Source organism: Sardina pilchardus, chromosome 16 (assembly GCF_963854185.1).
Source record: "Sardina pilchardus chromosome 16, fSarPil1.1, whole genome shotgun sequence".
NCBI lineage: Eukaryota > Metazoa > Chordata > Actinopteri > Clupeiformes > Clupeidae > Sardina > Sardina pilchardus.
Window position 1 is genome coordinate 938,692 of NC_085009.1, and position 57,500 is coordinate 996,191.

At 44.2% G+C, this 57,500-nt stretch overlaps 3 protein-coding genes across 3 annotated transcripts in view; 1 reads left to right on the forward strand and 2 right to left on the reverse strand.

Annotated features, from left to right (window-relative positions):
- LOC134059921 (endophilin-A1-like) overlaps positions 1–9,179 on the reverse strand; it is a 13,437-nt gene extending 4,258 nt beyond the window's left edge. Inside the window, exons 1-5 of the mRNA XM_062516474.1 lie at positions 9,029–9,179; positions 3,879–3,947; positions 1,690–1,762; positions 541–684; positions 1–114 (exon numbers count right to left, since the gene is read on the reverse strand). The exon at positions 1–114 is cut by the window's left edge and continues 20 nt beyond it. Of these exons, the coding sequence (XP_062372458.1) occupies positions 1–114; positions 541–684; positions 1,690–1,762; positions 3,879–3,947; positions 9,029–9,073 (445 nt within the window). The 5' untranslated portion in view covers positions 9,074–9,179. The remainder of the gene's footprint in view (positions 115–540; positions 685–1,689; positions 1,763–3,878; positions 3,948–9,028) is intronic.
- A 9,998-nt stretch (positions 9,180–19,177) lies between these two features.
- On the reverse strand, positions 19,178–38,266 carry LOC134059908 (coiled-coil domain-containing protein 171-like). The gene is made up of 23 exons (XM_062516459.1): positions 38,234–38,266; positions 37,297–37,439; positions 36,900–37,077; positions 36,513–36,687; positions 35,867–36,057; positions 34,250–34,396; positions 33,403–33,563; positions 32,823–32,961; positions 32,515–32,626; positions 31,551–31,642; positions 30,438–30,527; positions 29,996–30,175; positions 29,163–29,330; positions 28,767–28,955; positions 27,837–28,476; positions 26,806–26,969; positions 25,959–26,105; positions 25,637–25,822; positions 25,307–25,452; positions 20,808–20,862; positions 20,508–20,639; positions 20,008–20,151; positions 19,178–19,384 (listed from the first exon to the last, which is right to left on the reverse strand). The coding sequence occupies exons 2-23, from the start codon at positions 37,428–37,430 to the stop codon at positions 19,229–19,231; spliced, it is 3,726 nt and encodes a 1,241-aa protein (XP_062372443.1). The 5' UTR covers positions 37,431–37,439; positions 38,234–38,266; the 3' UTR covers positions 19,178–19,228.
- Positions 38,267–38,788: 522 nt separating this feature from the next.
- On the forward strand, positions 38,789–53,102 carry LOC134059910 (hepatoma-derived growth factor-related protein 2-like). The gene is made up of 12 exons (XM_062516460.1): positions 38,789–39,108; positions 39,602–39,708; positions 39,821–39,882; positions 40,128–40,266; positions 40,658–41,414; positions 42,774–42,901; positions 43,154–45,081; positions 45,169–45,230; positions 45,322–45,398; positions 46,943–47,044; positions 52,407–52,659; positions 52,779–53,102. The coding sequence occupies exons 2-12, from the start codon at positions 39,622–39,624 to the stop codon at positions 52,784–52,786; spliced, it is 3,603 nt and encodes a 1,200-aa protein (XP_062372444.1). The 5' UTR covers positions 38,789–39,108; positions 39,602–39,621; the 3' UTR covers positions 52,787–53,102.
- The last annotated feature ends 4,398 nt before the right edge of the window (positions 53,103–57,500 follow it).

Below are 57,500 nucleotides of genomic sequence, written 5' to 3' on the forward strand. Positions count from 1 at the left end.
TGTCGTGGAGGTTCTGGAGTGGATCAATAAAATTCTGCTTGACCTCCATGTCCAGCGCATCCTTCACCTCACCGAGCTCACGAATGGCCTCTCCTACGTCCAGCAGAGCCAGACCTAGAAGAACAAAACAATGTTACACTTGACACACACACACACACACACACACACACACACATAGTGGTGGTGTATCATACATGATTTCTGCTGCACTGTAGTGGTTGTCGTATATTATCACATCTCAAGGGCCACATTTTCTACAGTTACTGTGATAATATGGCACATTGGCAGCAAAGGCCTGCTCACAGACCTCCTACACAGAACACTTAACATCTGTAGTCTTTAATCATTCCACTCGCATTAGACCAAATAAAAGAGGAAGCCCACAACATGAACTGAAGGGGAGAAAATGTCATTTTAAAATCCATTTATCACTGTGGATTATAATTATCAAAGTGTCCAGTACAATTTTGCAATTAAGATTATGCACAGTGAGACTGTGAGAAAAGCAGAGAGTGTGAGCAAGAGGCAGACAATAATTACCAAAACTGGACTCCTCTCCAAGCTCACGGCCAAACCTGACCATGGCATCCCCCAGCACAGTCTCTGCCTGGGGGTAACCTGGGCCCTTCTCCTGCCCCCGGATCTTAGACATGGTGCTCATCATGCTCAACTTAGCCCTAGTGGCTACACAGAGAGAGAGAGAGAGAGAGAGAGAGAGAGAGAGAGGGAGAGAGAGAGAGAGAGAGAGAGAGGGAGAGAGAAGGAGTGAGAGACATACCATTATATTTCATTTCTTTAAGCCATTTTAATAGAAGAGCGCCAATGTCATCAGCTCGTCAGAACATTGTGAGCCCTTGATGGACTGACATGGTGAACCCTGTACATCAGCTGAGGACAATCAGTATTGTCAGTGCATCCTGACCTAAGACTCCGCTATCTGACTCCCTATCTGATCTGCTGACAGCACTTCCTCCTGCTATCATATGTGAGCGCAAATAACCAGTAGCAGGGCAGCCTGCTCTCCTTGCTATGTCTGTAAGCAATTTCTGCCATTTCTGCCAATGTGAGCAAGTTTCACTGGGCTTTGTAACTTCCCCATAACATTCACACAGAATGTCAGAATGACATGTAACCACATCTGGAGAGATATGACATGGTCTGTTCATGTCACTGTTGAATACAAATTTCTATATGACAGATTTCTTGGTTTCCTTCTTAGTCTGACTATATCTGAATACAGGCCTCATGAGAGAAGATTGTGTGCAGCTTCTACTTGCCTTGCTCTTGTTGCTGTCCTGTCCTGTTTGTGAGTGACTTTGCCTCAACTTTGCTCTATTACAGATGTGCTTAGGCTCGTATCTATCCAAATCTCTTTGAACACATCAGTCTGTGTATATGTGTATGTGTATGTGTATGTGTATATGTGTGTGCATGTGTGTGTTTGTGTGTGTGTGTGTGTGTGTGAGAGAGAGAGAGAGAGAGATAGATAGAGAGAGAGAGAGATAGAGAGAAATAGAGTGAGAGAGAGAAAGAGAGAGAAATAATTTGTGTATACCTTTGTAACTGCTTAGTAAGCCGTGATCCATTTATTTAACAATTGCTTTGGCAATACAAATGTCTAACTTCAGTATTTGAAATGGCAATAAAGCACATTTTGAATTTGAATTTGAACAAGAGAGAAAAGTGTACCTGGGTTGGGTTGCAGGTACTCCGTAGTTCTAGTCATAATGTCCAGTACCGCTCTGCTGGTCGTGTCCACTCTCTATGAGGAAAAATGAAAGATCAGTCAAAACCATTCAATATTCAAAAAGCCTAGAAAGTTCCAGACACTAAATAGTCTGTAGCCACCGGCTCTCCTTCAGTGAGGGCTGTCTGGATTGACAGCAACTGAGTGGTCAGCTGGCACAGGACAGTAAAATCACCAGGGCCGCATTTCCCAGATTCGTTAAGTAGCTCTTACTGTAAGTGCTAAGAACTTCTTAGGAGCGCTCTAAGAAGAAGTGCAACGCTCCTAAGAAGTTCTTAGCACTTAAGAGCTTCTTAATGAATCTGGGAAACGCAGCCCAGGACTGTTTGACATGATCAACACACAGTATCCATAGTTATCGATAGTTAGAAAGTCATTAGATTGAAGTCATGCGAGTCGTGATGACAGTGTTGGTGTGTGTGTGTGTGTGTGTGTGTGTTTGTGTGGTCAGACTTTATGGTTATGGTGATGGTCACAGCATTTAGCACTTGTTAATAATTTATAAGTTAGTAATACTACTGTACATCAAAGAGAATAGCAATAATAAACAACATCAATTCAATCAATAGTTTAATGAGAAAAACAAATTACTGTAATACAAACCATAACTCATGTTTAATAAACAAAGTGCATGTTGAACAGATATGCCTTAGACCCCTCTTGAAAGACCCCAAACTATCACAGGAATGGAGAGCACTGGGCAACTCATTCCACCAATGAGGAACCACTGAGGAAAAGAGTTTTGAATTTGTCCTAGCGTTTATGGCTGCTCGACACAACACGCCATCAGAAGACTGCAGTGGGCAGTTCGGGATAAACATCTTAATCATTGAATTAAGATAGCAGGGAGCAGATCCAGTCTGTGTCCTATAGGCCAAATGACAAATGGCAATGAGACTACCTGTAGGCCTGCGGCCTCTATATGGGACAGATGCTGCAGCTTGTGGCACGGCTCCCATTCCATTACAGAAGCATGCTGTTAGAGGATCATTGGGTTTCTACAATCTTTAATCTAACGTTGTAAGTGCATAAACTGGTAGGCTAATAATAAGCAAACCACCAATGCTGGATTAACATCAGAAATCTGTAAACATATCTGAGTCATGCACCATACAAAGGATGGTACAAATGCTGCTGCTTGCATTCCAGCTCCCAGCCCTGCAGTTGTTTAATAATGCCCATATGAGAGTGGCAAGACACTGAGCATTTCACAAGTTCACTCATCTCAATGATTGGCTTATGTAAGCAGGGGACAGCCTACTTAATGAGGTAGCTGTCCACGGTCCTGAAATTTCTGGCAGGGATCTACAGTACTGTAGCTAGCAGAGCCAGCGGACATCCCCTATGGTCTCAATGACTGCATCTGGGCAACGATTAAATGACATCATAGAAGGAGTTGGTTCCGAGGGGGGAAGCCAACGTGTGATGTAACAGATGGGTAGGAGTGATATTTATTTCCTAAAATGATGGAGTAGGAGGAGTTAGGGGTCTGTCAATCACCATGCTGGGCTCCTCCCAAGTATTACCTAATAAGGAATCAGTATAATATGAGAGTGAGTATGTCTTGTGTGTAAGTGTAGTGGGTGTGAGAGTGTGGGAGAGTGAGTGAGTGAATTTGTAAGAATGTTAGTGTGTGTCTTTTGCTGACCTGAGTCCAGTAGAATACGACAATTGTGTGTAGGATGTATTGAGTGTAGGTCTCAAGTATGATATGAGAGTGAGTGTGTAAGAATGTGTGTGTGTGTGTGTGTGTGTGTGTGTGTGTGTGTGTGTGTGTGTGAGAGAGTCAGTGGTGGTAAGGGGCAGAGCTGAAATGTCACAAGCACCCAGTGCAGACCATCTGCAGCCTTGGGGGGGGACAGATAGATAGAGGGCTGAGGCTGAGAATACTGCACCACCTGCTCAGAGCCATCTCACACACACACATACACACGCACATACACACGCACACGCACACACACACACACACACACACACACCCACACACACACACACACACACACACACACACACATTCTTACACATACCTGCTTCAAAAGCCTCCTTCAGATGACTAAGACAAGCAGGCCTTGGTTTCCCCATAAAAGGCACTGTATGAATGTAATCGTTATTGATTGACAGTGGCTCTCACCTTCTCCATCTCTTTGAAGTCATCGTCGAGTTTGGTGCCCTCGGCTCCTCCCACTTTCTCACTGACTTTCTGCAGAAAAAAACACACAAATGCACACACCACACGTCAATGTTACAGCTACGACATGGAGAAACACACAAATGCACACACCACACGTCAATGTTACAGCTACTAGTCTAGCAACTCTCCGTTGACTTGGGAGCTGGCCAGGTTCGAGGGCCGGGCCAATCACACCGAGTTGGTAAGTGGGCTTAACATAATGATGACTGACCTGCGACTAGAAGTTGCGACCGCTAAGCATCCTGCTACTTGAAAACAAGAAGATGATTTGTTTAGTGCTATCCTATTGCATGGAGAGGGAATTTGAAAGACAACTGTTTATCCCACCCCTCTGATTGAGCCCTACTATGGTGAGTTCCTAGACCCTACATCTTGATGTGGGTCTGGCTTGTTAGGCTAGGCAAAGCGGCTTTAAGCTGCTATGCGGTTCAGGTCTGGAACCAACTTTCAGAACAAAAAGGCCCAACTGCAGCCCGTTTTAAATCTAGACCAAACTGTTCTCAGATGCCTTCTGCTAACAGCAATGAGTTTCAAATTCTGAACCTGTCTTTAAATTATTCTACCTTGTGTCTTTTATTTTGTCTTTTTAATTTTTCTTTACTTTTAAATGATTTTACCTTGTGTGTTTTATGTTTTCTTTTGAATTATAATCTTTACTTTTTAAAATATTCTTTGACTATTGTCCTTGTATGCTTTTATTTGTTTTTCTTATGCAAAACACATTGAATGACCTCTGTGTATGAAATGCACTATATAAATAAACTTGACGTGACTTGACTACAGGCATGAATGCATACATCATGAACATACATTTCAGGAAACTCACTAATCATCCACAGAGTCTCTCCCTCTCTCTCTCTCTCTCTCTCTCTCTCTGTCTCTGTGTGAGTGTGTATACTGAATGTGCGTACAAAGGAAATATGTGTGAGACACCTATGAGTTGGTAAACATCAAAGGAATGTGTGTGGGAGAGAATGAGCCAGAGAACGAGACAGGTCAGGGAGATGACACCTATGACAGGAAGAGGCACAGAGGAAAGGTGTGAGGGCATGTTCACAAAACAGTTGTGTGTGTGTGTGTGTGTGTGTGTGTGTGTGTGTGTGTGTGTGTGTGTGTGTGAGAGAGAGAGTGACAGGGGGTGGGTGTCTGTACTGTGTGAGGGAGCAATAAAGAGAAAGAAAGAGAGAGGGAAGAGGAGGATAGAGGAGCAGGAGAGGGAGAGAATGTGGGGGTGGGCTCTGGGGAAATCCTCTCATCTTCCATAATTCAGTGTGATGGATGAGTCTAATCTCGCCCGCTGTTTAAGAATGACACACACGCTCCACACAAACACACACAAACACACACACACACACACACACACACACACACACACACACACACACACACACACTGTACATCCACATCCACACAGTGCTTTGGAACCCGCTAACATGCAATAGACAGAGGAAGGGGAGACAGTCATCTCTCACACTAAACACATCACGTGCATGTGTGTGTGCAAGAAGGGGGTGATGGAGAGAGGAAGAGAGGAGCCTGTTACCATGGAAACAGGAACCTGGCACTGTAAAGCTGATGGAGATTTAGGTCTCCATCTTCTTCTCTCTCTCTTTCCTTTCTCTGTCTATCTCTCTCTCACACACACTCTCCATTCCTTCATTCATCTGACGGAGGCTCTGTCATCCACAGTCTCATTACACTGCTGTTACATAATCACAGGGGACAGAGGGGAAAAAGAGAGAGAGAGACAGAGAGAGACAGAGAGGGAGGAAGGGAGGGGTGGAGAACAAAGAAGAACAAAGTGCAAAGATTTACACCAGAGACCTTTCACACACACACACACACACACACACACACACACACACACACACACAGACACACACACACACACACACACACACACACACACACACACACACACACACTGACTCAAACAACCAACCAACCAACTACTGTATTCTGTATTTCTGCTGTGGGCTCAGTCGACCAGACAGTATGGGGTATAGCACACCTCTACTTTTCTCTTAAAGGCACAGTCAGGGATTTCACAGGTTTGTTTGTGCTTATATTTATGTTTACATTCATAGGCACTATTATACTGTGCAAAAAATATATATTATATTTTAACCAAGGACTAAATGAAACATACCAGAGAGAGGTAGCTCACCCATAGCCCCCCCTTTGTTTGTTTCCAGTTTTTGGAGCCTGCGCTGCCTACAGTGGCCTTTTTTTACAGCGTCATGGAATGGGTAGCTAGCCATCATAAGGAGATAATTGCTGAATGTGATGGGCTTGAAATGGTGTAAAATCTCTGACTGCTCCTATAAGCCTATTAGATCTCTCTTGCTCAATATAATAATAATAAGTAAATAAAAATAATAAAATAATAAAAGTAACACACAATTAATCTTAATATTATTATTGCTGTTGCTTTTGTAAAAGTATTATTATTTTCATAGTAAAATGATGGTGGATTGATTCTGGGTTTTCAAACAAATTTTTCTCAAAAGCAAATTGACACACCAACACAAACAGTATAAATCCTGCGATCTCAGAGGAGTAGGAATCACCTCAAGAAAGGTCAGGGATTGATGAAGAGAGGAGAGAACGAGCTGACAGGGAGCACTACCAGTCAACCCTTTCTCTCTCTGCCTCTCTCTCTCTCTCTCTCTCTCTCTCTCTCTTTCTCTGCTAGAGATCAATATTTGTACAAGGACACAGAGGATAGATCTTGGATTCCCTCTTCAGTACACACACACACACACACACACACACACACAGAGAGAGTGAGAGTGAGAGAGAAAAAGAGAGAGAGGGAGGGAGAAAGACAGAAACACCTTTTTGCACCTATACTCTCATGATCCAGCAGTTGAGACTATAGGACCGAAACCCTCTGCTGGTGAATTTTAAACACCTTAAACACTTTGTGACCCTGTGTGTGTGTGTGTGTGTGTGTGTGTGTGTGTGTGTGTGTGTGTGTGTGTGTGCGTGTGTATACATGTCTTTATCTGACACCCACACAAAGATAGTAATTAGTCATATAAATACAGTAAAGTTATGAACAGCTAGCTATTGTAGACATATAGGCCAACATTGACACACTGTGTGTAGTTGGGACCCATTCATGTTATGTAACTACATGTATCACTGACTGTATCACTGACCACCATACAGGCCCATAGCTCTCATTCCAAATGGCTGGGTGGTCAGTGTGCTGTGGACATGCTGTGGAGGGCAGATGTCTGTGTGTTGTGCAGTCTCGAGGTGGAGGGATTCTCTTTTTTCTTGCTTTCCATTTGAGGGAATGATCACTATTTACACAGCCAGGGCACGGAACATGGTGTGGTGGTGTGTGCGTGCATTTCTCTCTCTCCGTCTGTGTGTGTGTGTGTGTGTGTGACTGTGTGTGTGTATGTGTGATCGAGAAAGATAGAGAGAGAGAGAGTGTGAGTGTGTGTGTGTGTGTGTGTGTGTGTGTGTGTGTGTATGCGTGCGTGCGTGTGTGTGTGAGGGAGAGAGAGATTGCTTGAATTATTCACTTAGATGTTCCACAATATCAGGTTCACCAGGCGCCATCTTTGCAAGGAGAGTGAAAATCAACCAGTGTGTATGTGTGTGCGTATGCTTGTGTGTGTGTGTGTGTGAGTGTGTGTGTGTGTGTGTGTGTGTGTGTGTGTGTGTGTGTGTGTGAGAATTATCAACTCTGTGTACATCTGTATAGAAAGATTACGCATGTGTGTGTGTGTGTATGTTTGATGAATGACAGTGTGTGAACGGAGAATGTTGCTGTACAGATGATGAATAAAATATTCCCAAGTGCTTGGACTTCCTATGTTTAATTTATAACTGAGCATCTCTCTCTCTCTCTCTCTCTCTCCCTCTCTCTCTCTCCCTCTCTCTCTCTCTCTCTCTCTCTCTCTCTCTCTCTCACACACACACACACACAGAGACACACACACACTACTGCGACACTGTATGCCAATATAGAAGTCTGTTTGTGTCTGTCCTGCCATTTTCTTGTTTCCTTTCTTCCATCCTTTTTCTCTCAGTCCTTTTGCCAGACAAAGTTGTCATGGTGACAGGGGCCTGGTCAAAATCTTTAGAGCAGGATCACCTGGATCCTCTTAGCCAAATAACATCTGCAAACACACACACACACACACACACACACACACACACACACACACACACACACACACACACACACACACACACACACAAAATCAATATCCTGAATGATGCGTCAGAGCCCCGATGTGGCTTTGTGTTCTGAGGCTTGAACGTCGCTGTTGCTATTTTTGGTTGGAAGTGCCATCACGTTGCTGTGGAAGCAAAGATTGGCGGCGGCGTGAGACCACTGTGGAGTGTGCTATTTTAACTTACGCACACACACACACACACACACACACACACACACACACACACACACATTCACACACACACACACACACACACACACACACACACACACACACACACACACACACACACACACACACACACATCCGTTTAACTCACCCAGAATGGCCCTCACCTAGTCCAGGCAACAATCACTGCCACTACTGCAACAACTGTTGCCATTGTTATTCCTGTCATGCCTAGTCCAATGAAAATGAGCTGCCACCTAGAATTCGTGTAGCTATTTACAAAGAAAACAGTCCAGTTCTGAAAGTTGCAAATGCTCTAACTACTTTCGCAGTTATGGTGTAATTGTATGGCATCAACACACGCAACACACAACACACAATTTCACAGCACGCACACACGCCCTGCTTTCACACTCGCATCATCAGTGCGACCCCCACTACTTCACAGGCACGACATAGCCCATCACGAAGACACCACAGCACAGAGAGACAAATACCGTAAACGCGACTTTTGAGGATTTGAAATTGACGGCACGTGGATGTTCATTAACATCACATTTTCCCGTTTATCTATAAACACCGCTCACGAGTCCATGTTTTAAAAACAAGCTCTACCGCGCCATCGCATCTGATGGCGAGGGGCAGGCTGTTGTGTAGCCTAGGCTATGCTTTTCTTTTTTTTTCTGGCGCTCGTTTCGCGTTCTCGCTATTGTTGCCTCTTACCTGTGTTGCTTTGTGAAACTGCTTTTTCAGTCCCGCGACAGACATCGTTTCTGTTCACACCTGATCTCCACGAATACTTGTTTTTAAATTTCAACCGGAGGAAAACGGTCCCTTTTTTTCTTTGCCGCGCGCGCTCCAAAGGGCTCGCCTGCTTGGCTCGCGGACTGTCTGATACAATGATCGGGTTATTGAATGTCATTCTACAGTCCGTGACGTAGCGCGCGCGCGAACACACACACACACACACACACACACACACACACACACACACACACACACACACACACACACACACACACACACACGCCCCCTTAAAGGGCAGTTATATTTCCGGTTGAACATTCGGTATGTCATATTGTGTCGCAAACAAATACAATTATGTTATAATTCACAGGTTTAGTTATAGGCTAGGCCTATGTAGTAGCCTATTCATTTAGAGAAGCTAGAGCTAGTCCATGGAGCAAACACCTTTAGGTTCCACAACAGACATGTAACTTCCAGACCACTTCGAATTATTTCGCAAAACAGAATATATGTCAGGTTTTTTTTTTTTTTTTTTTTTTGGTTATTTTAACCACAATTGATAAAACAAGAACGTGTTCAGAAGGGACAACAGTCACACACTTTCCTCTCACAGACAGACAGACAGTTAGACAGACAGACAGAGAGAGAGAGAGAGAGAGAGCGCACACTCAGCTTCAGCACCTAGGACAGCGACTCACCAGGTGCGGGATAAACCAAGCGCTCACCACAGCCGCCGCAGTCTTATCAGTGCTGCCACCATGTGGTGTAGCCTGTGCTAGTTCCAGCAGCGCCCCTATACCTGGAAGCTTAGACCCTCACCAGCTGGTGGCTTCCTAAATGCCATGTTATATGCTGTGGTCCAAGTAATACCTGTGTTTTAGATGTTTCAGGAAACCAGAGTTACCTGAAGAACAGGTGTGTGTGTGTGTGTGTGTGTGTGTGTGTGTGTGTGTGTGTGTGTGTGTGTGTGTGTGTGTGTGTATGTGTGTGTGTGTGTGTGTGTGTGCGTGCGTGCGTGCGTGCGCGTGTGTGTATTTGTTGTTGACTATTAGCACTTTCTTCTGGTGAATAAGCCAGTTTGTAATTTGGTGATCGGTTCCAGCAAACATGAAGGAAGCTAAAGAGATAAATGTGCAGGTTTCCAGCTTGAGTGAAACCCAATTTCCCAACCCAAATGGGGCAAGGTTTACCCAGTCTACTTCTAATCAACAATGGGCAGGCCATTTGAAAACCACTATAATGAAAAGAATAACAGCACTGTGTGCATAATGTGAGTTTGTACCATTATGTCCATGTCAGTGTTGATGCATGCTCAAAACTCTATGCCCAGAGGTGGTGCAATATACAATCCAAGAACAACTGTCTTCCAGACCCAAAGAGATATCCTTCTCATGTAATGGCGATGTGACAATGATCATATATTAGCATAACTTTATCTTCCACAAAACATGTACATTATATGTTGATGATCTTTGCCAAGAAGCAGCTCTTTTTAATGGGAATTAAAGATGCATTGTAAACTATGCATGACAGGACTATGGTCAAATCATCTCATTAACTATGGAAAGTATGCTACTGCATGTTAAAAGTTATCACTAGCACGAATGTCAGGTGTGTGCTCAACGGCATTGTGCTTGAGTCTGCAGGCATCATTGGAGCAGCACAAACAGGGATAGTTTTGACTTGTGCGTTTCTTTTCCTTCCTCTCCTCCCTGTGTTCACTGTCCTCCTCACCCTGTCCATCTCCCCCTCTCCTCATCTCTATCTTCACTGGAGCGCTGGACTTGCGCCGTGGCCTCTTGAGGGCGGGCTCTCGCACTGGAGATGCTGCTCTGGGATTGGTCGGTTCCTCTTGGCTCTCTCCCCCTTCCACTTTAACAGGTGCATTGTGGGTAACAGAAGAGATTGGTTTATCATTCGAGGCTGTTACCCCAGTAGTGGCGACCCCAGGCTGCGTTGATGTCACAGAGGCCTGTTTCTGTGGCAACAGAGGCGTGTGGGGGTGTGTCACTGAGTAAGCAGGTGGTGGACTGGTGCTTGGGAGTGTTTGTGTGGAGGTCTGCGCCTCAGCTTGTGTGAGAGTGTTTGTGTGAGTGTGCAAATATGAGCGTATCTCACCGTGCCCGTGCGTCTGTGCCTGACTGTGTTTGTGTGCGTGAGGCTTCGCTTGCGCCTGGACATGTGCTCCAGTGTACCTCTCCAGCTGTGGCCGAGCATCGCCGTGCGTGTGTGTGTAAGGTGTCGTCTGGACGTAGGTGTGTGAGCGCGGCTGCGTATGGGTGCGCGCGTGTGTGTGAGCGCGCGCGTGCGAGTGTGTGTGCGTGTGTGTGTGCGCGTGCGAGTGCAGCCGCGGGTTTGGGTTGGCACTGTGCCGGTTGCGGCTGCGTAGCGAGCTGAAGAGCGCAGAACAGCCGGGCACCGTGCAGCTGTGCTTGATCTTCAGGTGCACGGCGTTGTAGTGGATCTTCAGCGTTCCTTTGTCGTAGAACGTCTTAGAACAGGCGGAACAGCTGACGCGGCTCTTGTTGCGCAGCACACACACGGCGCCGCTGCCGCTCGACGACACGGTGGAGGACGAGGAGAGAGAGAGGGATGAGGAGAGGAAGGCAGGAGAGGAGGACAGGGAGGGCAGCTCTGTGTCAGATCTCTCTCTCTCCGTTTCTCTCTCCTCTCTTTCCTCCCTTTCTCCCTCTCTCTCTCTTTTCACTCCTATTCCCTCCCCACTTCCTCTCCTCTCTTTATGATGTTCACTCGTTCTGTGTCTTTTCAGCTCCCTGTCCACATCAAAACTCCCGCCCTTACCACGGCTGTCCCTGATTGGAGAGTTGAGTTTTGGTGCCTGCTCTGATTGGCTGTTGAGTCGGGCGTGGCCCTGAGTGTGTGTGAGCACTGGTGTCTGTGTGCGTGTGTGTGTGTGTGTGAGTGTGTGTGAGCCGAACGGGACAGGGGAGAGGAGGGACACACACGCTCCCTGCAGGTTCTCAAATTGGTGCAAGCTGTGGCTGGCCCCGCCCAACGGTGACACGGCGCTGCGCGATTGGCCGCTGCACTCGATGAAGTAGCGGATGTCCGAGTTGGGCCTGGTCGCCGTGGTGATGTTGAGGTCGTGGGCCTGGTGACCCATGAGCTCCACGATTGGCCGGGTCTCACCAAAGCGCAGGAACTGCTGCAGGGTCGCGACCTCCTCGTCATGTGACATCATCACCCAGCGATCTAGAACCCGCCCCAAAGAGTCCTGTAAACACATAAACAATGTACCATTGTGTATGTGTGTGAGCATGTGTGTGTGTGTGTGTGTGTGTGTGTGTGTGTGTGAATGTAAGCTGACCTGCAGTATGTATCCCCTGACATAGTCCCTGAGGGTCCAGCCCAGTGAGTGCAGTATGCTCCTGACGTCAGCAGGGGGCAGCACGCTGTAGAGGCGGTCCAGGAGGATCTTCATGCGTGTGGGCACCGCCTGGGCACCGAACAGCAGCAGACTGCTGATGTCATAGACCTGGGACGCTCGCACCGCCTCAACCTGACACACACCCAGCACGGGCAGAGGAGAGCCCAACTTACTCAGGGCTAGGGAGACACACACACACACACACACACACACACACACACACACACACACACACACACAGACTTCATTATGTGTGATTCTGAACTGAACTTAAATGCATTTTTGAACCAAACTGAAGCTTTCCCTTGATATGAAGTACAATACAACAGCATATAAAAGGTAACTCCAGGAACTTCTCATTTCAATGTGTTTGGTTTTCACCCTGTACATCTATAACCGCCAGAAGTTCTGTCTGTAACATCCAGCTCTAAATCTGCCTCAGAGAGAGCACTTTCAGCTCTGATATTACAACTCAACAATGCAACATTACAGCTTAATTTAAACATCCAAACATTTCGCAAAATAATTTATGAAAATGTTAAACTATTTTGCACTGACACTGTGATTAAAGTTGATTACACTGCAGAAAGTTATAACTTTAATGGCATACACATTACAGTAAGTGTTTTTCAAATGCAGTATAATACTATTTTTTTTCATTTGATCAATTTGGATATAAATGTTTTTCACACTACACATTTGATTTCTTTGAAAATCAGTCACAAACCCTTTCCTAATAATTAATGTAATTTATTATCAAATTGGTGAAACAACTACCACCTCTTACTTCTACACCAAATCATTCATTTCAATATGTGTACATTTAATTATGAAAGTGTTGACTATAGAATTAAGAAATAAAATGTAAACATGTAGCATATGTATGGTAATAGGCATATAATCATCAATCAGCCTGCAAGCGTGTTGAAAAATAAAATAAAAATATATACAATAAATTATAATGAAACCTCTGTCAAGGATAAATGAAACCCGTGTAACAACAACAATAGTTTGCGATGTTGGAGGGAGAGCCTGTTCTTACCATGAACGACCCACCCATGCTGACACTGGCCACACGATCTCAAGTTGACCTTCTCAGGCTGGAAACCCTCACAGCCACATCCCAGCACAGTGCAACCGATCACCTGAGAAGGAGAAACAATGATACAATGAGAAATAGATTTCTATCTTGATTTTGACTTGTGGATTTCCTCTGTAAGTAGCAATTCATTTCCTTTGTGGTGCTTTGCGCTGCCGGGCATCTGATCTCTTCAATTGATGAGAGGATGTGATAAGAATGATCCTGATATCAGGTGCAATTTTGAGTGCTGATGAATTAATCTCGTTTAACGCTTATTATAGAACTACATACTGTATGTAGCATAATGGCCTATTGGAAACACATTAAAAACACCAATACACCCAAACAAACAAAAAAGCAATAAACGCAATCAGTGGCGGTTCTAGACTGAATTACTCCCCAGGCGAGATCCTCCACGAGCGCCCCCATGAGTGTTTTTTGACGCACTTTGCGTCAGTCGGGCTCATAGGGTTAAGCGCTCGTGCCGCCCCATACAAGATGCCGCCCCGGGCGACCGCCCGGTTCGCCCGTACCTAAAACACACAAAAAGCTGGTGGCGTTTAAAATTCACATCAACTCTGTATCATTCTGCTAGCCTATGACATGGTCTGGATTTGACGTTCTGCACGTCAAGTGCAACCTAAACAATTAGCCTACCTTTTCTAAAAATGTAAATTAGTTTACTGGTCCATCTTTTTTTCGTTAAGGGCTGATGTTTTAATTAGCAGATAACTAAAATGACTATATATCCAACAAATAAAAATAATTCTGCATATTAATAGCCTTCCTATATGTTTTAATAATTTTTCATTTTTTAAAACGCAGATTTTATTAAACAAACTGAAATCAGATTACAGGAAATTACTGTTTATCTTTACGTGCATGAATTAACATCTACTTTGAGATCAGATAACCGCGCACAAACTCCGTCACGTGCCTATAATTCTATGCAAAAACATGAAAACGGCTAACTCCACCTATTTGTGGGTAGAGCATGCATAGGCTACATGGTTTTACCTGCGAGTTAATGCGATAACGGGTGTCCCGCTCTCCGTGATGTTGCCATGTCCCCATCTCGCCAGTCCACTTCTCAGTGTTGTTGGGCCTTAAGAGACCTCGAAGCGTCGTTGCCTTTATACAACTTATTTCCTCAGCTTGTTTCTCCAAGGTTTCTCTGCATGTTTTGTCAAGAACTGTCAGAATACAGATCAACTATAAGGCATCTCTCTGCTATTAGGTTGTGGATTTCTTGATTGCCCCCATCAGAGTTGTGCGGTCCACACTCTCTTTCTCTGTCTCTCAACATCAGAACAGGAATGGGAGGAAGCTCCAGTTGATTCTCTTATTTAATTGGAGGGTGTGGGTGAATTGGAGAGAGGTGTGGTTGGAGGGGAGCGCTTTGGGGTTGTCCATAAGGATGAGTACACAGAAGTAAGAAGTAGAACTCACACGCCAGGGAATAGACATGCTGAGATACACAAACAGACACATTTGCACACCAGCATTTCAAACACACACACACACAGTTTTGCGTTACACAAGTGTGTGTAAGTGCGAGTGCAGAGTGATGATAGGAAAAGGACAGTGACTGGACTCACACTCCTCCTTTGCGTGTCCCAAGCTGACCCACAGTGTTTGACCTTCAGGTAAAGGTGTGCAGGTTTGTCAAAACAGGTTTGACTGATGAGTGGAGAGAATCTCAGAATCAAAGTATTTCAGTGCGAGTAAGAGTTCAATTCTGAGCTTCAGAGACGTCTCTGTTCTACACCCCCCCCCCCCCCCCCCCCTGCACCCACGACTGTGTGTGTGTGTGTGTGTGTGTGTGTGTGTGTGTGTGTGATTTAGTGTGTGATTCTCAGCACTCTCATGAGACGTCAGGTGTGTGGCAGCAGGAGGAAGAGGATGGTCCCAGAGAAACAGGAAACGGCTGACAAAGGACTCCATCAGCGCTCCAAGGGGCTAGTCCTCAGGGCACATGCTCATAGCCACACTCATACTCTATACTGGATGTGTGCGTGTGTGTGTGTGTGTGTGTGTGTGGTGTTTGATGGAGTGGATTGTGTAAACTCAGACTTAGGTTCGAGTGTTTAACTGTGTGTGTGAGTGTGAATTTAGTGCGCCTGAGTGTGTGTGTGAGCGAGAGATAACATAGGCTTAAACAATAACTGTGTGTGTTTGTGTGTGCAAAAGGAGAAGAGAGAGTGAGAAAGAGAGATAGAAGTTGTGATGGATATCAAAACTTTTGTATTGATGTCATCATCCTCGGAGCTCAACAGAAGTTTATTGGTGGAGCCGAAGTGTTCCCCTCAGAGGGAGCTGCAGCTGTTGTCTCCAGCAGATCTAGTTTTGGGGGGAGATGGCTACTGATCTATAATACATTTCAGGAGAAGATTGGCGCATGTTTTCCCCCAAACCCTTCTGCTCCTGGTCTTCTGTGACTCCAGTTGTTCTATTGGATAACTGGATATTCGTCCTCTTACTAATATATCACCAAATTGTGCTCAGCTATTTAGACCAGTGTGACAGAAAAGGCAAATTAGTTTCCTTGCCTGAAGTCAGTCATTTATCTCTAAGCAGCTACAGTATCAGCACAGAGCAAAAATTGTATCAATACAAATAGACAGACAAATTTGCTAGAATCCGTGAAGCAGCAGAGTCAGTGATACAGATGCTGGGAAACCTACATAGTGGTACCCAGGAGCACATCCACTTCCAAAACCCATGTGCCTATAGGGGATAGGAGAGGCAGGTATGTTGGATCAATTCCATTCTGTTGGGGCTCGTCTGAGCCACTTTCCAGTTTTGATGTCCTGTTTAATTATATCAGAGGATGAGTGTGTGTATGTGTGTGTGTGTGTGTGCTCGTGCACGCACGCAGGGGACTGACACACTTCCACAGCTACATCAGGGAGCAATTTAGAACCTCTATTTTTTATCTGTTTATTTGACCTCCTTTGATGTTTGTTTCACTAGTTTTTTCACCGTTGTATTGGTACAATATCCATCCTAAGGGCTTTTCTTACCCACAGAATCTTGAATCAATTATTTGTTATTTACCTGAGCACCTACAATGGCCCTTGTAATAGAATTGACATACTGTATGCAAGTTGCTTTGGATAAAAGCATCAGCTAAATGAATAAATGGAAATGAAAAAATATCCTCATGTCCAACACACATTTTGTTCTTTCCTCCGAGATTTCCTTAATCTATGCTTTTGATGGTACACATCTTGTTTGAACCTGTTCTTCAGCGTTTCGCATTCTGCCTTTTAGAAACATACAGAAGGGAAAGAGGGAAAAGGAGGTAAACAGAGAGGGCTTAATGAGAGCGTGATAGAGACGGAGGGGTGGAGAGCAAGAGAGAGCGAGAGAATTATACAAGCGGAAGAGTGGAACAAATGACAATCTTAGGACCAACTTTCTTCACTCGGAACTTTTTCTGTTGTTCCTCGTCCCCATTCTCAGATGCAGCAAGCCAACTTGGATCGGCCACAAAGAGTTATACCCCCCCCCACACACACACACACACACACACACACACGCAGGCAGACACGCAGATCCCAATATGGGACAGGGAAAGGTGGCATTGAAGAGAGGGAGAGAAAAGGAGGTTGGATTTGAAAGAATGAAAGAGTGTCTCCTCCTCCTCACTCTCCTCCCTCTCGCCACGGCTCCCTCAAGGAGCAGGGAGATTTTTGGCTGGGTCACCTGAGTCCTCCCCCTGGCTTAGACGAACACACACACACACACACAGCCTGCCTTTGATGCTGTCCCCAGTTATTTTAGGGCTCCCATGCAGACTCCGCATCCTCCAAGACAGCGGCTTCATCAATTAGTTATAAGGGTCCCATTAGAAACTAATTAACAGGAACACACACCCAGATAACAAATGAGGAAAACACACACACACACACACAGCACAGCCAATACAATGACATAGATAATCACAGCTGCACAATTGTACTCACAAAAAAAACGTTTGACCAGATGCATACAAATGTACACATCTTACCGTTTCTAAAGATGCTGCAGTGTGTGTATGTGTGTGTGTGTGTGCGTGTTTGATGCCTGCGTTGGAGTGTGTGCCCTGAGGGGAGCCTCAGCGGAGACGAGCCCCCTGCGGAGGAGTCCACCTGAGAGCAGCACCTGCTGATGAGGCACATCTGGTCCTCAGAGCGCTCCCTTCAAGTCCTCCTGCACACCGACCCTCAGCACACAGCGCAGGCAGGAGACCAGCGCCCCCTGTGGAGCACAGGAGCAGCACTGGGCCTCTTGTGCCTATAGAGGTCACTGTGGGCACAGCAAACTGGATCCATCAGACCAGGTCCATTAGATCAGCAGCACTAAAGCCATTCTGTCACTGCACTAAGGCCTGATACAGACATGGCATGGTCTCACGTGCAGCACACTGGTGCAATGGCCTCCTCCTTATCCCTCCATCTCTCTCTCACACACATACACACACACACACAAATAAAAAGCGTGTATCAAAATGAGCGGACTAAAGGGAGATGAAGTGTGTGTGTGTGTGTGTGTGAGTGCCCCATGTCCCAGTGCAGGGCTGAGGTGATGCTGACACTGGTGTAATCCGGGCGCTGTGCGTCCCGCTCCCTGTGAAAGGCTCTTGGACACGCACTGGCCCTCTCTAATGGATTAGGCGCGGGACAAACCACCAGCCTCAGCCTCACACTCAAAATAAGACACGCACACACACACATTGAATCTAACGTTGTAGCATGTGTGTGCACAACATCTCATCAGTTTTGGGTATGTGTGTGTTTATGGGTGACGCAAGCTGAATGGCACCGGACTAAAGTGTGTGTGACAGTGTATGTGTGTGTGTGTGTGTGTGTGTGTGTGTGACCATGCTGGACCTGAATGGCGCCGTATCAGAGGCCTCTAAGCTGATAGCAGCACATCCATGCATTCAGCTTGGCACTGATCCGCGCTGGGCTTCCAGTGCAGCTAAAAGGGAGAGTGGCGTAGGGGGCCCAGTCACTGTGGCGGCGCTGCTGTTTAGCACCACAGGCTTAGACACAAACATGTCCTCCAGCGGCACACGCCGCTACACACACACACACACACCGCTCCAATCACAGCTTTGATAGCAAAAAAGAGAGAGAAAACGGATCGTCAGCACTTTTAAAAGTTTTCAACACACACACACACACAAAAATACTTCTAAGGCCTGTCACAATTCAGAGCACCCGCTCTCTGACAGGATATGTATTTAAAGATAATGTGTGTGGAGAATTTCAGTCACTTTAGGACTCGTGAATTAAAAAGTGGCTGCAGAATCTGGGGAGGGAGCAAGGGATTAAAGATGAGGAGGGAGAGAAGAGATGGGAGGAAAGAAAAGAAGATGAAATAAAGAAGGGGAAGAAGTCCAGGGGGAGGTGTGTGTGTGTGTGTGTGGTTGGGGGGAGGGGTTCATAATGTGGCAGCAAACATGATGCTTGAATAAGGTTCAAATAAATGGGACTTGTAAGTGTGACAGTCAGAGAAGGTCAGTGCAAAGCAGCTACAGTGACAGGTCACAGCTTATTTTAATGCAGATGCACTAACAACCTTGATCCAACATTGACTGTATAAAAACACTTTTAAATATCAAAGGTTATTTTCTAAGCATTTTTAAAAAAAAAAAAAAAAACAGCTTTCTGTTCATGAGTCCAGTGTGTTTGTTTGGTTGGCAGGTGGGCTAGTTGGTTTACAGCCTTTTTTTGGATGCCTTCTTCGCTGGCTGAGCCGTGCCCTTCTGGGAGGTGGAGTGGTGGGTGGAGGCCTTGACAGGAAGCGGTCCGTAATCGCCCGTCTCTGCAGGTGGGCCACTGGCTGCTGCTGGGGGGTCAGGAGCAGCGCTCACCTGAGCCAGAGAGGAAGGTATGGTCCGTAAACAGGTGCTTCAGAGCCACCAACACATATTTGGCCCATATTTAAGCAATAAGCCCCGAGAGGCCATGGGTTATACTGTATAATCGAACAGCTAAGGGGCATTGTTAGGCACGACGCAAAGCGGACCCTTAACTGTTCGATTATACAGTAAAACCCACAGACTCGAGTGGCTTATTGCTTTTCTAAAACGGTTACTATGTCGATCTAGCAAGATTTCATGAAACAAAGGCACAGCAACGAAAAAGTAACAATGTATTCATAGATTCATTTTTCCGGCAAGAAATATATATTCCCTCCATATGAATGGTTGCCATGCAACAACGAGACGCAGCCACTCCAACTTTTGCGCTAGTTTTGTGGTAGCGCATTAACGAAATGCGGTCAAGGTGCGAATTTATCGTGATATTTAAAACGGCATCGAACGCGATTCAGCCAATCACAATCAAGGACCGGAACTACCCGTTTTAGAATACTGTATTATGCAATAATCACGTACACTGAATAAGGGGAAAATAAAACGTGTGTTGTGATAGAATGATAGATAGACCAAAGGTGGACAGACAGACAGAAGTGTGAAGGGAGAGGGTCACCCACGGGGCTCTTCTCTCGGAGGCAGGCGTTGTGGAGCTCCTCCTTGAGGGCAGAGATGTGTGAGCGCCGGGAGTTCAGCTCTCTCTCCACACACACCAGCTTACTGCACAACAGCTGGTACACCTCTGCAAAACTGCTCACAACACCCTACACACACACACACACACACACACACACACACACACAGCTTAATTATTTTTCATTCAGTTCAGTCACTCGGTTTCACAATCATCACTGTAAAAATATACTGACCACTGTAAAACATATACATTTGAAAGTTGTTTTTAAGATTTTATTCAAGAGCCCATGATGCATTGGCTGTTTCATTAGACAGAAATCCATTTGAATGGATCCTCCAATCTGACCACCAATTAGTGCACACAGTGGAGCATGGCTATGGATTTACAGGGTCATCATGATGGACTGCATATTGACGTGACATACATGTTCTGTGTGCCACATATACTGTATGTATACACACACAAACACACACACACACACACCTGGCAAGTTGCCACCTCTGGCCCTCCCATAAGTCTCTCGGGACCTGGCATCTCCAAGTGCATGTTGGGTACCTGCCAGATAATGTCCCGTGGGGAGAGGGTGGGACTGTGGAGCACAATACGCTCCTTCACCTGAGAGAGAGGGAGGGAGAGGGAGAGGGAGAGGGAGAGAGAGAGAGAGAAAGAGAGAGAGAGAGAGTGAGAGAGAGAGAGAGAGAGGGAGAGAGAGAGAATACGATTCAGGTAAAAATACAGTATCATTAAGCATGTGAGTAACTGATTTTTGTTCTGAGTCCTCACCTCTTTGAGACTACTCTCCACTGACTTCATATAGCTGGCCAAGGAATCCTTCGTTCTGAAACCAAACATTTTAACAAGCATATAAATACATGCAGATGCGACAATATGTATATCTGTATGTGCAAGAATGGCTGTATGTGTGTGCATGATAGAGAGAGAGAGAGAGAGAGTGGGTGAGAGAGAGAGAGAGAATGTGTGACTAAAAATTGCGTAATCACAATATGCCTGGGACATATGGCTGAACAATACATCACAAAAAAATATTCAAAGATTAACCTAAAGAAGGTTGCATTTGGCATATATATCACGCCGCTCCGTCTGGCATCATGTTTTTGTCTGTTTTTATGCAATGTTCGTAATTTTGTGTTTTATTCTGTTCATTTTTTTGTAGTTATTTGTCTAGGTAAAAGATTTTCAATTTTTATTTACGCCATTATCGATAGTCTTGTGCTTTTTAAACAAGTTGGCTGATGCCGTAGTCCGCTGGGTTGAAGACTGACGATGGCTGACGATGGCTAGCTTTAGCCCTGGGCCTCTCACATCCTCCATCCGTGAGCAGCGCTGCACTTCACCGTCTGGTCAGGACAGGACCTAGCTACCAACTGCGGGCGATGTGCTGCTACCACGACTGCCGAGCTGCTGGCCTGCGAGCTGCCATGCTCAGCCTGGAGTCTGATCGAGCAGATGCCAAGCTGAAAACAAGCTGTCGCTGTCGGGGTCAACTGAGTTGCTGATCTACAGGGTCTGCCACGACTTCAGACGGTTCTTTGCTTCTGCTGCTTGTGCTTCTGGTGCTCTCCAGCCGGCATGCCTATTGAATCCACCGGGTTGGTTCAAGGATATGTGTCATCATTGACCTGGGACTTTTCTCGGCCGTCTGACTTGGATGCAGTCAATTGAACTAATATAAGTTGGTGTGGACTTTCCTGATTTTGTTTGCTTTTATTATTTATTTGATTTGTGTTTGTTTGTCTGTCTTGTATGTCTTGGTGTCACGGGAACGCTGGCGATTACGCCACTCCGTCCGGCATTTTTGTCTTGTTTTTTATTTGAAAATATGTTTGTTTGTCTTGTTGTCACGGGTACGCATGGCGTCTACGCCGCTCTGTTTCGTCTTATGTGTTATGTGTGAAGCGCTTGGGGTTGCACTTGTCCGACAATCTCTTGTGCCAACTTTGCCTTTTGGGATATATTGTTAATCTATGTCAGGGATGGGCAACTTTCATGACTAAGAGGGCCACATTTTTTTATCATCACCATCAGAGGGCCAAATGTGGCCGCGCACCTCCGCACATCTGATGCTGCAAAATAATTCTGAATAAGAACGAAATATGTCAATTTTCATGCTCAAATGCATTTTTTACATAGACTCCCTAAGTCTAATGGCGTGTATGATTATGATAAGTATTATTTCAGTGCAAAGGGCTCACATAAATCACCATTCAATGATGGCACAGAATTGAAAAACAATGGCCCATCATGAAGTGCAACAAGCCTCATATTCAATGCATTCATGCTCCCACTCCATTTTTAAGAATTTATAGACATTCCCTAACGTCCATAATGAGAGTAGGCCTACAGATGTAACATCCATCACATCTGTACTCTCATCCAACGCCAAAAAGTAAGCTACAGTAGGCCTACTTGCAGTCATGCAGTCTCAGCTCCCCCCCTCGACATTATCAGAATGTCAACAATTATGCGCGTCACCGTGCGTCGGGACAAATATACAGTTTCGAAGTTTTTACCTCCACTACGCACCCAAACAATTTCGCCATCTGATATACAGTAGCTTCTTTGCTTTGGCAAGCTCAAGCGAAACAGCAAAAGACGGATTCCAGTGTAGTTCTGGCAATTAGTCGCTATTGTTAGTGTAGGCTAGCCTACTTTTGATTTGAGGTCGGCTACGACAGCGGCCGAGAAGCCCCGTGTGTGTAGGGCAGGCTACTTCTGATAACTTTTCGCAAGGTGTAGTGTAGTGGCGACTGAAGTTTAAATCTTTCATGGCTGATATAGTTTCTAGCAAAACTTGACATGGGTTTGCCTTACCATTCTATGAACAGACACTGCTTCCGATTTTGACTGAAAGGTAGCCTACGGTTTTCTAAATGAGTTTTCTACTTTTCTTCTACGTGTGCACTGTTTTTCCTCAGCGATGGTAAGGTCCAAGGGCCCGAGATGGTTTGCATAGGAGGCGCTATCTATCGGCGAACAGTATAATTACAATGACGGTGCGGTAAAAAAAACAGTATAATTACAATGACGGTGCGGTAAAAAAATAACAAAAAACACGCACAGTGTTTCCCACACATAGACAAAGTTGTGGCGGTGCGCCACAGATTCAGCACCAGCCGCCACATATTGCGTTTCGTTATTCTATTATTTATTTATTTATTCTTATTTTGAAACGCTATTGAAAAACACGCAGCATTTGTAAAACTGAATTTCCTTTCCCTGCGCTCCCTCTCTGTCACTCACGCGTCTGTCTCTCATACACACACACACGCACAGCCCCTTCCCTCCGTGCACACCACGGCTGTCTGTCTCCATGAAAACCAACGAGATCATCCCTGGAAGCGTGGTCGGTGGTCGCACTGATGCACCAGACGCTGCTCGGGTAGAAGCATAAAGTTCTCCCGCAACTTTTGTAGACTATGCGTGCAACTTAATTACCAAACAGTAGAAGTAAAACTCATTCTCCTTGGCCCGCTCTCATGCGCGCTCAATGGACAGCCGCCCTCCACATGCACATTTAATCCAAATAAAACATTCACTATCGTGAACGCATTGACGCACAGAAGACGACTAGCTAAATTACTGTTATATTCGGTTAGCATCATTAGTAAGCTATGCTGCAGACATTTGATTAAAACTCTTGCATTCAAGTTGACTGACTAACAATGTTTTTCAACTCCAAGACTTAAAAGTGCCTGTCCCAAGGAGAAAAAGTATTAGCTTACCTTGAAACTTAAACACATGTGGGGAAACTGAACAGTCCAACCAGTAGAGTATGATCAGCTTAGCCTGCTATGTTTACAATATTTTGAGGCTTCAACCAGACAGCTGAATTTAAGAAGTGGAGTTGTAATGTGAATAGTAGACTATAATCTGCATAAAGTTTGCTGTTATGAATATCAGAAATGTCAGTATAGGCCTATATAATGTAAATAATTACATAATTACATAATTTACAACATCTTGGTAAAAAAAAAATAATTACATTATATGAAAGGAGAGCGATAAAAAGGCGAATGAAAAATATGGGTGCACCCCCCCCCCCCCCCCCCCCCCCCCGTCAGACATGGGGCGACCACCACACATTGCCTTCTAATCTGTGGGAAACACTGACGCATTATTAATCACAGTAAACATGATCATCCGCGGGCCGCACTGAGTGAGGAGGCGGGCCGCATGTGGCCCGCGGGCCGCCAGTTGCCCATCCCTGATCTATGTTATATCATTATTTTTTCATTTTTGTTTGCCGTCTGTCTTTGTCATTTAATAGTTACTACACATATGGTGCCTACAGGAACGCTGTGCGAATACGCCGCTCTGTCTGGCACCTGGCTATTTTGTGTTTGGTAATTGTCTGTATTTTTAATGTCATTATTTGTAAGCGACCTTGGGTGTCTAGAAAGGCGCTATATAAAGAAAATGTATTATTATTATTATTATTATTATATAGCCAAACTGGCTAGTAGATGGGTAAAAAAGTTAGCAGTCAGGCACATGGTTTAAATCATTATATCATTGTATCATTAGTAATGCATGGCATGCACACTATAAGGCTATATGGATACTATTTTATTTATGACAAAACTATTTCATCGTAAAGTTTGTGAGCAAATGCTTATTTAAATCTTAAAACTGATTTGAATTCAGACGGAGAACTACTCAGAATCTTTCCATGTGGGATGGGATTGACATCAGCACCTCTGTTCAGGACATGATAGCTATGAATTGCGGTAATGTTTAATGCTCCCAAATAGGTTTTTTTTTTTTACCTTAAAATACCCTTACAAAAAACATTTTGATGGCACATGAATTCTTCATTTCTGCTGCACTCTGAGCAGGTCTTATCAATTGTAAAAAAGCCATAGGAAGTTGTTGTTTGGGTAGGAACATGGTCCCCCCTTCCAAATCCAAAATCCAAAATGGGAAAAGAGCCGCTTCCTACAGGAATTCGTAGCTCTCTTAATACAGACTGCTGTCGGTGCTTTCCCTCTGTATGGTATCGGACTTATGCTGATAGTTTGTTGCAAAGCTGCACATTTAATTCATTTATTACTGCCCTTCTCAACTGTAGGGGGACCCCGAGAGCAAACTGACACTGATATTTATTGACATAGTGCATCGTGCACACCATACACATCACAGCCCTATGGGTGTGTGTGAGTGCAAGCAAGAACTATGCTTTTGTATGTGTGTGTGTGTGTGTGTGTGTGTGTGTGTGTGTGTGTGTGTGTGTGTGTGTGTGTGAGAGAGAGAGTGTCTCTTACTTGGCAGCCATGCGGAGTGCGTTCTCTGCCTTGTGTATGCTGTGCTGCAGCTCTTGTTTGTCCTGCTGGGCCTGGCTCAGGTGTTTGCCCAGCTGACGCAGAGACTGCTCCTTCCTGCGCAGCTCAGCCTTACACTCAGACAGACTCTGAGGGACACACGGGGACATGGCTCTACACATGCTTTTGTATGCACATACATACACACATACATATACACATATACACACACTGTACATACATGTGTGTGTGTGTGTGTGTGTGTGTGTGTGTGTGTGTGTGTTGTTCTGCTGGTCTGTAACTGTGTGTTGGAACACGGAGTGTGTTGTGTACCTTAACGGCCATAGTGAGCGTGCGGTCCTTCTCCTGCTGGTCCCCAGCGTGCAGCTCCATGCTGAGGCCCAGCTCCTGTAGCTGCTGGGCCTGCTGGTGGAGCAGCTCCTGAGCCTGCTGCTCTCGCTGGAGCGCCGCACTCAGCTCAGACAGCAGCTCCTCGAGATGTGCCGCCGGCACACACGCCTACACACACACACACACACACACACACACACACACACACACACACACACCTCTTCATGAATATACAGTACATACAGTATTTTGGGTGTGTTGGTTCTGTGACTGTTTTGTGTCAGGCACTGTGCGAGGCACCTACAGTGTGCTTGGGGTCCTGGGGTGGGGGGACGAGGGCCTGGCGGCGCAGCTCCGTCAGCTCCATGCGCATGTTCCTGCGCTCCACCTCAGCTGCATGCAGACGCTGCGTGAAGGCCAGAATGTGCTGCTGAAGGGAGGATACCACACTCTATACACACACACACACACGCACGCACACACACACACACACACACACACACACACACACACACACACACACACACACACACACACACACACACACACACACACACACACACACACACACACACACACACACACACACACACACACACACGACATACATACACAAGTACATAAACTAATACATACACAAGAAACAATCACTCACATGCACAATATAACATTCATATATCTATTTCACATTTGTGACCATTCATAGCGAAATCAGTCGTTTTGCGCACAAGGTTATTCGACTGTATACAGTCTACAGTTTGATATCGTGAACGCATTTCACAGAAAAACATACGTTTTGACAGTTAAACCTGGCAAAGATTCAACACATTTGCTATCATTCCCGTTGTGCACGCGCCGCTTAAAAAGGTGATTTCTCCTCTTCTGGCATATCCTCACAGGAGAACCATGTCAACTTTGGATGCGGTTATCTTAGCGATCGTTTGTGTAATACCCTCGATATACATATCGTTGGAAAGCTTAGTTTATGGCCGTTCACGTGAGCACAATAACTTAATTTAATAAATTTTACCGAAACGACTGGTTCCGCTTTACAGGGTCACATTTTACCTTTTTTCCTTCAAAATTGTAATATTATTCCTGAAAAAGCATTTGAAATCAGTGCATCCTTAATGTGTCCATAGTAGCTTTACCTTGCTGTTGTACAGGCTAGTTGACATGGGCTGAGTCTTTCTGAGGCGGTAGAGGCCTTGCGCCAGCTGTCTTGATAATGAACCCCTCTCCGTGTAACAACCGTAGACACTGTCACTGTCAGCAACCAGCCTCTCCAGCAACATGGAAAACTTACTGCCCATGTCTGCATGACACACAAACACACACACAACAAGGCATTTAAACCAATTTAGTGAATGGTAAGAGGTTGTTGATTAATTAAACACTTGACAACTAATCGATTAATTGATTCACTGTCACAGCCCTACTCTGCAAGACACCACTGAGGTGTGTGCTAACTCCCTGATAAAATCACACATACTGTAGACCACTGCAACGCAACCGTGACAGGCGCCCCAAATAAACTCCAGCTGATCCACAACTGATATGATATGCACGCATCATCACCTGCTACAGATCCTCTCATCATATTCCGCTCCCCATCTCAATGGATCAATCTAACTAATGCCATTTGAAGCGCTCCATAATCTCTGCCCCATCACAGGACTCCTGCAGCCTTACACTCCCCCACGCTCATCTGCAGCAGGATTACTGGCCCTCACAAACATCAGGCACACGCAAGGCTGCACCCAAACACAGAACTCACTTCCCCACCACAGCCGTGCCCCCAACTCATTGCTTATTTCAGATTCTAATGTTACTGTATGTTCTACGGATTTTACTCTGGAAGGCAACCTTAGGTGCTCTGAAAGGTACCATGAAATAAATAAACTGTATACTATTATTATTATTATTATTATTATTATTATTATTAATAATAATAATAATCAATCATCATCATTATAAAAGGAGACATAAGAAAAAGACGTAGAAACAACTGAAAACTGGTGTATGTAAGTGAGTGTCTGTCTTTAAATGTAGGGAGTCCAATACTATGTACAATCTCAATATTGTGCAGAGTGACTCTAAAGGTTAGATGTGTATGTGTGTGTGAGTGGAGGTGTATGTGTATGAGTGTGTGTATGAGTGTGTATATGAGTGTGTGTGTCACCTGTGCCCTCCTCTGTGCCGGTTAAGATGAGGGTCTTGAGTTTAGCGCTCTGGGTCCACCTCCTCTCCTCCGTCACCTTCTCTCCATCCTTCTCCTTCTCCTTCTCCTTGTCCCTCCTGCTGCTCTCGGGCTCACACACACACACGCTCACGGGCCCCTCTCCGCACGGGTTGTCGGCCACGAAACACACGCGCGAGCTCCTGCCCAGTGAGCGGAACCGCTGGGCCGCCAGCACCCCGATGACCGCACACCGGAACCCCCACACGCCCCTCCGCTGCGCTCGCGCCTCCCCCTCAGGTGTGTGTGTGCGCGTGCGTGCGTGTGTGTGTGTGTGCGCGTCCTCCTCCTGACCCGACGTGGCCAGCGCCCGCAGGATGGCGTGCACCTCGCGCTCCAGCTTGGCGTGGGCGTCCAGGCGGAGCTGGAGCAGGCGCTTGTGGCGGGCGAGCTCGCTGACGCGGCGCAGGAGGGGACACAGTGCGCCGGCCAGCAGGGCGGCGCCGCGGAGCAGCGCGGAGGACAGGCGCTCAGACGCACGCACGCGCTCCCGCAGCTCAGAGGCACGCGCCGCACCACACGCCTTCTCCCGCTCCACCGCACACACACGCTCCGCACACGCATCCACCTCACGCCGCAGCTCCTGACACACACACACACACACACACAGAGAAATGCAAACCGTCAATAAAAACATACTTACTTACAAGTAATAAGTGATACTGTATAAGCAATGTGGTGGGTCTTTCTAATTGATAGGGATTAGATATATTCATATATACAAATATTAATAATATATTAAGACATATTTTTTATACATATTTCCAATAATGTTTTGCCAGGTATTTGACACTGAAGATTTAAGACTTGCAAATGAGGGCCTGTGTGTGTGTGTGTGTGTGTGTGTGTGTGTGTGTCTGAGTGTGTACACACTTGGGTCCTGAGGTGGAGCTCGTCGGTGAGGCTGCTCTGCTGCCTGAGCAGCTCCTCCTTCTGGGCCAGCCAGCTCTGCTCGCGGAGACGCAGCTGCGCCGTGAGGCCCTCCACAGCTCCGCCGTGGGCCTCACGCAGCTCCCGCAGGGAACATGCCTTCCGCTCACACTCAGCCTCCAGATGAAGCACCTGCACACACACACACACACACACACACACACACACACACACACACAAAGAGTAGATAATCATTATACGCACTCCTTACACATATAAATGACATTCTGTAATGTACATGGTAATGAACATGGACACTGTATGTGAAGAGGGAAGGAGATTGTGTCATACCCACCACTTACAGGTGCACACAAATGCACCCCCCCCCTGCTCACTCACCTGCTCTTTGGCTGCGTGGAGGTCGGTGAGAAGGACGTCAGTCTGCTCCTGCAGCACGGCACAAAGCTCCGCCCAGGAGAAGCTGCTCAGCAGGCCATGGGGGGAGTGGAGGAGAATACAGCCAGCCACCAGCCTTTGGTAGAGGGAGTGGAGGAACGCCAGCTTGTCCTGACACACACACACACACACACACACACACACATTCACATCTCTACGGGCTCTAGAGCACTGCAGCTAACTGCCACGCTGTGAAGAATTGCTGCCCAAACTCACTGTGCTCTGAGTGACTGATAGACTCCCACACATAGAGGCTGTTTAGATTACCCTTCAGTTCTAAAGTCATTTTTTTAAATGTAATCTAAATTTTAATTTATTTTATTTTTCCTGTATGGAACTTTGCTCTCTGCATTTTACCCAACTGCGGGTTGTGTGCACGTCACATATACACACACACACACACACGGAGCAGTGAGTGGGGAGCCCACACACACTATGAGTGCATACCTGTACCGAGAAGTGGGCAGCCCTTATATTACTCAAGGGCACCTGCTCCATGGATGTGCATGCAGGGATCTGCAGGGATCGATCTGTCCACCTTTCACCAGTCTAATTTCCTAACCAGCAGACCACGGATGCCTTGATGCCAAACCCTAATATGAATGGCTTCCTTTTACCCCTCAATTTTATTGACAGTTTGCTGACTCACTCACACAGACACACAAATGTTTGTGAATGTATGTATGAGTGTGAGTGTGTGTGTGTGTGATCCGCTTCTCTCTCTGATATTGAGTCTGTGTATTTACGCATAATTGTGTGTGTGTGTGTGTGTGTACCTGCTCCTCTCTCTGGAACTGCTCCCGTAGTGTGTGGATGTGGGCCTGCGTGTCTGCGCAGTGCTGCTTGAGCTCCTGCAGCTGGGACTGGGCCCTGTCTGCGGCGGCCGCCGCCTCTACGCAGCTGGAGCGCAAACGCAGCACCTCGTCTGAGAGCTCAGACACGCGCGCAGAGTGCTCCTGTAGGGGGAGAGAGAGGGAGAGAGAGAGAGAAGGAGAGAGAGAGAAAGGAGGCGAAAGAAGAGACAGGAGACACAAAACAGAGATGGACAGACAACGGACAACAGTTGGAGGAAGACAGCAGATTGGAGGGATTGGAGCGTGAGAAAGGTACAAAGGTGAAATGAACCTTGCATTACTAACACCACATGGCTATATTTCACTGTCAGTGTTGAAAGAGATGTGTTATCCATCTGGGAGGGTATATCACACCTACTCTTACCTGCGATGTTTTCTTCATGGTGTTGCTGACTTCATCTTTCTGTGAGATATCCTGAGAGAGCATTTTATTTCTCTCTTCTGTCTGCTGCAGCTAAATAAACAAAAACACACACACATGCACAAGTTAGACTTAAGTTACAGTAATCATAGTTAAACACAGTACAGTTCGGAGGACCACTTTGTCCCAATAGTTAATTACTATTTGCAATGCGTGATGCTGTGCTCATTTGGAGGTATGGCTCTGTTCAGGGAGCCCCCTGCTCTTCCACATGCAAACATGGAAAGCCTAAGGCAGAGAGAGCATCAAGATAAACCCTCACAGGATACAGAACAGACCAACATCAACATCAAATGTACAGTATGAGGAGGAGATGAGGTGGAGGTGGGTTGCAAAAAGACTCACAGAGAGAGTGGCAAGAGTAGGCAGGCTACAGCAGTCTAAAAGCGGTGCTCTGAATGATGTCCACCAATGCATATAAGAGCGAGTGATCAGCTGATCAATCAGCTGAGTCGTCAGGTGAGCAGTTAGCCAAGTTACTGGACGTGACTCCGCAGCCTGCCTGAACTCACACTATGCTCCACTCATATCGCCTACAGACCAGGGGGCGTTAGAACTAGAGCTCTATTCCCACTGTGACAAGTGTGCTTTTCTATTACATGTGAAATATATATGTGTGTCTGTATGTATCTATAAGTATGCATGTGTTGTGTATAGGTATACTGTATGCGTGTGTGTGTGTGTGTGTGTGTGTGTATGTACTGTATGTATGTACAGTGGGGAGAAAATTTATTTGATACCATGCTAAAGTTGCATAAAAAGAGGAATATAAAATCATCATTTGACAATTGATCTTAATGTCTTAATTCAAAATATTGAATTATACATTCTTCAATCACAAAGAAAATTGGTGTCCTTGGCGGTTTGATTTTTACTCATTTTAAGATCAATTGTCAAATGATGATTTTATATTCCTGTTTTAGCATGGTATCAAATACATGTGCTCCCCACTGTATGTATGTATAAATATGTATGCCTGTATGCATCCATAAGTATGCATGTGTATAAGTATACTGTATGTGTGCGTGCATGTATGTTTACATAGGTGTGGGCTACCTGTGATTGTGCCATCTCCAGGCTTTGTTGGTAGTGATCCAGTGTTCTTCTGAGGGCATCCATCAGAACAGGAGGACTGTGTTTGCCGTCCTCTGTAGCACAAACAAACACAGTATACAGAGACACATAGTCCCGTTTAAATGGGTAGTTAGTTTCACAGTAAGGATCATCATCTGCACACACATGTGTCATTGACTAGACTTAACAGTCAGGTTGGCAAAATAAATATCGGAATGGAGAAGAATTGATGAGGAAGAACAAGAAATGGGATCGATACAATAAAATAAAACAAATAAAATCTATAACAAATGTCAGAAATGATTTAAAGACCTTTGGCTTTGCCTATCAATTCATAAACAACATAGCTCCTTTATTACTGCAAACAAGGGCAAGTAAAGATGGCAAGGAGTTTACAAGACCCTCAATATCATTCATTTTGCACTCTGTTCCAAATCTGGGACCTTATATAAATACTAACTTTTAACGGTCCAGTCATACTGAGAACATGTCTCATCCTACAAAGTCTGGACGAGCTTTGAGAGTGTAAACATGATTTTAAAAACAAATCAAGGGTGAACTAAATGTATGAAAACATTTTACATGTCTTTGGTACCTAAACAGTATGTAGGCAAACTCTAAGCAGAACCACTTTCCTGGATTATTCATCACCAGATGCAGATTAAACAAACAGACATAAATAATGGAGAGAGGGAGCTGGATAGCTGGCACACGGATAGCTTGCAGTCTTTTATTTCAGTGCAAACCAACACTAACGCTTCAACACTACTGTGTCTTCCTCAGAGACATGCTGCTATTTCAAGAAGGATTAATTTGTAGGCCTTGTGAAACAAAGCACTTGTGAAACTTCCCAAATATTCTGTAATCTTGCTTGCTCCCTCCTGCCCACCAATACACACACACACACACACACACACACACACACACACTGAGAATAAAGTCTAACCTGTGGTGTGTGTGTTTGTCTCCCCCTGCTGACTGTGCTCCTGCAGCAGCTGGTCAAGTTCAGTGAGAACACCATCATACACCTCTTCCAAACACCTCTGCTTCTGTAGAGCCTACACAGACACAGAGAGAGAGAGAGAGAGGGAGAGAGAGAGCGAGAGAGAGCAAGAGAGAGAGAGAGAGAGAGAGAGTCAACCACATAGCCTCACTGAAAGGGAGTCGTCAGCTTCCTGTGACCTTTTTCTGAAACATGTCATTTGAAACATTCGAAACATTTCGAAGGAAAGTTATGACACGTAGCATATGTACCGCGTTGAGCTGCTCCTGTGTGCGTGTGTGCGTGCTCTGCTGCTCCTGCATGCTCTCTCTCAGGCGGTCGGAGGTGGCCTTCTCTTCCTTCAGTAGTGTCCGGAGCTCAGTCTTAGTGCTCAGCTGCTCCTCCTCCATTCTACACACATCCACACATGCCGTTAATCACACACACATCCACACACACATCCACACACACAAATATTTCCACACACATCCACACACATGATTCATACGGATTATACGTGTTTCCATGGTTGGGAGTAAGTACTTTCATGACAAATGCAACTGATCTCAATCATTTCCAAACATGTTAGCAAGCCAAAAAAATGTGGTGGCCACTGGGCCTTCTCCAGGCAACTCTTACACTGAGCAAAGGATTAGGCTGTTTTAGGTTAAAAACCCTTTATTTGTACTGGGGCATTTGTAAAATTCGGCCTACCGGTTTGAACCCTTTTACTGGGTCTTCCTCAGGGCGTAAAAATGTTTCTCTAATAGCCACTCTAAAAACTGTACAAGAATTCTCTCACTGGCACATACTGTACACACGTCACTCCAACACAGAGAGCATGGGACCTACTGTACGAGTCTGACGTGCATATCGTTGGCTCGCTCGCTCTCCCGCGCCAGGGCACTCTCTGTCTCTTTGAGCTTGTCGCGGAGGCCCTGCAGGCCTGAGGTCACTTCCTGTTGGACACTCCGCTCTGACTGCAGCGCAGCCTCGGCCGTCTTCAGCTTCATCTGCAGGCGCACGCACACACACGCATGCACACACACACACACACACGCACACACACACACAAGCCCTCTGCATGTTAGAACAATTCACCTCGTTCATCTCGATATTCTTAGCAAAAGAGAACAAACTACCTGTGAGAGCCACACACACACACACACACACACACACACACACACACACACACACACACACACACACACACACACACACACACACACACACACACACACACACACACACACACACACACACACACACACACACACACACACACACACCATTCTGTGGGAATGAGAAACACCATTACTTTCAAAGATTTGTTTTGTTCCTTTCACCCACTGAGTGGGAAGCCACTGAAAGTTAGTCTCAAGTTCATGCAGTAGTCATTGCTTTTAGGGTGAGAGGCTCCATCTTAAAAAACGAAACTAACTTTTAATAGCATTACCACTCTAACCACATCCCCTTCACGTTGCTGACTAGCTCGTACCCTGACACATATTCTCACACATGCAGACACACGTACACACAGATATACACGCACGCACACACACGCACACATTTAGTTTTACATTTCTGCAGTCATCTCCTGACTTCTGGAGAGTTTGCTTTTTACCACATCATCAAGATCCTCTGATAAGACCTCAGTGTACACACACACACACACACACACACACACACACACACACACCTCCAAGTCTTTTCTCCGTTTCTTCTCTCTCTCCACGCAGTGGCTAAGCTCGCTGGCCTGCTGCCTCAGGCTTCGTCTGTCGCGCTCGCGCTCACTCTGCTCCACATCCATCTTCTCCTTCAGCAGCCGCAGAGTGTCATCCTGCTCCTGAGATCACCAGAGAGAGAGAGAGAGAGAGAGAGAGAGAGAGAGAGAGAGAGAGAGGAAGGGGGGGGGGCAGAGGAAAACAGTGTGAGATGGGAATGACATGGGTGCTAGATATAAAATAAAAAAATAACAGGATTTATGGCTCAGCTGTAGAGATGTAACAACATGCATATAACTGTGTTAATTATATATTTATGACTGACGATCCCAAGTTGAGGCTAATGCATCACCAAGTAGAATAATATATGCGAAAAGAATTAGTAAAGCATACAGTAATCATGCTGTAGTCAAAAGCAATACTATGGCAGGAGGAATTTTAGGTCCCACGACTACCCCCACGAAGCAAATGTCCACCTCTCAAGTCGTTCTTCCAACTGATTTAACACATGGCAGGTGTCTTGGTGCGGGCAAGAGTAAGTGCAGTGCCAAGTTTGATGTTGCTTGGATAAGTCATGCAAAAGATATCGATAAATATGAGTAAAAGAAGCACAAAGTTGGCTTCCTCCGTTCTACTGTAGCCACTCCCCCTCTAGCACAGCACTGGAGCAGAGACGGAGAGGAGGTTGGACAGCACTGAGTCAGGGCACAGCACGGGGCAAGATGCAAGACGTCTGGATAGGTGTGGATGTTGGACGTCTATAGTAAAGACTCCCTGTATGCAGTTTGCTTGCATAAAATGATTCCACAACTTTTGCCATAAAACGGCAACAAACACTGGTATGTGGCTATTCAAAATGACAGAAAAAATATGTGAAATAAACTGACACTTCAAATTAATAGCCCAGTTTACTTTGGGCTTGAGACTTTGAATAAACAAACGACAATTCTGACTGCAAGGTCCCAAATTGTATTGACATGTCAATTATGCTACCAATGGCTCTAAAGACTTTTTGAGTGACATCATTGCAAATTTCATGATGATGATTAATCTTTCTACAAAATGGTTTGTTTTCTATATCATTTAGTTATTCAACAGACTAAACAAACAGCCTTACATCAAAGCTTTAGGCTTACGTCATTTTCATCAGCTACAAACAGACATAGCGTGATGTCACTTATAGGCTACCAGAGATTATTGAGTCACATCGTTGCAAATTTCATTCAGTGGTGCATCATTCCACAAAATGGTTTGTCTTCTCTATCAGGGCGTCATGCAATAAACTTAACACTTATATAGCCTTAGCTCAAAATAGCAGTTAGGCTTATGTCATTTCGATCTGTAAAAATGTCACATGCTGCCAAGCCTAAATTCTGCTTACTGCACATTAATCATAGGCTAATATATAATTATTTAGTATTCAATACGCATTATTGAATGCAGATAATTGGGTGAAATAGGGTGTGGTCTAGGGCCCCAGTAAGGTCAGAAACGTTTAGTTCTACTTGCTGCTGCTATGGGTCTCTATCTGCTGCAGTCTTTTGATGTTCTCTGTCACACATTAAATCACTGCCGCGCACACACACACTCACCTGAAGAATTGCCTGCAGTCTGTTCTTGTCTGCAATGAGCTGGTCGTTTTCCGCATGGGCTGTGAGCAGCAGCTGGTCCCTCTCGGTGAGCTCCGCACTGAGGCCCTGCTGGTCGTCCTCCCGGGCCTGCCGGCTAATCTCCAGAGCCCTCTGCATGTCCTGGGCCGTCTGGCAGAGCTCCCCATTCAAGTCTGCCCGCCACACAAATATGGCAATTAAAAATAACAACACAGGTAATGAAATGATAACCCAGTGTGCTCCAAGACATTGACACACAAGACAAAAGATGCCAAACGGAGCGAATAAGCTGAAATTGTGACTTTACAAAGCTAGGACTGAGCACAAAAACATAAATTAGTGAGTGGGCAAACAATGGCTACAGAAGTACGAGGACTGTAAATGTGAAGAAAAGGGTAATAGATTCTAATCGAGGATTTAACATTTCACACTGATACATGCATGTGACAAATGCAAATGAAGAATGCAATGTCCGCAACACTGCTTTGAGCTCCCATATTTTAACGTTAAAAAACAGACCTTACTGACGCAGGTTTCATTTATCCTGCACCTGCCAAAAGGTGGGATGTGCACACAATAACTATTTTTTGAACAAATGCAAATGAACCCACATACAGTATGTACACACCTTTGAGTTCTTGTTTCTCTTTTTGCAATTCAAACAACCTGGCCTCTGCTTTGCTCCTCTCTGAGGTTGAGTCTCTCGTAGCCACGACGATGTCATACTCCAGTGTCTGACGCACAGCCTCCCCACGCTCAACCTGTGCCCGTAGCCTAGCAACCTGAGCCTCCAGCTGTGAGACCTAGGGACCGAGAGAGGACAACAAAGGAAACAAAGGTGGGGAGAGGAACAAGCCTATATCAATGTCGACCAATATCAATACACAGGTTATTCAGTCTATACACAAGAGATATACAATTCATATATTCTACAGATTCTCTCCTTACTTGCAGTACGGGTGGGTTTATTTCACTGACTGGTTTGTGTGGTTCTTGACTGGGCTGATTTCCCTACCTCCTGGTTGTGTTTAGAGGCCAACTCCAGTTTCTCTCCCTCCAGCTGGTTGATCCGCCATCTCAGGTCAGTGGGGTCAGACACTCTGGCCTCTTTCTGACATGCTTGTTTGCTTCTGTCACACTCTTGCACTACTTTGTCACGCTCACACTCCAACTCCACGATCACCTCCTTTAGCCTAGAAGTCAAATACCATTAATGCAGGCTTTTGTATTTCATTTTTGTGATGCATTTATAGTGTTCATATATTGTGAGTTGGTTTGGAAAAAAACATCTGCAAAATACCATAACCTTACATTTCAACCTATCTCCTCTAGCTCATATCATGTATGTGTGATGTCTAAATGTCAATGATCAACAACTACATAGGTGCTATACAATCAATGCACATCCAAACCTGGCGATCTGCTCCTGGGAGCTGAGCTGGGCAGAGGATCGTGGGTGAGATGCCCGAAGTCCAGCCTTATGTCCTGGATCCCTGCGCTTGGCCCGGACCCCCAGCTGAGGCTTCTCTCCGGCCTCGCCTGGCATGACCACAACCTCTAAATCCCACAGAGGAATCAGGAGAAACAGATGTAACGTAAGGGTAGCTGTAACCTCATTACTGGTATTTCTGTGACGCTTCCCTTTAAACTGACGGATTCTGTACATACAATTTGTGTAAATTTCCTTCTTAAAAGACACTGATTAGAATAACACTCACTGTTGACGAAGTGAACTTATGACTGCTAGCTGCTACGTTTTAAGTGAGTGCGATCATGAGTAACGTTACTGCCGAGCTGACCCTTGGCTTGGAGCAATCATGACCATCCAGTTACTGGAATCGAAATCTGACAGTTTGACATGACGTTAGCGTTACCGTCCGTAATATTCCATCTTCTCAGTCAAAAGCAAGCCTTTGCTTACTTAATTAACATAATAAACGATATTAGCGTAACACATCGCATTCGCTGATCACCAACTGACCAAGGTGAAGATGTATCGGTGTAGCAGCTAAGTGAATCGGTCGGTGTCTTTAGATTTAGGTTTTTATTATTATTATCTGAGTGAGCAAAATCAACTTACAATCTTCGCTTAAGTATTCAGAATATTTAATAGCACTACTGCATTGACATGTTATTAAGCGACTCGTCACGTTACCACCTTAGAGATGTAGTAGGATAACAGTGTTGTTGCTAAGCTCTGTGGCGTGTTTAGATACCGAGCGTAACATTACTAGTTAGCTCACACGAAACAACATATATTTAAATACAACATTTGGACGTCTATTTCATGTTTCGCGAGTTTAATGTTACCACAGAATTCAGTAAAAACCGTCTATTCCAAAATGCTACCTGTTTCAAGTTAAATTGTTTGAGAATCCGTTTGAATCTGACGCCATGGTCGTTTTCTTCTGTGTATGTTTTGTCGTCACTTCCTGTGAACAGGAGCTTGCGTGATTGGTCAAGAGATTGGACGTGTTTAAAGGGACACACATGTACACACAAGATTCAACAAAGAGCTTTTAATCTGACTAACATGTCTGAGATTAAATGAAATTTACTTTTTAGGTTATTTACGCAGTTTTACACGAGCGTACATACATGTAAACTACAATTTGTCACCCTAAATTCAAAGTATAAATTAAAAGGGAATCTGGTCGTACGACTACTGCACTGCACTGCATCATTATTTAAGGAAAAGCCATCACTAATCTCGTCTGTAGCCTTACGAGTTATTTTGTTTTGGACCCTCAAAGAAATAATGTTACTGATATTGCATTAGTTCCCCTCCAGCTTACTAAATGTCATTGAAACACTCTATATGAAAAATATCTTAATTTTCTAGAAGCTGCGCTCATGTTATGTCACGTACACTTTAAATTTGACCCGTATGATACGTCACGCGTCCCTTTGTTTTTGAAGTTAGATTCTGGTGTGAGTTTGTGTTGCATGTAACAACACATTTTCAGATTCTATGTAATAGAATAGTGCCTATAAAATACTCTTGGGGTTTAAAAAGCTTGTCCCGAGTGTCGTGAGCTTTCCAAAGGCTCCACCTCCGGTCCCACCAAGCCTCTTGTTGGACGGTAGGCTACACTCTATGGATGCGCTAAGCAGGAGGACTTGTGCGAGCTGAATTGCACGTTGGCAGAAGCCGCTGGTCGTGGTGGATCGGCTTGCTTAGCAAGGTTTTAAGTCGTGCATTCGTTCGTTTTGGCAAACTGACGGTATCTATGTCTCTTTTTGTATTTATCAAAGGCGTGAGTGTTGCTGTGAAGTCTGAATAATCCTGCTCAGAGCTGCTGCTGCAAGTCAGCTGCAGACCCGCCTCCGCTACAATGTAGCAACATATTGTATCTTGTGTTTTAGATAAAGGGCATTCATATGAACTAGGTTACGTGTATCAATGATGGCATGCACGACTATTAAACGAGGTTTTCGTCTTGTTGAAATATACTCAACTCTTGAGTAGTGGAGGGTACGTTTTAAGTCAAGACCCTTGTAGCAGTTAGCAATTAGCTAGCTGTGCTGATTTGTTGTGAAAATGCTGTTGCTGTTTTTTTTGTCTGTGCATGGCGAACACGCCCGTATGTTTTGCTAGTCGAAGGACACAAGTGATATATTTTATGTTATCAAGTTGCCAGCGTTATAATTGGCTTATAACTTTTAAAACGCAATATGCTTGTTACTCGCGTTTACTATTACGCCATTTCGTCATAGGATAACCTGCGAACCCGAACATGAAGTCTGTGAAGAATAGTCACAGTTTTCAACCTGGGGAGCCCGTCTTCGCTAAGATGAAGGGTTATCCTTTCTGGCCTGCCAGGGTATGTTTGTTGATGAAAATCCTGCTTTGTGCGGATGAATTCTGTCATAGTTTCTACATAAGCCAAAGCTGTTTTGTATGCAGTGTTTGATCAAATTCTCATCCTTCTACAGATTGGGGAAGGCAAGGGACCCAAGAACAAAGTACCCATATTCTTCTATGGCACACACCAGACGTGAGTTCGCATTCTGCAGTGTGTGTGTGTGTATGCTTGGTCATGTGCCTCTTGTAGCATGGCCTTGGAGCTGTCTAATTCGGTTTTTTTAGTAAATTATGAACATCATCAGTGAAACTGTAGTGTGTGTTTCTTGTAGTTGTGGTTCTGAAGGTGTTTGTCAAGTAAACCCTGTGGGCAAGAAAGCAAGTAAATGATCTGTTGCTAAGGGGGCATATTCCTCTGACACTTCCCTTGCCTTCCAGAACCTTTCTGCTCCCCAATGAAATTGTTCCCTATTGGCCGAACAAGGACAAATATAACAAGCCAATCAAGAAAGGAGGATTCCCTGAGGCAATGTGGGAGATTGAGCATGATCCAGGAATATGCCTGAAAGGACCAAAAGTGAGATATTGCCAAAATTGAGTTGCAAATCTTTCAAAAATGTTAATGCGTGCTAATATTATTAGACAAACCATGGTATAATCTATGATTGGAAGCATGTATATAAGCTATATGATGTTTTAGTGTCTTAGAGACACCCTAGTAGGAAGTTACAGATCAAAGTCCTCTAAAATGCTGCCTTTTCAGTTACCACAGTGAGCCTAAACCTAAGTCTTACGGAAGTTGTGCATGCAGCCAAAGAAGGCTATCGCTATAACTGCCAATGTGATCAGTGTCATAAGGATTTGGCAGCTGAGGACTACAACACACAACCCTCATATTTTGGTCTTTCCCATGCAGATGTCGACTCAGTCATCTTTTCTTCTGTTTTGTCTTTTGTTTCCTGGCACAGAAAGTGTCACTGCTGAGCAGGGTGGAACAGATGCGCAAAGCTCAGAAGAGAGCCGCCGCCAGTGCCTCCCTGACGGACGCACCCACTCCTGCCAAGATGGCAAGGGAGGAAGCCCCGGCCGGAAAGCCACCTCCTACTGCGCCACCTGTGACCACAGAGAAAAAAACGTCTGCAAGGACTGCAGCTCCTAGACAGACCACCACTGCCACCCCGAAAACCACGACCACTCGGCGGTCTGCGTCCGCCGACCAGGCCGCATCGACTCCAGAAGCCGCATCCTCTCAGAAGTCCTTGCGCTCTGCTAAAGCCACACCCTCAGAAAAGGTTGTTCTCTCTGAGCGGAGGTCCCGAAGTATACCCAAAGTCACACCAACAGAAAAATCAGACCCCACCCACACTATACCCACACCTCAGAAATCCACGGACACAAAAGTTACAGATACATGTTCTAAAGACACACCAGCTACAATAACTGCCGTGCTCCCTAAGCCCACCTCTCAAACACAAGCTCAGCTCAAACCACCTCAGGAAGCCGCCTCGCCGCAGAAAGACACACCCTCTCAGGGAGAAGTGGCGTGCCAAGAGGCCAGACCTTCTCCAAAAGCCACACCTGTTCCACAGACGACACCCTCGCTGGAAGACACACCCCTCCAGGAGGTCACACCATCTCAGGAAGTCACCCACTCGCAAAAAGCCCAGGCTGAAGTGGATGCGCAGTCTCAGGTTCCTCAGAAGAGCACTGATGTCAGTGCTGCAGGTAATTCACACACCACACATTCATACAAGTAAGGAATTCTGCATATGTTACGTACAGACAAACACACACACATTTAAAACAATTGTGCTGTTCACCAGCATTCTGGGAAGGCCTCCAGGCAGATAGTTCTGTCATGCTAAACCAGTCCCTATCTGAATCAATGGGGAGAGACAGCTTCCATAGCTGCTTGTGCTAAAAGACATTGGAAAATTCTGCCACAAATTTAAGTTATAATGTGGCAAAAATGTAAATAGCTTTTGTGGTGTTCTTTCATGTTTCAAAGGATGCATTCATGGTTTTTAAGCTGTAATATTGGGCCTACTGCATTTACTGTAAGCGTTTCAAGGCTATTACATGTCTTGAGCAGAACAGACCAACAGCCAGAGGAGTGGGGTGTGGGAGGGCACCGTAGATACCAGGAAAAAACATCTCCTCATTCAATGATCAAGGGAGAGGTGATGTCATTGGCTGGTGGGGTTCAGAGAAAGGACAAGGCCATGTGGACACTGCCTGTTATGAAGTAGACACGATAAGAAAACCCTCCTTAGACCCCAAACTGGAAAGAACCAGAAAAACCCAAGGCCATACAGTTTTACATATATTTTTATATGATAGGAAGATGGTTTCCACCCAATAGGGGAAGACCCTGCTCGACGCTGATTGGCTAAAAAGTGTTTTTGGATGGCGTGAGAGGTGGCACTTCTTGAGGGCCAACGGGTATAAAAGAAAGGCCTCAGCCATCCACTGTAGGATCTCATCGAGAGGCCCCAGCTGATGACACTTCACCTTCTCTTTATTGCCTGACGGTTGGCCTGAACATTGTTTGGGCTGTACTATTACTGCAATACGGTGAATAAAGATCAGGGCCGGGTTTCCCAGATTCGTTAAGAAGCTCTTAAGTGCTAAGAACTTCTTAGGAGTACTCTAAGAACGCTCCTAAGAAGTTCTTTGCACTCGAGCTTCTTAACGAATCTGGGAAACCCAGCCCAGCGGTCTTCAGAGATCTACTGTGTGTTACTATTAGTGTTAATTGTTAATTGGATTCGACAGGGGACATTTTCCACAACACTTGTCAACCTTTACTCAAATGGAGCCAAAACAACATGTATGCTTTTTGCTTGGTTTGCCCCCTAAATCACACCATATTTCACAACACTGTTTTTACAATTGGGTCATTAAGGACAATGTGATTACCTCTTTGTAAATCAGGACTGCTTGTTAGAGGCCTGCCATATTTAGCACTACAGACCATCCAACCATGTCCTGTGTTGACTCCTATATTGTCACTGTAATGAGTGTACACGCACAGACACACACACGCACGCAGAAGAACGCTAATCCTATCTGCCCTCTCCACAGATGAGTCTCAGGAGAGGGATGACAGGAAGAGGAGGAGAGGAGAGAGGGAGGAGGGAGGAGAGGAGGAACCAGAGCCGAAGCAGAAGAAAAGTAGTGAGGGAGTAGGCGAGAGCTCCCCAAAGCAGGAGGTGAGGACACAGTGTTTCCACCTGCTTTACTGTACGTTTCTGTGCATGATGTTTCCAGAAACATTTGTGATCTATCTGCTTCTTCCTCTTCTTCAGAGAGAGCGAGAGAGAGACTGACTCTGAACTTTGTGATATGAATGGCTATATGACCATTAATGACAAAATGGCTATACAGTGGAGTCCAAGCATGAACAAGCAAATAATCCACTTTATTTCTTTTGATTCCTTCTATCCCTCCTTCCATCCTTCCAGAAGAGCAACGTTTCTGCCGTACTGAAATCTCTGCAGGATCTTGTGCAGAGCAGAGAGGTCAGGAGAGGACAGAGGGAAAAGGAGAAGGAGACACAGAAGGAAGAAAAGAAGGAGTGTGATAAGCAGGCACCAACAGAGGTCAAGGACATTTCAAAAGACAAGAGGGAGCTTCGGAAGGAGAACAAGACTGAGGTGGCAATGGAGATCAAAGAGGTTCCAAAAGAGCAGAAGAGAGAACTTCAGAAGGAGAATAAGACTGAGGTGCCAATGGAAGAAAAGGAGGTTCGAAAGGAGGATAAGAAGCAGACATCAGCAGAGGTCGCGGAGATTCCCAAAGAGGAAAAGAGAGAGCTTCGGAGGGAGAATAAGACTGAGGTCCCAACGGAAGTAAAGGAGGTTCCAAAAGACAAGAGAGAGCTTCGTAAGGATGACAAAAAGCAATCATCAATGGACGTCAAAGAGGTTCCAAAAGAGGAGAAGAGGGAACTTTGTAAGGACAACAAAATGGAAGCACTAGTAGAGGTCAAGGAGGTTCCAAAAGAGAAGAGGAGGGAGCTTCGTAATGAGAACAAGGAGGTTCTAACAGAACAAAAGGAGGCTCGGAAGGAAGACAAGAAGCAGACACCAACAGAGGTCAAGGAGGTTCCAAAAGAGGAGAGGAAGGAGATTCGTAATGAGAACAAGGAGGTTCCAACAGAACAAAAGGAGGCTCGGAAGGAAGACAAGAAGCAGACAGCAACAGAGGTCAAGGAGGTTCCAAAAGATAAGAGAGAACTTCAGAAGGAAGACAAGAAGCAGACACCAACAGAGGTCAAGGAGGTTCCAAAAGAGAAGAGAGAACTTCGGAGGGATGACAAGAAGCAGGCACCAACAGAGGTCAAGGAGGTTCCAAAAGAGAAGAGAGAACTTCGGAGGGATGACAAGAAGCAGGCACCAACAGAGGTCAAGGAGGTTCCAAAAGAGAAGAGAGAACTTCGGAGGGATGACAAGAAGCAGGCACCAACAGAGGTAAAGGAGGTTCCAAAAGAGAAGAGAGAACTTCAGAAAGAGGACAAGAAACAGGCACCAACAGAGGTCAAGGAGGTTCCAAAAGAGAGGAGAGAACTTCAGAAGGATGACAAGAAGCAGGCACCAACAGAGGTCAAGGTTCCAAGAGAAAAGAGAGAACTTCAGAAGGAAGACAAGAAGCAGGCACCAACAGAGGTCAAGGTTCCAAGAGAAAAGAGAGAACTTCAGAAGGAAGACAAGAAGCAGACACCAACAGAGGTCAAGGAAGTTCCAAAAGAGAAGAGAGAACTTAGGAGGGATGATAAGAAGCAGGCACCAACAGAAGTCAAGGAGGCTCCAAAAGAGAAGAGAGAACTTCGGAGGGATGACAAGAAGCAGGCAGCAACAGAGGTGAAGGAGGTACCAAAAGAGGAGAATAGGGTGCTTCAGAGGGAGAGTAGGAAGGACATATCAATGGAACAAAAGGAGGTTCGTAAGGAGGACAAGAAGCAGGCACCAACAGAGGTCAAGGAGGTTCCAAAAGAGAAGAGAGAACTTCGGAAGGATGACCAGAAGCAGGCACCAACAGAAGTCAAGGAGGTCCCAAAAGAGGAGAAGAGGGTGCTTCAGAAGGAGAGTAGGAAGGATGTACCAACGGAACAAAAGGAGATTCGTAAGGAGGACAAGACGCAGGCACCAACAGAGGTCAAGGAGGTTCCAAAAGAGGAAAGGAGGGAGCTGTGGAAGGAGAACAAAAAAGACTTGCCAACAGGAGAAACAGAGGTAGCAAAAGAGGAGAAGAGGGAACTTCGAAACAAGAAGGAGGTACCAACAGAGGTCAAGGACGTTCAGAAAGAGGAGAGGAGTGAGATTCTGAAGGAGCAAAAGAATGGAAGTGTGCAGGAGATTGAGGGCAGGAGAGACCCTTCTAATGTGAAACTGTGAGTGAACACACACACACACACACACACACACACACACACATATATTTAAATATGTGGATTAATGCAAGTCTCTTTCTGGCTCAGGAATGAGGCTATAATACTGAAGAAAGAAAGGAAAGAAGAGCGGAAAGTAGGCATCAAAATAGGTGAGTCACTGTTTTCAGTCCTGTGATCCGTATAGTGTGTGTGTGTGTGTGTATGTATGTGTGTGTGCGCTTAACCATTTTTGTTCTACAGTCACAGACTCAGTTACAGATTCCAGACTGCACAGGCTCCTTGGAGAGATCCGCATCTCCTTGACTGTTGGAAACCCAGTAAGTCACATTTAAGTTTTGGCCTAATCACCTCATGACAGGGCTACACTGCACAATATAGTTTCAGCATGGTCTTTCAAATGATTTTAATATTTATTTCATATGTGGATGTGGTCTCCTACATCAGGGGTCACCAAACTATGGCCCGCGGGCTGACTCCGTCCTACCACCCCACTTTGACCCCCAGCCCCTCTGCCCCCCACTTCTTGAACCGGCCCCCCGAAAGTCTAGCTAAGAGTATACTAGTGTAGCTAAGTTGTACAATACAACAATGCAGTTTGCGTCCAGAAAGCATAAAAGTGGTGCACCAAAGAGAAAAAAAAGAAGACGGGTGGATGAGTGTAGGGTACGCTGCTTAGCTTATAGGACTGTTTCCGATGTCGGGGGAATTAAGAGGTCACGATGATTAACCAGGTAGCGGTAGCCCATCAAAATTCCACTGGAGCTTCAAACGGTTCTGTACACGCAGCCTGCACTCTTTGAGTCAAGGTAAAGTGTCATTTTTGGTACATACTGTAGCTAATTAAGGTACACTTATGGTGTGGGTGCTTGTGTTTCTTTACGAATCTGCCGTTTGTATAGAAATGAATATTAAGTGGCACATAGAGATAGCTGATGGACGGTAGCCTTTGGTGTCGTTCCTATACCCTCGAAGTGAAGTGTGTTAGCCTACTTTAGATCGCCCAACTAGCCTATGCCGTTACAGTCATGATAACAACGAGAATGACTGAAAAGTTTACTGGTAAATTTGATCAATTAAGTCCATAACACTAGAAGTTTAACTGTCTGTTTAACTACTGTAGCTTATGAGTTGAGTAATAAGTAATTTTGGAAGTAGAGGGCAGCAATTTTAAGTGCTGCACAAAATTGTTATTAATATTATTATTAATATCAATAGGCCTACCTATAATTTATAATTTTTAAAATATATTTTCTGGGCTTTTTTATGCCTTTAATCAGACAGGACAGTGAAGAGTGACAGGAAGCGAGAGAGTAGGGGTGGGATCCGGAAAGGACCACGGGGCGGGAATCAAACCTAGGTTGCCAGCGTGCGGTGCAGGTGCCCCAGCCAGTTGCGCCACGACCGGGGCCTATAATTTATATGTTTTGACTCACCTTTGCCAGTGTCAATCACCAAAACTTGACAGCTATGTTATTTTAGTAAATACATGGAATCTGTGGTATTTCAAATCAAAGTGTGAAGATTCAATTGCTACTTTTGCAAACCACTTGTAAAGATAAACAAATATGTGCCAGGAATCAAGTGTTGATGTAGTAGTGTGGATATAGGGGGAATGACTGTGCCAGGATACTCTACTACACAATGAGCTGACCTGGACCCGGCCCCCCATCACAGTCAGGACCAATAATGTGGCCCCTAGAGAAAAAGGTTTGGTGACCCCTGCCCTACATAATCATTCTAGAATGATTCATTCTTAGTAAACAGAGTTATTTAATTGATCTGGTGAAAATTCCTTTGCTTTTGGTGCAGCCATGATACTCTCTGCCTTTTCTAATAATCCATCTCTCTCGCTCCCTCTCAGGATGTGGGGAAGTGTGTACTGGCATTAGATGAGCTGGGACGAGTACCTGTTTCCTCTCAGCATCTACAGAAGCACAAAGAGCTCATTGAAACACTCAGCAGGGTAGGATACACACACACACACACACACACACACACACACACACACACACACACATATTCTGTCTCTTGTACACATACTCATGATCATATGCATACAAAGTCAGTGTTATATCAATATAGTCAGTCACACACTAGTAGACCAGTGGTAATACAGTTAAGCTGGCATAAATACTATATTCATGTGTAAGCAATAAGCTCCGAGAGGTCTCAGGTTGCACTGATTTTAGTTCATCAATGCCTAACCATGCCCCTTAGCTGACATCAGTCAAGGGGCATTGTTAGGCTCGACATGCAAGCAGAGTTCTGAAATCAGTGTAACCTATGGATTCTGGTAGCTTATTGCTTTTCTAAAATGGTTACTAGCCTATAGCATGGAGAAATGTAATGATTTTTTCATGGACAATCATTCTTCCGCCAAGAAATACATTTCCTCTATCATAATCATTGTCAAGCAACTTCGAGATGCAGCTACTCTAACTTTTGTATCAAGTTGTGGTAGCGCAGTAACGTGGAACGAAATGCGGTCAAGGTGTTTATTTGTACTGGCTTTTACAATGGCCATCAAACACAATTCAGCCAATCATAATCAAGGACGAGAATTATCCGTTTAGAATATATAATTTGGTATAGAATCACAATTGAAACATGAATTGTGGATTTGTAATGCTACAAGTAATATCTGTGGTTATGAAAATAAGTAGGCCTCACTGATGATGATAAAGATCACATGAGGACGAAGAGTTCCCAAATGCAGCCACATCACAAACCAGCCTTTGTATCTCCACTTATATTGCAATGCTGTAGTGCAAGATGTTCCCTGTGGCCCAGACAAAAGCATACTTAGTATGCTGAGTTTCATTAGATTATGCTAGAGGATCTTTCTGAATTCCTCATAATTGTCAGTGGTGGTAATAGCTTCTTAATACTGTCTTTTATAAATGCATCATGTTAGTACAGGTCTGGAAAGTCTAGAACAGAGTGGAATTAAGAATGATTGTTCTCTAGACACAGGAAAGACATTAAATCAATTCAACAATAGTACTGACTTGTCTTACAAAACTAAAAAAACTAGAGGTGTAAAAGAAAAATAATCAATTAGGTGGAGCTTGCTAAAGGCCTGGAATTTTTATTTTGGGAAAGGGTAAGCATCCTATACCATATTACCTCTTCAGTTGTTTATTCAGTGTTCAGAGGATAATCATATTCTGAGACAGTGCACAGTTTACAATCAATTGCACCGAGGCTTCATATCCCAATAGGCCATAAGACCATAATTTCCCTCTGTGATGAATAAAGTAGAATAGAATAGAATAGAATAGAATATATACTTTTTTGATCCTGTGAGGGAAATTCAGTTGTCTGCATTTAACCCAATTTAACCGAATTAGTGAACACACAGTGAGGTGAATCACACAACCCAGAGCAGTGAACTGCCTGCCCAACCAGCGGCGCTCGGGGAGCAGTGAGGGGTTAGGTGCCTTGCTCAAGGGCACTTCAGCCGTGGACTGGTCGGGGATCGAACTGGCAACCCTCAGGTTACAAGCCCGATGCCCTAACCAGTAGGCCACGGCTGCCCCCAAATAATCTATCATGTTCTTCAGGTATTGCATACACTAGCTGATGGTATTGTAGGCCACTGCTACAGGGTAGTAGGATTACAGTAGCACAACAGAGACGGCACATGCCAAGTGTAATAGAAACCCTCAGGCCGTTTCTTAGCGGAGCGTCTTGTCTTTAGGATGACAAAGTATGACAAGTAACCTGGTAGTATACACCATGTTTGAGCAGTATTGTGTAATCTCACTTTTTGCAAAATACTTATTGGGACATCAATGTCCTGTCCATAAGTTGTCCAGGGACAATTACAGACAGACTGTCTGTAATTGCATTCTGTATAGTTTGAGTGCTGAACTTTGCATGAAGACAGTCTCATTAAACACACCTGGATTCAACTACTAAAATGCAAGCTAGTTAATCATTATGCTTCCTTGACTGCCCTCATTTGCACAATGACAGGACTCAGTCAGTCAGTCTAGTTAAAGAGCAGTTTGTAGTCAGACCGCGGTTTTGCAGTTTGGTCCTTTCATAGCGTCAGTCAGGACCAGAGCTGATGGTTCATTGGGAAGGGGGATTTGTTCAGATTTGTAGACTCTAAATTATTCTGTAAGAATAATAATTGTGTGTTGAACTTTGTTAACATACATATGTAACTTAAACATTTTGCTATGGATGTAGGCTGACTTGATTACAAAAAAATATATAAGTTGTCATATCCTCCTGAGACCCGGGGGAAAAAAAGTTTTAATTTTGAGATTTTTTTTAGATGATTTAAGTATTTTGGTCTAAAGAAACATGCTGCAGCAAAAAAAATTCCAAAAATGTTCTTAGTTGCTGAGTTATCAGATGTCCTCTGCAAAGGACATCAGGACTATCCGAATGTCCTAACCCTATGGGAATAGTAATAGTATTGCATTAAAGTCAATGGAGTGTTAGGGTATGTGAGATATTACAGGCAAATAGGTGGCCAAGAAAGGCTTTGCTCCCCCTCAAGTTTTTTTTAACATAGCTCTCAGAGATGGCTACTATAATGAAGTGTTGCTATAATGGCTGAATTAGCATTCAGACGGCCATAATAATGAGCCTGGCTCATCGGTGTTGCAGCCAGTCTGCATACATGGCACACTGTAGAGCTAGGTTTTAGGTTTGGAGTGGTTACTACACTCTCCCTTTAATGAACATGTGTTGAAGAAGTGCAATGGCTTGCTGTGAGGGCATCAGAGAGTATACACCATGATAGGGACTCTCATTATTTGACCTCTGACCCCTGTGCCAAAGACCCAAGAGACGAATGAAACGTTAGTGTTCAGGGCATCCTAGGATGGCAGAGGTACACTAAAGGGATGCTTGATGGATAAATTGTAAATGTGAAAGCACTTTTAGGAGTGGCAAATACTCATTTACAGGTAAATGGAGTAATCAGTTACCCAAAATACAAATTGGGTAATGTACATTGAGGCAAATTCACCTACGATGTACTTATTTCTTAATAAACCTTAAAGTTCTAGCTTACACACTGCTTCTGGGGCTGTATTGTACCTTAAGGGATCCCCTTTTATCCTGTATCTCCTTTTATTTATTAGAAATAAGTAGAAAAGACCTTGTTGTCTCACTCAACCCTCTGCCTTCTAAAACATAGAAATTGGTTAAAAAGCAGGGGTACTGAGTCCCGATGTCCACTACAGGAGACATTGAACAAAAGTTATGTTTTGAAGGTGTTACAATTGTTGGATCTTTCTGAAATTTCAGACACAAATGGACTGTGTGCAATAAAACACATAATAATGACCAAAAATGGTCAATTACCTCTGTTGGGAATAGTAATAGTATTGCATTAAAGTCAATGGAGTGTTAGGGTATGTGAGATATTACAGGCAAATAGGTGGCCAAGAAAGGCTTTGCTCCCCCTCAAGTTTTTTTTAACATAGCTCTCAGAGATGGCTACTATAATGAAGTGTTGCTATAATGGCTGAATTAGCATTCAGACGGCCATAATAATGAGCCTGGCTCATCGGTGTTGCAGCCAGTCTGCATACATGGCACACTGTAGAGCTAGGTTTTAGGTTTGGAGTGGTTACTACACTCTCCCTTTAATGAACATGTGTTGAAGAAGTGCAATGGCTTGCTGTGAGGGCATCAGAGAGTATACACCATGATAGGGACTCTCATTATTTGACCTCTGACCCCTGTGCCAAAGACCCAAGAGACGAATGAAACGTTAGTGTTCAGGGCATCCTAGGATGGCAGAGGTACACTAAAGGGATGCTTGATGGATAAATTGTAAATGTGAAAGCACTTTTAGGAGTGGCAAATACTCATTTACAGGTAAATGGAGTAATCAGTTACCCAAAATACAAATTGGGTAATGTACATTGAGGCAAATTCACCTACGATGTACTTATTTCTTAATAAACCTTAAAGTTCTAGCTTACACACTGCTTCTGGGGCTGTATTGTACCTTAAGGGATCCCCTTTTATCCTGTATCTCCTTTTATTTATTAGAAATAAGTAGAAAAGACCTTGTTGTCTCACTCAACCCTCTGCCTTCTAAAACATAGAAATTGGTTAAAAAGCAGGGGTACTGAGTCCCGATGTCCACTACAGGAGACATTGAACAAAAGTTATGTTTTGAAGGTGTTACAATTGTTGGATCTTTCTGAAATTTCAGACACAAATGGACTGTGTGCAATAAAACACATAATAATGACCAAAAATGGTCAATTACCTCTGTTGCTGCCATGAAATGAAAAAAAATCAATAGCCGCCATTTTGAAAATAAAATGTATTAAATCTGTTAACCCAACCCACATAATTGTGGTATCACCAGAAAGCCCAGGGTGTCCTCTTGAGAGTACAAAAGGATTTGAATAGTTGGCATGAATGGTATTTCATGTATAAGACTCAGACTGATGTCCCCTACAGAGGACAAAAATGAATGACCGGGTCTCAGGAGGATATTATTACAATCTGCCTTGGGTCTTGAGACTATTTGTAGGACTGATGGACTAGGCTACCCTGCTAAGGATGCACAACAAGTTGGACAGTGCTCTTATCATATACAGTACATATGATGTGGCGTGATGATAGTATCTCAGTAGCTCTGCTACAGGTGTCAGTTTATCATATTCTCCTCCAATATTCAATACCATTCATTTACTCCAGAAAGGTCAAACTTGCCTACTTTTGTATAGTTCAGACAGGATACTCTCAGAATAAGTTTAACGTTGGTATTGATGGATGTACAAGGTAGTGTGCTTGGTCTTGGCAGACTAGATCTGCTGGTTTGATTTGCACATTGCAATCCCAGTTCCTGTCCGTTCAGTATTGACAACATCTGGTGTTTATACTTAACCTTGTAATGAGGAAACAAACATGTTCAGGCAACCAAGCCATTAGTATTCCCAGCTAATCCACACACTGTTTCAGGAGTACAGTAATTTCCCGCATATAAGACGCAATGTGTATAAGCTGCAGGACAGTGTTTTATGCAAGTTAAAAGAAACAAAACCATATTAACGGCCCCTCTGTATTAACCTCATAGCTGAACAGATATTGCAAAATCAATGTATAAGCCGCGGCTAATAGTCGGGAAATTACGGGTAGTGAAGGGATGGTCAGAGTTGTCATTTGATTGGCTGTTGAGCTCCGATATCAGCAACGTTTTACAAAACCGAATTGTGTGCCGTTACACCTTTAACTGTTGAAACATTTTGAAATGATTGTCCCCCTTTAACACTGGTCTAGCTGTTCTCTATGCTGGTGGTATGTTTCTGTGCTCTGATGTTTGTTGTGTTTGTTTGTGACAGATCCGCAAGTTCAACGAGAGCGAGGAGATCATGCAGAAAGCCTCGATGCTCTACCACAAGTTCAAGAGTGTGTACCTGAGTGGTGAGGAAGACCTCTCTCCCGACTACATCTGCACACTCCAACAGGAACGCGAGCAGGAAGAGAGTGGGCGAGTGCAGAGGGAGGAGAAGGATGGAGAGGGGGAGAAGGAGGAGAAAAGAGAGGGAAGAGAAGAGAGAAGTGTGGTGCAAAGAGTAGGGAATGAGGGTACAGGTGAGATGAAGTTGCCAATGATATACACTTACAAATAATCTGAAAAAGGAGCCTGGCATTAGTAACCCTGTCTGCCTGTGTGTGTGTGTGTGTGTGTGTGTGTGCGTTCTGTTTTTCAGTGGTGTGAGCCACCAGGAAGAAGCCGCAAAGCAGGTTTTTGGTTTTGTCGTCTTTGCGTTTGTGTTTTTTTTATATATTTTTATAAGACTGAAAATGTGCTCTAGGAAGATGCTGTGAGACCTACCCAGACCATCCAGTCACACCAAGTCCATACACGGTAGACATTATACACACGCACACACGCACACACACAATACAGTACACTGACCTACACAATTAATTTAAATGCTGCTATTGCTTTGACCGTGTATCTTTGTCTTTTTTTACACTTTGTTTGCACTGTTTGTGGGTTGAAAGCATAAGGGAGCGTGTGTGTGTGTGTGTGTGTGGGGGGGGGGGGGGGGGGGTTGTGTGTGTGTGTGTGTGTGTGTGTGTGTGTGTGTGTGTGTGTGAGAGAGTGAGCGAGAGAGAGTGAGATAGAGGGAGAGATCAAGATATAAACAGTACTGCTGTAATTTAATTTTAGTTAAAGCCAGCAAAGAAGACAGGCTGGCTTTACAAAACACTGGCTGATGCAAATAGAAACACACACACACACACACACACACACACACACACACACACACACACTACAGGGAATTACGCTGCACTGCGTAGAGGATTAAGAGGAAAGTACAATCACAGAAAGAACATCATCATTCCCAACTGATAGACTCACAAATTCACTCCCATACATTCACTCCCATACACACACTTAGATCAAATCTGAAATATAAGTTAAGCTATATGAGTGACTTGCATTAGTGCAAACATACTTACAATAGGCTACACGCTACCTATAATTTTTTTTTTGTTCAGTTTGATTACAGATATAGCAATTCCACCTCAATTTTGATGGATCTGTTTCCGTCCTGAAAAGGTTTGTTACGTTCCTGTTTTTCTGTGAGCATTAACTAGCACATCATTCTTTTATTAAAATAAATAAAGAAAAAACAGATAACTGTCGTCATCTCTTTTTCTTTTCAGCACCTACTGATTGGTCTACAGATACATTTGTACATTTTTCTAGATCTGTCTAGAATCAAGATCTCTTATAGGATAGCTTCATACTGATACAACAAACACATCTGGACAGATAGGACACACCACATGGAGGAGAATAACATACGTATCATACATTTGAAAACAAATCTCACCTTAACACGGGTGTGAATAAGTCCATCTCCACCTCAAGCACATCTTGGTCAGTATGCCATAGAAGTGAAGCCCCTCCCTGCTGCACTACAAGACTTCAGACATATAGACCTCTGAAGTTCGCCTACAAAAAAGTCACCATCTTTGCCCAAATAAGGAGATCCGGTATCTTGAGATTTTTTCTATGGGAAAATAACATGGGGATTTTCAATAATCGCACCTGTTAAACTCTCGCGGGGATGATGACATTTGAAATGCAGACGTTTTTCACTACACAGTTTTGTCCACTGCCGTCTAGTGGATACTGTGATCTTCGGCAGGTGAAGACGGCACACTCTGATTTTTGCTACCCCAAAGCTAACTTATAATGCAACTTGCCATAGGCAGTTAGCTTCAATTAACTCCCGGATCTCCTTATATGGGCAAAAATGGCAGCTTTGGATCCTCTTTGTAGGCGAACTTCAGAGGTCTATTGCCATTTCACAGTTGCCTCATTCTCAGTGGTCTGAACCCACTTATTGAATCAAATACTGTTTTGGAAAAAACATGAACAATTCTCACCTAGGCACAGTTTGTAGATCTCAAGTTTTTAATTAAAGCTCAAACATTTGACACTGCGACATACTTGATGCAGAACACTCACCACAGATAGAAGACGTGATTGGCTAGTACAATAGTGCTTACATACATTAACTCCAAACTCTTCATACCTCTTGTGAATAAGTCTGTTCAGAGTGAAGGCACAGGGAGAGTTGTTGGTCTTGTGAATAAGTCTGTTCAGAGTGAAGGCACAGGGAGAGTTGTTGGTTGATTCCAATAGTGCAGGGGTATTCAATTCAAATTCAAAGAGGTCCAGTTACTAAAATGTCCTCCCGGCAAAGGTCCAAATCTTAAATAGTTACTCAAAATAGTGTAGGCTACCCTGATGTTAATAAAATCAATAATGCATGTACATTTCTAGGCCTATTTAATTTATTGTTACATTTCAAATGTTTTCAAGGTAATATGCTTGTAACATACCAAAAAGTCTTAACTTGAATGGTACTTGAATGCAAAACAATACTGTAGTTGTCTTTCCTAGGCCTACATTTCAAGAAAGTTAACAGACAACAGACACTGAATTTATTCTGAATAGAATAAATATAAAGCGCAAACACAACTTTGAGCAGCCTGAACTTAGGGCCTATATTTCAAGTAGTCTAGGCCTAATGTAAAACATTCCGAATCTTTTGAATAAAATAAAAGTGGATCTTTAAGAAAAAAAAAGACCTTTGCATGCTGCGTTCTACATCCTCTGCTAATAGTTCAGATTTTCTTGTTGTTGAAGCTGACAATGGGATCTGTAACGTTTCTGCAGTCGCATTACACTCATTCACAGCTGTCCCATCGCTAAATGCTCTCTTGTGTTGCACCAAAATGTAAGTTTCTGCCTATTGATTACATACTAAAAACATACCTAAACTTCTTGTAGCATACATTAAATACTGTGTAACCATAGCTTAAACACATTTTCTGCTTTGCACATTATTTGCAATTCTGCAACACACTTATTGTGAAACACTACATGTTTTTTTACATTAGACACTGTTCAAAAAAGATATCCCCTGTTTTCATTGGGAGAATCCATTCAAAATTCAAAGCACATCTGGAAATTGGTAATACCCACACACGTACCTGAAAAAGAAAACTGAACAGAGAAAACTGATCACTAATCAGTCTGAAGCTTAATCACTACAAATATACTACAGATAGTTATTTTGTACCTGCTCAAGTATGTTCAAATTTACATGTTGTGACTACGTGTTCTTATGACGTTCTTTTGACACGTTTGAGTGTTATAGAGGCCAACTGGAACTGCCAATCTCAATAAACTATGCTAAGTTATGCTAATGGTGGGTGCTTTAGGCTGAGCTACTGCATTCACAGAGACAAGAAGTGGATGTCATTTTATCTAACTCTGGGGAATCCAAAATGTTGACATGTTCCTTTAAAGATAAAGACATTGACAAAGCATAGTTCATATTTCTCCCTCTGCTCAGGGGAAATCATTATAAAATGTTATCATGGTGGGCAATAAAGTCTTTCTGTATTCAGCTTGTGTAGTGGATGTGAGGGATTGTCCAAATTTCAACATAAATGAGAAGACAAAAGGTCTTAGGGCGCTCAGGAGTCTTCAGATTTGTACTCAGGTGCTATTCTGTTACGGGTGAGGTGAGAATCCAAAAGAAAAATGAATTTGCAGAGTGCCGATTTTTAGAAAAAAAATTCATTTTCATTTTGAACACATGTTTCTTGTTGTAAATGTTTAAGAACTGAGGAGACCAGTTCTGGATGTTTGAGAATGAAATGTTGTCCCATTCTTGACTTATATTATAGTATTTCCACTGCTCAACAGTCTGGGGTCTTAATCATGCTTTACATTCCATGATGCTAGATGACAGGTCTGGCCTGCAAGCAGGTCATTTCAACACCTGGAATCATTTATTATGCAGTCATACTGTTGTAATTATGCACAGACGAAAAAGACTGTATCTTGATGGCAGTAGATGTTGCTCAAAACCTGTATACACTGTTCAGTAAGCTGCAATGTGGAAGCTGCCCTACCCATGCCATAGACACTAATGCATCCCATACCATCACAAGTGCTCACTTTTGAATTGTGCACTAACAAAAAGTTGGATAATTCCTCTTCTCTTCGGCCCAGAGGATGCAATTTAAAAAAAAAAATACAAATTTAAAACTGATATATCCACAGGTGTTTTCCACTTTGCCTCATCCATCTTAATTGGACCCAGGTAAGACCAATGCATTGTGGCACCCAATTTAATTGTCACCTTCTTTGTGAGCTCAAGCATGTGTGTCTTAAGATAGTTTGTCATATTCATGGGTTTCATCAGGTCCCTTTCCACAGGTTTTTAAAATCAAGCACCTTGATTATCAATGCAGACTGCATGGTGCTTGATTAACACACCTGTGGAAAGGGACCTGATGAAACCCATGAATAGCCAAATATTTGGGTCTGTCTCATACAAATAGTAGGCATTAGGATCACACTTTCTTGATTAAGCCAATGAGCACTTAGGGGTTTTTTTTATTATTCATTTAGAACCAGTTTGACTTTTTTCTAAAAAGGATTTTGGCACACTAAATGCTTGATCTTTATGGGACATATTCATCTGCATTTTGCACTTTGCAGCATTTTATTGAACCACAGATATCAATGTACAGTGTAAACAATGATTGACCCAAATCCGGTTTTGTGTGCTGATGCTTCTTAGATTAATCTGTACATCTAGGCGACACTGTTTTTTTTTTTTCTTCTTCTTGACAAAGCTTGACAAAGTTGCAAAAATATTTCTCATTAAGAACAGCATATAGGCCTGGCTATCACAACAGTTAATTGCTGCTATAATAATGGTGTTGTAGCTTTCCCTGAACCCAGACTAGATAGGGCCTTATGGCATTTGAGCGCGGCACACATTTTTGCCTAACATCGAAGCTTTGAGAAGTCATTGGTGAAAACCGTAGACTGTAAAAAAATAAAGAATATCTTGGGCGTCCACTTGAGCGTGTTATCTCATTGGGCT

Bases quoted from the DNA above. Each gene is read 5' to 3' on its own strand.
- LOC134059910 (XM_062516460.1), top strand. From the start codon at position 39,622: ATGAAGTCTGTGAAGAATAGTCACAGTTTTCAACCTGGGGAGCCCGTC. The intron at 41,415-42,773 runs GTAATTCACACA...CCCTCTCCACAG, and splicing joins CACTGATGTCAGTGCTGCAG to ATGAGTCTCAGGAGAGGGAT. The intron at 45,231-45,321 runs GTGAGTCACTGT...TTTGTTCTACAG, and splicing joins GAAAGTAGGCATCAAAATAG to TCACAGACTCAGTTACAGAT.
- LOC134059908 (XM_062516459.1), bottom strand. From the start codon at position 37,430: ATGCCAGGCGAGGCCGGAGAGAAGCCTCAGCTGGGGGTCCGGGCCAAG. The intron at 31,643-32,514 runs GTTAGACTTTAT...TTTGTGCTACAG, and splicing joins GACAAACACACACACCACAG to AGGACGGCAAACACAGTCCT. The intron at 26,106-26,805 runs GTAAAGCTACTA...GTGTGTGTATAG, and splicing joins CTAGCCTGTACAACAGCAAG to AGTGTGGTATCCTCCCTTCA.